This window comes from Magnolia sinica, chromosome 17 (genome assembly GCF_029962835.1).
Source record: "Magnolia sinica isolate HGM2019 chromosome 17, MsV1, whole genome shotgun sequence".
Classification (NCBI taxonomy): Eukaryota; Viridiplantae; Streptophyta; class Magnoliopsida; order Magnoliales; family Magnoliaceae; genus Magnolia; species Magnolia sinica.
In genome coordinates, this window is record NC_080589.1 from 20,640,134 (window position 1) to 20,712,222 (window position 72,089).

The window sequence follows — 72,089 nt, forward strand, 5'->3', positions numbered from 1 at the left end:
CGTCTACCCGTTTATTCCCAAATTTTACACGGGCCCTAATCGGGCCATGAGGCACCTACCCACCAAATTTGGTGGCCAAAGGAGTGTCAGGGCCACGCCAACCCCGAAAGTGTCCCTTGTAGGCTATTTTGGGAATATGAGGGAACTTAAGGCCAAAGGGCCCAAGTCTAGGGAATAAACCCTATCCCTCATAACTCCCTCTCCCATTTGCTACAACTACCAAGAGAGAAAGAGAGTAAAGGAGAGTAAAGAGGAAGAGAGAGAGGAGGAGGAGATCCAAGGTGGACCCTAGATCAAGGTAGGCCCCAAGAAAGCCAACCCTTCCAACTCTTTACCACTCTTGCAAGGAGAAAACTCCTTTCCTTAGCCTCAACAACCATCTGTGGGTTGCCTAGGTGAGTTTTTCACCCATCCTTCTTGAAGTTCATGTAGTAATGTGGAATTGGGTTGAAAATTCTAACATGCAATAGCTTGAATTAGGGGTTCCGACCGTTCTACCCAAGAGCCCTCATTCCTAGGGCGTTTTCCGAGTCTCCATCAAGCCATAGGTGCGGACTATTACTCCTAGGTGGCCTAGCACCAATTTCAATATGAATTTAATGATTATTATTGTTGGGATGATGCATTTAGAGAGTGTAGAGAAAACCTAGGGATTTATGCCGATTTTAATGGTACCATATTATATGTTTTATTTGATTTCCTCACATGATGCTATTCGTGCTTCTTACATGACTTGTTGAAAGTTGTTGATCGCTTGTTGTTGACTTGTTGGATTGCTCATATGATTGATGCCCTATAGTATGCACGCCCTATTTACCACATGTGTTATTTGTTTCCATGAGTTGTAGGAAGTGAGCAACTTCCCCACCGACACACCCAACACACATGTACCACCGTTTATAAATTGTTAGCTTGCTTATTAGGTGAATCTGGATTATATGATTGATGTATGAGAACATGATGATCTTGCCTGTTGATACCCCTGTCCGTTGACGTGTTGTGGACCACCATGCAAACCCTGCGGTTGGCCAAGGAAACAAGGAAAGCTAAGGTGGTCTTGTCGGTAGGACCGCCCTGGGGCTAAACCCACGGATTGGGGGGAATGTGTGTGGGCGACTATAGTTAGGCTACGTGGGTTGCTTGCACCCGAGGTCGTTCCGCCATTCGCTTGCCTGGACTCGTGCGGTTTAGTCTACTTTCTGGCCAACCACGATTGTTAACCCTATTTGCTCACATTTGTATGGAACCTGAGACTCCCCACAACCATTGCAGCCCAACGACAACCAGCTTGAAACCGGTCCACAGCCTCGTGAGCCAGGCATGGTGGAATGGGACACCATGTCCGAGCTGTCGGCCTACGCTGGGGTACCGCGCCTCCCCGTAGTGACCGCGAGCGATCCCTTCCTCTTAGCACTCCTCATGTGCTTGAAGTTGGGGATGAGGAACCCGACGGGATCACGGACCACGGAGCCTCGGCCTCACGCATTGGGGGGTCTTGGCCTCGCAACCAGTTAGGGCATTAATTAGATGGGGTGTACCAGATTCCTAAATCTGCTGGATGAATGAACCTAACTAATAACTCGGCTAACACGACCGCATCGCATCGCATTAGTTAGGTTGGCGACTCGGCAGTCGAGGTCGCACTGAGGGAGTGTTGGCATTGGCGATCGTTAGATGGCGTCGCATGAGGGAGTGTTGGGCGAGGGCATACATCATATCATCCTGCATGCATGCGCATTAACAAGACTAGACAGATGCTGATGATTGATCGCTTTTCATTAAATTCTTATTACAATTGATGCTTGTTATAACTTATGGCTAATAGCACCCACTGAGTTGATCACTCACTCCCACTCTGGGACGGTGTTTTAAAACACCAACCAGACCCTTTCATAGATGCAGGTGACTCGGGACTGGAGGAGCCTAGCGAGGTGAGCCTGGACAAGGAGCTGGAGCTGTCATACTTCCAGCTGATGGAGGGTTCGCCACCTGCATGAGAGGCAGGATAGGGCGGCTGAGCGTTGGGCTCAGTCTCATTCTTTTGGGTTATTACATTCTTTTGCTGTTTTGTTTGGGCAACGCCTTGCGCGACCCATTTATTTTTTTGACTTGTATACATATATATATCGCCCTCGTTCATTTCAGCAGACTGGTGCATTCATGTCCCATGTTCAGAGAATTTCAGGCTGCGCAACTTAACATATTAAATGCATATAAATAAAGATCTGTAATAATGACACTGGACAAGAAGGGAAAACACAAGTATTAGCTTGTTTCCAAATGGGGTGGTCCATTCATGTAAGCCTCACCTTGAGGTATGTATTCAATCCACACTGTCTATTCCTTTCCCAAGCTCATTTTAGGTGTTGAGTCGAAAGATGGGCCCAATTCAACTTTCAGGCGGGCCATGACATAGTAAAAAGTGTATTTATCATTGAAACACCCTTTAATGTTCTATACACCGAAATATGCTCAATATTGGGCTTGTTTTGCTTATCTTGAGCCATGGGGTGCCATTGGATGGGGTGGATTCACCTAACGTGGGCCCCACATGTGAAATATTGTGGAAAAAATAAATATATATATATATATATATATAATAAAGATGCAGCAGCTACTGCTGTTGTCAGAAGGCAGCAGGCGCTGCCTGCGGACGGGCAGACGGATTGCAACCCACGGCCCCTGCCGTGGGCCCCACCATGATGTATATTTTGCATCCACGCCGTTTACAAGGTGGGCCACTTCCAGTAGTGGGCCCCCTCCAAATTTCAGCTCCATCCACAGATCAGGTGGCCTACAGTGCAGGAAACAGTGGGATTGAACCTCTGCCATTGAAACCCTTTTTTTTTGGGCCACAGAAGTCTTGGATCAAGATGAAATTTGTTTTTCCTCTTCATCCAAGTCCGTACGACCTTATCAATGGCTTGGATGGGAAAATAAGTGTTATGGTGGGCCCCACGTGGGACCCACAGTGATGTATGTGATTATTCCCCTGCTGTCCACGGCTGTGGACGGTAAAACCCACCTACAGTATGTGTTTCATCCACGCCTGGCCCAGCGGTTAGGCCCCATCGTGATGTGTTCTATCCACGCTGTTCACACTGGACGGTGGGACCCATCCCTCACGTGTGGAACGGTGTGTGTGTGTGTATAATATGTGATGGTTGGCCTTCATGTGGACCCCCACTATGAGGCAGGTGCTGCATCCAATCTGTCCATCCATTTTAAAAAGCTTATTTTATGGCATGGGCATAAAGAATGAGCCAGATCCATAGTTCAAGTGGACCCCACCTTGGCATGTTGTAAGGCCCATTAGATGTATTGGGGCCTATGGGTTGAGGCCCATTTGATGTACATATGGGGCCCAATTGGTGTGGCCCATTTGATACACATAAGGCCCATATTAGGAGGCCTATTGTGATGTATTTTAAGGCCCATGGGCTATGGCCCATTGCAATGTACGTAAGGCCCGTTGGTGAGGCCCATTAATGCGGCCCATTTGACGAATGTAAGGCCCACGTGATATGGCCCATTTGATATATTGAATTGCAATGTGTGATCCCAACATGGTTTATGTAATGATGTTTACGATGGGCTATGCCTTGGGAGTAATGTTGGTTTGACGTCCACATTGCAAGTATAGTGTTGGTTAAATGTCCACATTATGACTCTCCCTAGGGCTCATTGATAGGCCCGTACATGTAATGTGTAGGCCGTCTAAGCCCATCTTCGTTATGAACTACATCCATTACCATATAACATGCTTAGTATAGTTCCATGATTCACGATCATACGCATCATATGTATGCTTGATATGAGAGGTGGCTGATCATAGCATATGCCTTCGGGCAAATTATTTATGGGCTCCCGGATAGGCGGTGCTACCCTACATGAGCGCACGATATGCGCAGGGTTGCTGCATGACTGGATAGTGTGATTCATGTATTCGCATTGTGTGGTATGGTTACTGTACGCCCTAGCGACGTTAGGGCCGTAGCCTCCACAGACGTATCGTGGTTGGCAGGATTGGATACCGAAATATTGTTCTACATGAGATGCTATAGAGATCCTTGAGTGAAAGTCCCTAAACCCTTATGGTACCAAGAGGTTGTTCCAACATCTAGACCGAGTGGGTGCATGAGCGCCGAGTGCCGATTACCAGATGATTGCGCTTTCCATTGTGTCGTGGTCGGTTTAAAGGGGGTGCGGCCTTACCCACCCGAGAGGAGGAGACAAAGCTAGGTTGAGTTTGACCAACTCGAGGAATGGGTCCGCTATCGACGAGCTGAGCCCGATATTGGTAGGCGGATAATGAGGTCTCTTCGACTTACCTTATTGCGCGCGATGGGGCGACGATCTAGTTTAGAGTGTACTAGACCTCGGTGATATTCCAGAGTTAAGTTGTATTGATATGTGGACTTAGATGAAGATTTGCATGCTTGAGTTGCATTCCACACCGTATGGCCTTGGTATGGCAGACATCATCCATGCCTCGCATTGCATAGCCTTGGTACGGCTCATGGCATTCATGGATTCATCAGCATATTCTGCATTACTCTGATACTGCATAACTACTACCTTACGCACATACTTACACCACCCTCTAAGCTTTCCATAAGCTTATGCACGACCGTAACGTGCAGGTGACGTTGGACCGTCGCAGCACTGAGGCAGGAGCGCATAGCAGATCGTCTTGGAGCTTTTTGTCCATTATCATTGTATTTTCCTTTATGCTCATTGTACTTATAAAGTTTTTGATCATAGTGAAAATGTAATGGAGTTTTTGGTTGTTGTTTGTGGGTTATGCCTTTGGTTATGCTTATTATGAATTAAACTGATGTTGAAAATTCTCCTCGTAGCATCCCAGGATCGGAACTTGGCGAATGGATGCTGGGAGCCGAGAATGGAGTTCTACGGAGGCTATCGGTGCCGGATTCGGCAATCGAGAATTTATTGATCGTAGTTGTCCTATTATATGGGTCGCAGTTATCCTGTTATATAGGTTGTGGTACTTGTTATGGTTCGTGGTTATCATGTTATATTGGTCGTGGTTATCAAGTTATATGGGTCGTAGTTGTAATGTGACGTGTGCAGTTCATAAGGGTCGAGGTTGCCATGTGACGTGGACCCCACCTTGATGAATATGTCTAATCCACGCCGTCCACCACCTTCTTCAAATTATTTCAGGCTAAGAGCAAAAAATGAGACAAATCCGAGTCCCGAGTGGACCACACCGAGGGAAACAAAGTCCCATTGTTGGAACTTTTTAAGGCCTACTGTTGTGTTTGTATGGGTCGTAGTTGCCATGTTATATATGTCGTGGTTGTCATATTATATGTGTCGTGGTTGTCATGTTATATGGATCGTGGTTTACATGTGTTCACTTCCTTTACTACCTAACCATTGGTACCATAGTCTAAGGCTTACAATGGGGTGATCCGATCCATCCACCTTGTCGGCCAGCTCACTATGGGCCTAAAAAGTCTTGACTTGGGCAGTGTCCACTTCTAACAAACATCACAGTGAGCTTGTAAAGTTTCAATAATCACCATTATTTTCTATTTTGTGGCCCACACAAGCGCTGGATCAGGCTGATACTTGGGCCTTATCCCTAAAATGACACGACAAAAAGGATGGGTGGCATTAATTATACACATACATCAATGTGGACCCATTTGGGTCGTGGTTCACACGGGTCGTAATTGCTATGTTATATGGGTCATGGTTGTCATGTTGAATGGATTGTGGTTTTTAACGTGTTCACTTTCTTTTTTACCAACTATTAGTACCTTAGCTTAAGGCCCACAATGAGTTGATCCGATCCATCTACCTTGTTGGCCAGTTTACCGTGGGCCTAAAAAGTCCTAACTTAGGTAGTGTCCACTTCTAACAAACATCATAGTGAACTTAAAAGGTTTCAATAGTCACCATTTTTTTCTATTATGTGGGCCACACGAGCGCTCGATCAGGATGATATTTGGGACATATCCCTAAAATGACACGACAAAAAGGATGGGCGGCATGGATTATACACATACATTAATGTGGGCCCATTTGGGTCGTAGTTGGCATGTTATATAGGTCGTGGTTGTCATGTTACATGGATCGTGGTTTTCATTGTATTCACTTCCTTTTCTAACAACTATTAGTACCATAGCTTACACATGTTCACAGTGAACCTTAGAAAGTTCCAACAGTGGGACTTTGTTTCCCTCGGTGTGATCCACTCGGGACTCGAATCTGTCTTATTTTTGGATCATAGCCTGAAATAATATGGAGAAAGTGGTGGACGGTGTGGATTAAACATATACATTAAGGTGGGGTCCACATCACATGTCAACCTCGACCCTTATGAACTGCACACGTCACATTACAACCACGACCCATATAACATGATAACCACGACCAATATAACATGATAACCACGACCCATATAATAGGATAACTACAACACATATAACAGGACAACTGCGGTCCATACAACTACGACCCATATAACAGGGCAACTGTGACCCATATAACATGACAACTGCATGCGATCCATACAACTATGACCCATATAACAGGAAAATTGTGACCCATATAACATGACAATTACAACCCATATAACAGGACAACTGCGACCCATATAACAGGATAACTACGACCCGTATAACAGGACAACTACGATCCATACAACTGCGAACCATATAACAGGACTACTGTAATCTATATAACATGACAACTACGACCCATACAACTGAGACCCATATAACAGGACAACTAAGACCCATATAACATGACAACTGCGATCCATACAACTGCGGGCCATTTGGGTCGTGGTTTGCATGGGTCATAGTTGCCATGTTATATGGGTCGTAGTTGTTATGTTGTATGCATTGTGGTTTTGAAAGTGTTCAATTCATTTTCTACCAAATCATTGATACCATAGCTTAAGGCCCACAATGGGGTGATCTGATCCATCCACCTTGTCGGCTAGCTCGGTGTAGGCCCAAAAAGTCCTAACTTGGGCAATGTTCACTTCTAACAAACATCACAGTGAGCTTGAAAAGTTTCAACAGTCATCATTATTTTCTATTATGTGGGCCACACGCGCACTGGATTGGGCTGATATTTGGGCCTTAGCCCTAACATGACACAACGAAAAGGATGGGCAACATGGATTATACACATACATCAATGTGGGCCCATTTGGGTCGTGGTTTGTATGGGTCGTAGTTACCATGTTATATGAGTCGTGGTTGTCATGTTGTATGGGTCGTGGTTGTCATGTTGTATGGATCGTGGTTTTCAACATGTTCACTTCTTTTTCTACCAAACCATTAGTATCATAGCTTAGGGCTCACAATGGGGTGATCCGATCCATCCACCTTGTCGGCCAGCTTGCCGTGGGCTCAAAAAGTCCTAACTTGGGTAGTGTCCACTTATAACAAACATCACAGTGAGCCTATAAAGTTTCAACAGTCACCATTATTTTCTATTATGTGGGCCATATGAGCATTGGATCAAGCTGATATTTTGGCCCTAGCCCTAAAATGACATGGCAAGAAGGATGGGTGGCATGGATTATACACATACATCAGTGTGGGCCCCACGAGTTGGGCCTTGCCCATGCCCAAAAAAGGGTTCCGTACATGTCATTAAATATGACGTAACTTCTTTTTCGCTGAAAAACCTTACAATTACTGAACCAAGGACAAAGGGTATTTTGGTTCAAGTAATTTTCAGAGGCTTGTCTGAAGGCCACCCTTGGACTATTTGAAAGGTTGAATCTTTTTAGGGAATTTGTCGGATTGGACAAGCCGAACTTCATTAGAACACTTCGGAAAGCTTGGTTCAAACTCACAAAGCTTTCGTGAGTGACAACAACACTACAAGAAATTTCACTTTTACCTACGAAAAATTTCGTAGGTAAATGATATTATTTCGTAGGCAAAGAATTTTACCTACGAAATATTTCGTCGATAAATTCGTTGGTAAAAAGCCGTGGCTAAAGACTTTTACCGACGAAAAAATGTCATCGTCGGCAATGGTAAGACTTTTACCAACGAAATTAAAAACTTTGTTAAGACTTTTACCTACGAAGTGTTAAGACCTTTACCTACGAACGTTTTCGTAGGTAAAAACTTTGTTAAAACTTTTACCTACAAACATTTTCGTAGCTAAAAACTTTGCTAAAACTTTTCCTTATGAACATTTTCGTAGCTAAAAACTTTGTTAAAGCTTTCACCTACGAATTTTTTCATAGGTACAAATGGTGTTAGGACTTTTACCTACAAGCATTTTCGTAGCTACAAACTTTATTAAACTTTTACCTACGACATGTTTCGTAGGTACAAACTGTATTAAGACCTTTACCTACGAATGTTTTTCGTCGCTAAAAGCCTTTTTATCATAGGCAATAAATTGTTCCGATGTAGTGTTTCGTCGATTATTTCGTTACTAAAAGACCGAGGGGAAACACTTTTACCAACGAAAAAAAATTCGTTGCCAAAGATAAGACTTTTGCCGACGAATTTCTTCATTGGTAAAACCTTTTACCAACGACTTCTTTCTTACAAAAATTTTACCAACGAATCTTTTCATTGGTAAAAGGTATTATAAAACTTTTTCCTACAAATATTTTCGTAGCTAAAAAGGTAGAAAGCAAAAGATGAGACTTTTACCTACGAAAAGTTTCGTGGGTAAAAATGCATTCTTTTACCTACGAAAATTCTTCTGTTTTTTTTTCCAATATTCCAATGAAAAATTCCTGATATACGCCTGTTACAATTCTTCCTAATATACACCTGTTATGTAATATATTTTATCATATTCACATTCATTCACGCTAATGGGCTCAACTTGTAGGAACTGAGATATTACATAACATCCTCGAGTTGCAGATCATACAATTCATTTGTTCCCGACACTGGCTAACAAGTAATGAGACTTCACGAGCTACCTGTACCAGCTGGGCCCATGCTTACTGTATTTCTACGTCCCCTACCACCGCCAAAACCACTACCGCCTCGGCCGCCTCCAAATCGGCCACCACTATCTCTGCAACCTCTACCACCGCCGCTCCTGCCACCACCTTCACGGTTGTCACTTCTTGGCTCAAGGCGTAGTCCCCAAGTTCTGAACCGTTAAGTTCCAGGGCCATGAAGAAACTAGCACCATCTGTTAAATCTAGGTAAGCTGACCTGCAAACAAAGGCGAGGCAAAAGTCACCTAACAAGCAACAACCAAACAGATATGGAAAATCCCCAAATTATTTGCTCAAAAAAAAAAGATAAAAAGAATATGAGTAGGTATGTCAGAAGTGGCAATATTGAAAGAAATGGCATCTTCCCATTCAACACGGCAGTAGTATACATGGGGCCAATCAGCACATTTCTTGGGTTGACTTCCACAGAGCGCACAACTACACTTAGCATACATCTATACACATTGGCAAAACAAACCGCAAGAGCCTTTTTTTTGAAAGGTGTAATAAAATACAATAGCTTTTCTCAAAAGATGTCAGAACAAAATCGCGAGCATACCTACGCACATTTGACATTTAGCAAAACAATTAGCTTTTTCACAAGACCTCTTGTCACAAATAGCTTGGTCTAATTAAAATACCATCATCCTGAATAGCCTGGTCTAATTAAAATACCATCATCCTGAATAGCTTGGTCTAATTAGAATATGATGCAACATGTATGTATCTTGGAGCTGAGCAAACTACAAACATAGACTGTTGAATAGTTTGAAAAAGAAAAGAAAAGATATGAAAACCATCATCCTAAATAAAACCATAGTGAAGGTAAAGGACATTCTGTTAGCAATATAAAGATGGAAATGGGCATGGAGCTTCAAAACATTCTGTTGATTCTCCCTTGCTAATGGAAAATCAGTAACCTGCATTGCCAGAAAAACATGAAAGAACACCACCAAGAAATCATTTTTAGAAAGAAGAAGAAAACACACGCACGCATGCAACTAGCTCAGGCAAGTAGTTAGTATATGACAGACCATTCCTTCCATCTACAACATAAGTTGGCCACCCCATTGTTGCTTCAGCTTAGTTAAAAGGCTTTGTTCATGGTTAACATTCATGCTCCTGTCAAACAACAAAAGATAATCCAGAAACCTTCCTTGACTAAGAAAATCATTTACTATAATCTAAATCATTGAAAAGTCTTTCAGGAGGGACAACCTTTTGCATTTTGACAGTTAAAAAGTTCAAACGTTCAGATTTCACAATTCTCCGCTTATTCTTTAGTAATTCACATGCCTGAAACAGATTTAGCAAACCATATTATCTTTGATTTTTTACCTTCGTTACAGTTTCTTCCTTCCACATATCAAATCCCTTGAAGAAAGACCTTGAAGAAGTACCTAATACATACATTAAAAAATAATAATAATAATTTAAAAATCAATGTACAAATAAGCCCAATTCAAATGAATGAAAGCCAAAATAAAAATAAAAAGTCAACGAACTGTCAACCTGAAACATATTCGAACAGCCTTGGGTTAGCTTTGATGGGAATAAGGCCCAACCTATTGGCTAGGACTTCATCTTGGACCACGATGTGTTGTCTACACCAACCATTCAATGCAACAAAAAACAACTGAGCCAACCATCTCAAAAGGTGGTTATAAACAAAAAGGAAAAGTCATGTGCTATACAACTGCTTTTCTCTGTAAACATCGGCAGGTTCGTTCCCAAGTACGTGCTAGACAACTGCTTTTCTCTGCACATATTGAATACAATTAGTAAGATTTACACTTTAAAAAAGGACAATGAGAACCTAATTACCTTATCATCCAACTCGACTTGGCAAGATTTTGAGCTGCGTCTCTTCAAAACTCGTTGGAGATTGACTCTTTAAAAAAACTTGCTGGAGATCCTGTCTTGATTCGGACTCAACAAGACTAGAAACATGAAAAGAGTTCTCGCAGGAATCCAATTCTAAGTTAAATCTTCAATTACACTACATCAATTAAGTTTACTAACAAGTAAACAGGCACTTCACCTTTACTATGTGTGCTTTCCAACAAAGCAAAATGGGACGAGATGTCAATTGACCTTTCAACCAATCATGAAAAACAATTTCCCTGGATCCTTTCACAACCACACCTTGTCTTGGGAAAAACTTGAATCATGGATGAAAGGTTCACATTCTTATATCAATGACATGGATAATTTATATAAACCAAGATCACTGAAACATAAATACTCTTAACTAAAATGAGATGAACTAATTTTAATTTACATTGCAGGTGGATTGTTAATGACAAAAATTTTAAGAAAGGGGACTGATTATATTAAAGTAGAAAATAGGAACAAAAAGTAGCAACCATAATTATTCGTTGCATGTTCGATGTTTCAGTTCAAAATTTCCATTTTAATTTTTGCTGCGTTGAGAGAATTGTTCAGGGCCAAACTAGGAAACTGCCCATGCTCCAATTTCTTACCCAGCAGATCATTCCTAATAGGCAAATGATCCTTAAATAAAAACTGACAGAAACCATTAGGTATAGAAGTAATTCCTAATAGGCAAATGATCCTTGGAGCCTATAGAGATTTATGTAACCTAGAATGTTAAATACAAATCCCAAATAATGCTGAAACAAAGGTTTGACTCAATATTTATGGGAGTTTTATGCCAATTTAAACATAAGGCACAATACCAAATTGAAGAATAAATCAAGTATTGTACCGCTAAACAGAGCAATACATTTTATTTTCAAAGAACTATCAATGCAAGAAATCTCTACTTGAACACAATGCCCAAACCTTTCAAAGTCTTATGCAACTTTCACCATTTTATTAAATCAAAGTCAAAGAAATAAACTACATCATGTTCAATTTGAAGAAGATGATCCACTCTTGCATGACATCCACTCTGCGTAGTTGCTCCAGCTAATGTTGTGAAATGGGTCGAAAAAATTAAGATTTTCAGTGACCACATCCAAAAAAAAAAAACAATTGACATACCCCAAAATCATGCCTGAGTAATTCCATGTCCTGCTTGCACCAAAGCAATTAGCTAATTATTCCAAAGGAGTTACAACAGATTTAGAAGGACCATGAATCAATTTTTCATGAACAGTGACATATAATGCAAAGGAGTTTTGAGGCAGTACCTGTATTGCAATAATGAACTCTGAAACCAAAAGATAAGTGGGGCTCACATGGACTGCATCAGAATTTAAGTTAAACCAAAATAAAGAATACAAGCAAGAGATTAATGTGTCCAACCATATTCCACATCACTTCACCTTGTATAACTGTTAAAATAAAATTAATTTGTCCAACCAAACATCACCATCTAGTGGTCCGTATTCAACACGGAAAAGCTCATCAATTGAAGTGGGGATTGTTCGATGGCCCCTAGCACGCAACCTTGCTTTCCAAGCCAAGAGTGTCTACATGAGATTTGGACATCTATTAGAGAGTTTAAATGAAAAAAAAAAAAGAAGATAAATTAAGAAAATCAATGGTTCCAATTTAACAAACAAATACCCATTAATAAGAAATCATGATGTCAAACTAATCTGATTGTGATGTACCATATCTGAAGTCGGGTCCACAGGTTGGGCAATTCAGATTAAGCCTTTCATCTGCAAACAAATAAAAAAAGAAAGAACTGTAAGCCCAAAATTGTTAGAGTAAGAACTTATAAGTACAGCCCCAAAATTTACCATTCTCCGTGGGCCTGATAAATTTATTCCAGTAAATCTTTCTTCATCTGCAACTAGTTGTAGAAGATCAATGAAATTACAAATTACACAAACATTAGTTATTACTTGGCTACTGTAAATGGTAGAACACTGATACATTACTTGTGATTTGGCTCAGCTCATATTGGGTTGTATTGAAGGGTATTTAAAATCATGATTTTTTTTTCTATTCTATTTGCAGGAGAACTGTATCAACATTGCTTGCAAGCAGCTTTAGAGAGAGAATGGATGAATTAATCTTGTCTTATTTACAAAGACAAGGAAACCAGTCTACAGTTGCCATTTCCATCTCAACTGTTTCACCAGCAACAGAGTTGGCAACACTCATCATGTGCATATGAACCCTCTCATAACTCACTTGTGAGTTTACTACATTCGAAATCTTTTACATTCCACTTATATTTCATATGTTAGTTACCAAAATCTTCACTTCTTTGTCATTCCCAAAAGAAAACTAAAATAAAAATTGTTGCAATCTTGCATGGTTATAGGACTTAAACAAGCATCAACCAATCCTACACGACTACCCAGCTTCGGGACGGAAAGCGGGACATGCAAACTACCTGATTTATCAGCTTGGGAACAAAAGAAGTGTGGAAGAAAACAGAACATTATGATAGAATAATTATGTGAAATTAACAGCTACAAATCAATAACAATAGAACAAAATTCCAACAAAACTGATTCAAAGCTTGCATGCAATGGCCAATATCTCCAGACCAAATTCATATGTAATATGCCAATATCTCTGAAACCACTTTTTTTCCACCCAATCAATAACACTGCATAATTCCCCTGCTACAACTTTCCCATTGAAACTGCTACTGAAAAAACAAAGTGCTCTTCTGAAAGAGAGTACGTCTGCACCTTACAAGTGCTGAAATCCATTGCAGCCCCAGCTGAAAGTAATCCACGTCCATGGTGATTGCTAAAATGTTGGAGACAGGTAGCCAGATCGGCACAAGGACATTCAGAACTGATCCACTTCAGTTGGACTAGTACCAGCATAATAGACTTGCAGATGACACTTACAATAGAAAGCACTTACCGTAAATTTAGTCAAGTCCATGACTTAGGCCCATGAGGATGAATTTCCTGTGACAACTTGGCGCCCATGAGAATGACCTTCCTGTGACAACATGGCACCATGTCAAAAGAATGGCAGCACACTAAAACCCTCATCCTATAATTTGAAAACAAAATCCAAATAGGAGGTGAGATAGAAAGGATTATTAAAGCACACCTGAATCGACCATATGCATCTGCAAAGTCCAGACCACTAAGAGGATGGGCTAACGATGAACATGTAATTACCGAAAAAATAAATTTCCAGATTCAACATATGTGTGTCCCATTTTATGATAGGATTGACCTATCTTTGGACAATGGCATGTTCGTCATGGACACTACTACTTAATACTCGACATGTTTACCATCTAACCATTTATGTTTAAATTGGGATAGTGACTATTATTCATTTTAATCATCAAGATATGTCCTTTAGACAGCAGATTAGTAGTAGGGCCCACAATTTGAGCTGTACAATAAGTTTGGCAGGTGAACCTGAGCTGAAAAAACAGATGAAGGGGTGGATCTTTCACAAACATTACACTGGGAAACACCTAACTTGCTGTGCATTAGCTTTATTCCACACTTGTGTGGGCTTAGCAAAGCTCTATCTGTAGAGATACATGACATATTATCTTCCTGACAAAAAATACATTATAAGTATGTATGTGTTTGAATGCAGACCACGCTATAGGAAACAGTGCTGATTGAATGCCCACCATTAAAAACTTCTCCAGGCTACAGGAGTTTTGGATCAAGTTGATATTTGGGTTTTCCCTTCATCCAGGTCTGTGTGACTAATCAACAGGCTGGATGACAAACAAACATTACAGTGGGCCTTAGGAAGTTTTTAATGGTCAGCGTTCAATCGCTACTGTCTCCTGTGGTGTGGTCTACCTTTGGTGTGGTCTACCTCGACATGATGGAGGGAGAAAGAGAGAGAGGAAGAGAGAAACGGAGAGAGAGAGGGAGAGGGTGCGAGAGAGAGAGGAGAGGGTGCGAATCGCATACCTTCCGATGCAAAAAATGAGAAACTAAAACCTCTGAAATGAGCACCCAATGGAAACGGAATCTCGCCCGAATTGGAGATCGAGTTTTGGGGTTTCTTGAATCCGAAAATGAGAGCAAGAGAGGGAGAAAATGAGAGCTAGAATCGGGTTTTAGGGTTTCGGTAATCCGAAAATGAGAGCGAGAGAGGGGGAAGAAATGAGAGCGAGAGGGGGAAAATCGTTTCGGTAATCTGAAAATCAGAGCGAGACCGGGAAAACGAATTTTGGGTTTAGTTTGCGCACAGTGTGCGTTTTACACCGTTTGGCCAGTGATGCTAGTCGGTGCTCTGTGGGCCCCACTATGATGTACGTGTTATATCCACACCGTCCATCCGTTTTGAGATATCATTTTAAGTCATCAGCCAAAGAATGAGGGAGATAAAATCTGTAGTGGACCCCAGCTCTGAAAACAGCGAGGAGAGTGATTCCCACCATTGAAACTATCCTAATGCCCATCCATTATCTTTTGGGCCCACCGAGATGTGGTTCACAAATCCAGCCCATAAATTATGTGTGTGCCACTTGGATGAGGGGTCATACCAAGTTTCAGACGCATCCAATTTTCAGGTGAGGCCCACCAAGTTCTTTTATATGTTTTAGGCATGTCTTGACATGATTTTAGATGGTATGGCCCACTGGAGTTCCGTATACGGCTGATTTTTGGGATATACCATAATTTAAAGGGGACCCATCAAATTCACGGTGTTGATGTTATACACACATCATGGTGGGGCCCACACAGCTTGACCTCATGGGGAGTTCCCATGACCTAATTGTGCTAAAATTTTGTATATATAGGCCTAATAGTTTGTTGATCTAGACCATTGGACTTATTCCCCATCATGGACGGATCATACCCAATTTCGCAATTAGTTGATTTGAGCATTTTGGATGATCCAATATTTAATGTGGACTTTCCATTCATTCAATACAATAATGGACAATGCTCTTGAAAAAATCACAATGATTAGATCATGCAAAGAAATGCCTAATATATTAGGCAATGATTAACAAAATAGCTAGTAGAAATTTACTAGTTAAATTAACTAAGTGGAAAAAATTAATAATTATTGATTTTTGTAGCTATATGTGGATATTTTAAAACCATTTTCATTTATATGATTGAAATAAGAAAATACCAACATAACTTCTTGTTTTTTTTTTAAAAAAAAAGTTTAAAATAAATAAATAAAACAACATTACCCGCGAAGATTTCAATCTCCTCATATTGTTTGAGATAAGAGTTTTGGATTGCATGGGTGTGGGGATGCCGTTGATATGGTTGTAAGAGCACATGATGTTATTAATGTCTCCTTACTTCACACACATCTCGTCTCCGTACTTCACACACATCTCGAATGGACGGAAGAACGTTTCCACCATGTCTTGCTCAGTCACCTTCAAAAAAATTATTTAAAAGATACATTTGTGGTAAAGATCCAGGACATTAATCAGGGATACCACATCATGAACTTGCCCAGGCCAAGTTTGCTCATCAGTAGGCCACATTGAATTATTGTCATACAAACGTGGTTTTGGGACAACACAACCATTAGCTTAATCCAAAACCGTTGTGTGCCCGCCTCAAGAAACAGTGTTGATAGAACATCCACTGTTGTGTGCCCCAAGAAACAATGTTGATGGAACATCCACCAAGATTTGGGATATCCTTTAACATCCTAAAAGATCCCACTTAAGATCTTTAGAGGATAATATCGGATCCCGACGATCTTGAGAACCACTCATCTCACAGACATCCCAAATTACAGCCAACATATCAGGCGAGAGTCCTCCTGAAATTGTATTCTGGTTCTCTTATAAATATATAGGTACCTCCCACTATCCAAGATACGTTCACTGAGAAACCCTAAATACTTGACTAATATTTCTTTTTTGGAGATCCTACCATACTCTATAAAACCTCGATACTGACTTAGGCATCGATGAGTCCCCTGTATTGGCCACGGTCTGCTGAAAAACAGCACCAACACATTTCATGTACTCCCATCCAAACACAACTAGTAAGTCATTTATTCCCAATTCATTTACCTCCATTTTCATTTTCCATTTAACTTCATTTATAGGCTATCGTATGTGCCCTATATTTGATTTGCAACTAAGTACTTTTATCTTTTTAATTTTTTGATGCAAGTAGACTCCTCGTTCTTCTTCTCTTTGTGGAGCCATCAAGGAGCATATAAGTAGGTATACTGTATAACTGAGTTGTTGCAAGGCCATTGCAATGGCATTGTAAAATCCATATCACACATGTTTGCTGGTTAATGTCATGATATGAGACGAAAAATCTCGAGTAGGATATAACACTAGGAAATGTACAATCACCTGCCATTGCAACCAATTACATACATCTGGACGAGCCCCATGGTAAGGGCCATCACTACCCAATTCGAGTCCCAGATCAAGCTGATGTTTGTGTTTAATCCATGCTATCCATTTATTTTTAAAGATCATCTTATGACATGAGACAAAAAATGAGGCATGTACGAATTTGAAATGGACCACGTTACAAGAAATAGTGTTAAATGAGCGTCAGCCATTTAAAACATTCTAGGGCCCATAAAAGTTTTGGATCAAGATGATTTTTGTTTTTCCCCTTCATCTAGGCCCGTATGACCTAATAAACAAATTGGAAGCCAAATAAACAGTACAGTGGGCCTTATGAGGATTTTAATGATGGATATCCAATCACTATTGTTTTCATGTGGTGTGGTCCACCTGATATTTATATACCTCTCATTTTTGAGCCCCACCTATGTTTTAACTCCACACCTTCCATCCATTTGGAGAGATCATTTTAGAGCAATATCCATAGTTAAATCCAGAGCTCCAGTGGACCCCAGCACAGAAAACAGTGGAGACAGTGACACCCACCGTTAAAAACTTCTAAAGGCCACCAAAGTTTTAGATCAAGCTGATATTTGTATTTTACCTTATTTCATGTCTTTTTTAACTTTTGAACAGGTTGGATTTCAAATAAAAATTATGGTGGGCCTTAGGATAGTTTCAATGGTGGGAATCACTCTCTCCAGTGTTTTCTATGGTGAGGTCCACTACATGTTTTTATCTGCCTCATTCTTTGGGTCACGCTCTAAAATAATATCTCAAAATAGATGGACGGTGTAGATACAACACATACATCATAGTGGGCCCCACAGAAATTGGTGACGTCACTTCAGTAGCCAACTCGCTACTCAAACCTGTATCTAATCCGCGTCCGGCGTCCAGCGTCCAGCCCCCCCCCCCCCCCCCTCTCTCTCTCTAACTAATCCGCGGTCCCCTCTCCTCTCTCTCTCGCCCTAATCCTCTCTCTCTCTCTCTCTCTCTCAACCTGTCAGTAGCTAGACCCTGCCCACGCACGCCCTCGCTCTCTCTCTCTGAAGCTCGGTTGACAGGGATTTGTCGAACGTGGGGTGTCTCTCTCTCTCTCTCTCTCTCTCTCTCTCAATGCCGATTTAGGAATTTGGGGATTTATTAATTTATGGATTTTTGATTTGATGAGGACCCTCATTTCGGGATTTGGGGATTTTAGGGCTTACAGATTTGAATGTGGACCCCGAATTGGGGTTTTTCTGATTTTACAAATTAGGGATTTGAGGATTTTGGGGATCTGAGGATCCAACCAGAATTAGGGATTTCTGATTTTACAAATTATGTGGTGTAGTCTTCTTGAGCATATGTGATTTGAATAGTGGTTGCAATTTCTTCAATCTTAGATCCATTTCGTGATGTTTCTCTTCAGATTTGCATATGTGATTTGAATAGTGGTTGGAATTTCTTTCATTTTTAGTTTGTTTTTACTTGAATTTTGTTGAGATGGCTAGCATTGGATTCTCAATTGAATAAACTTCCCTGGATTTGTTGATTTGATTGGGTTTTCACTTTTGATTCGTGGAGCCCACACCCGGACCTTTGCTTTGAATATGGACTACTCCTTTCATCAATTTCTTACTGAATTTAATCCCTTAAATGTTTTACTGTGTTGTCCGTATTTGACCCTTAATTCTTGATATCATCTGGAGTGTTTTTATTACTAGAAAACTATAAGTATGGAATGATTTTTGTATTGAATAAAATTTTCTTACTTGTTAGATACATAGATTTTAATTGTTGGTGCATATTTTTGTACTACTCTACCCAACCAATGTTTTTACATTCTTGTTGGAATAATTCCTTGTTGTCTATCATTTATCTTTCAATGATTCATTCGCCAAATTTGGTGGATTACTCTTATTTTATGGTGCAGATATTGAACTGGATTAATTCTACTGTTAACTATCAGTGCTAGTTTCAAGATAATTGGTAGAAAGTGCCCTTTGATTTTGAATTTTACATTGTTGTTTATAACTGTCATCATGAGGGCTTTTCAAGGACTCCGACGATGTTTGTATCTATTATCTTTATATGCCAAGTTGAATCTCCTGTCATCAGCAAGTAATCATGCAAGAACATTATGTCCTCAATGCATGATGAAATCAATTTCAATCAGCATACCTGAGACTGGAGGTTTGCTAACCCCTCATGTATCCTCCACTAGTCCACATGCACCTCTATTTGGGGCTCCACATGCCAACCTGGCAAATGTTATCTATGTATCACGTGTGAACCAGTGTAGATCATCTAGCCAGAAACTCAAGCTATTCAACTGTCAGGTCAGCTGCACGGGAATAGGCAGATTTGGTGGCCTTGAAAATGACTGTCCAATGTTTTTGTTCATTTGTGGCTGGCCTGAGTGGTTTTCTGGACTGGCTTTTGGCTGGATAATCTACACCGTTTTCCACCTGATACGTGGCCTGGATGTCATATGCACGTGCCCAGTTAGCATGCATAGCCACATGTGGAGGTGCCTGTGGGGCTAGAACCTCAAAGTAGTGAGCAAACATCTCTTTATCTACTGAAACTTAATGTTTTACTGCTATGAATTTGTTCCGCTTCATTTTATGGGTTTTGTATTTGGAATGTGCTGAGATAATGTTACTGGATTAATTATAATCTGGGTATTTTTCATTTTCTGTTGTTTTTATGGGTCTTTTGTTGTTTTTATGGGTATATATGGTCCATTTAAGCAACGCCACTGGATGATTGTTTCGGATTTCATACACATTTACCACATTTAGAAATGGTGACTTTGATACAAAAAAAGAAAAAAAAAAGAAAGAAAAGAGAAGAAAACAAAAGAAAGGTAACTAGTAAACTACGTCAAGTGTTCTAGGTTTTATCTTTCTCCAGCAGTTGTTTCATGAGAAACCCTTGTTTGGATTCTCATGTTGATGGCCACAAAAATCGGATATGGATAATTTCTGATCTGGGTGTTTCATTTCGAAACTTTTCCATGGGGTACTCTTGAAAGTGTGCATGGGGGTGTAAGAGTGCGTGTGTTCTCACATTTCAAAAAAGAAAAGAAAAAAGGAACCATTAATCAGTTTAGCTTGTGTTTGGCTTAGCCTCTGAGAACATTAATATGTGATTTTGGATTTCTACTCTTACACTATTAGTAGAAAATCCAAAAACAGTTAAATAATATTCATGTGGATTTGAAAGAAGTCTTTTGTTTTTTCCTAATACAACACAAAACATCCCCATTTTGTGATTTTTGGAAATCTACTAAGAGTAGAAATTCCAAAATCACAAATTAGTATAGCCACAAGTGCAGCTTTTCACTCAATTTTAAATGATGAAAATGTGTCCTATTATTATAATGAGGACAGAGCCCACAAAATGCAGTTATGTTTCTTTTGACTCCAACTGAGTGTAAGGTGGTTTCAACATGGAGATCATTTGAATGCACAATTCAATTGAACTGTGTTTGGCTCAGCCCATTAGAAGAATAATTTATTTTGTTCGGATTTAAATACAGGCTTATGGACAAAAAAAAAGCTCTCAATTTAAATACAGGCTTATGGATCATTTTGATGGCATGAGAATGTTCAGATTTGCTTACATTGCAGTTTTAGAAAGAAAAAACTTACCAACAGAATGTGGCTTAATTGGTATGCCAGCAATTTATTTTGTTCAAGGAGGAGGTTATTCCAATAGAGTGTTATTGTTCAAGAATGAGGCTCCGCCGTCCTGTCCAGTAGAGGCAAAGGAACTTTATTAAACCATTTTGGTTTGTACTTGAAAAGCAAGCTGCTTTTATTCTTGTCATGGATGATTTGTTTGGATGCACATAGTTGATTGCAAGAATATAATGTTATTACAAAAATCTCGTCTCTTGATTGAGCTGAATATTTACTTTCATTTCTTGTGTGTGTGGAAAGCATTTGATATATGGGTGTTCAGTTGAACATAATTGCAATAATTCAATCTGTTGGGTCACCCATGTAATCGAAAATTACAGTGAGTCTACGACTCTAAATTGCAATAATTGCATTCTTCGGTCATAGCATTCACTTCTAATTCCATCCTTCGTTGCCTTGCCATTCATCTATCTCAACATCCTTGTTTAGCTACACATTATATAAACATTTTGTTGTCTAACATTCTGTTCTATAAAAGCATGGCTGATCTGACAGTTGTCCTATAAAATCTCCCCTTCATTTTGATTGGTATGCAGGGATCGCATAAACTTCTGAAGCTCATCTCTCTTTCATCTACCTTCTCTAATTCAATGAGCAACATTCTTCTCAATCTCTCTGTCGTCATGAATTATTGACCCGAGATGTCAGAAATGGTCATTTTGGGTTACCTTGTGGCAATCAATCTTAATTAATTCCTCACTTTGCACTCATATCATTACTAAAATTGCTAAAATTGCATTCCACAAACTCTATTTTTATCCCATCATTTTTGAAACTTTAGATTCTGAAACATCCCTCCATATTTCCAACTTTTAGGCATATATAGGACAAATTAGGATGGCACATTAAAATACCCATATTGATGCCTGCAGGCTTAGTGACCCTCTTATTTAGATGGTCACATTTTCGTTGAATGCAGACATAAAAAGCTTGAGATTGGTTCGTGCTGAAAAATGGATTCACTTTCAAGGCTTGGTGACTTTTGCCTTTACATCATTCCCATTACCTATTTATTTTTCAGATTGTGAAGGAGACTTGGGTACGGGCTGGACGGTGTGTTAGGGATTTCACTCTCTACACTGGCTCCCTTGGGACAGCATTCTTACTTTTCAAAGCATATGAAGTCACCAAGAACAAGAATGATCTCAATCTCTGCATTGAAATTGTGAGGGCTTGTGATACTGCTTCACGAGAATCAAGGTACTTGTGTGAATCTTTTTCTTAGTTAATTTCGTATATCTTTCACCTATCTTACTCGATTGATGTGAATCTTTGCATAGGTACAATATCCAGGCTATCTCTAAAATGATTCTGAAGAATGTTTAGTATGAGAAATCATTGAAAAACTCTGCATTGATCTTTCAAAATAAAATAAAAAATATGCATTGCCTGGGTGACTATATGGTGTAATAACAAACGATCTTGGGATATGCTGTGGATTGTGCGTGAAAGGAGCCTCTAGAAGGAGCATTTTGTTTTAAGGTGGACCTTGACGGGTATTGCACTATTATCATCATGCTGCTTACTGTGTGCATCTTTGTATATGCAGACATGTGACATTCATCTGTGGTCAGGCTGGTGTGTGCGCCCTTAGTGCCGTGGCTGCAAAGAACGCTGGGGATCATGCACTGCTCAACCACTACCTATCCCAGTTCAAAGCGGTAATGCTTTGAAAATTTGTTGGCTAGAAAGTTAGTAATGGTTGTCTTCTTGAGCCGAAAAAGATATTTATGCGGTAGTAAACCATTGTTTCTTTGTTTGGAATTCTAAATGCTTATTGGTTACCCTTGTAACTCGTGTACTATCCATTTATTGTTCCTCGTCAGGTGTACTACCTCATTTGGCCATCACTTCTCTTGGGGGTTTCTGGACTGTGTATGAATTGCCACTTCATAGGGTATGGTCGTGAAGGAAATCATCAAGGATGGAATACGATTAGCCAACAAGGGTAGTTGCCCATTGATGTACGTAGCATTTATTTCTGTCCAATAAAGTCAATTCATCATAATCCTTTGGTTTGTTTTTCTGAATCTTCATCCGTCTCATCAATGCCTCTTCTATTTATATTCCTTTTTTTAATAAAAAAAAATTAATTTTTCTGTCCTTGGTATTTATTTAATTTCTTTTCTATGGAATTTTTTGATGTTGGTTTTCTTTTCTTCTCTTTTCCATCTTTGTGTCTATATTTCTCAGTTTATCTTATATGGAGGCTTTCTGAAACATATGTTGAGTTGCTGGAAATCCTTGCACTTTGATCAATGGTCTCCATTTAGGAGAATATACAATGGAATTTCAGAAAAAAAAAAAAAAAACAGGGAAAAATATTGGATGGCTAGGGACTTTAAAATTTCAAGAATTTTAGTGTCCCCCATCCATGGTGTGGCCCATCAGACCAATGGTCTGGAGAACTTGGACCATAAGCCCCCATAGTAAGGAATGGCTGCATCGGAAGACTTTTCATGTCCTGATGCATCCAGAAACAATTCAGTAAAGGCTGTTTTTAAAAAGTTTGGTTTCTGGACGCATTTCTTATGAACTGGTTCCATTTTAGAATCTCTACCATGTATCATGAGAAGTAGGGAAAAAAATTTGCATGCAATTAGTTTCTCAAATTGCTTAAGCTATGCATTATTGAAGGACATGGAAGGGTTACAAACCAAAATAAAGAGCACTTGGGTAATTACGAGGTGGAGCCATTACTTGGAAAGCTACTACTTTTTACGAGCTGGATGCTGTGATAATTCAGAACCATTTAAAAAAAAGAAAAAAGAAACAAAAAATGGTGGTGACTCTTCAACCATACACATGACAGTTTCAAGGTAATCCAGAGTGTTCAAATCTCTGAACCACATAACCAAAAGTTATACTAAGAATATCACTGTAACCATCTTTTTGCCCTTGGAATTTGGACCATTCACCAATTTACTTTTAACCCTCCATTTGGCATCCATCAATTGGATGGTTAAGATTTCTTGATCAGGGTGATTTTAGAGAGATGATCCATACACAACATTTCTTACGGGATGGTATGGATAGATGCACATGAATGCCACGTGTGAGGATGAGTCACCACCAATTCAAAATGGAGGTCAACCATCACAGTAGTCCACTTCTTATAGCCACTTTTCTGCCCTGTTATCTCACTTCTTCAAACTGCTTCCTCTAAGGCAGAAGCTAATGTCCACTGCTACTACATTAAGTGCAAAAGCGCACCATGCCACTGTATTTTCAACCGTTCTGCATTCCTATTAATTTTAACACATGCAACCTTACCGGTACTGGAAGAACACATGCTATCATTTTACCTGTAAGCCATGCAGAATCTCAGGCATGGGAAGCTCAGGAAAATGCGCAAGATCAATGAATCCCACCTCCTCTGCCCTTTTAGCTGCTGCCATAGCTTGCAGACACAAACTTCAAAAGAAGAAAAGCAATTCTGTAGATCTGTATAGCAACAGAATCAGTGAAGTATGTTCTATGGATTGAATCAGCTCTTCCATTTGCTCGATCCTTGATTGGGAGAGACAGGGCCATGCTTGAAACTGAAGAGATGGGAGCTTCAGACCCACAACCAAGAGCAGAAAGAATAAACCAACCATGTTTGCTGTCAATGGATGGTGGTCTTCCATTAGATTCGACCTCCTCTTTTAATATCGGAGGACATAAGAGAGGTGCAGTCCTACGTGGAGATTCTCCAATGCGATGAGGTCCCTTGCTTATAAAAGCTAAAAGATGAATACTTCTCTCTCTTAGTTGTGAATCCATTTCTTTCATGGCTTTACTCCATGAGTGCTGATGTTTCACGAGCATGCAGATAAGCATGAGGGTGTTCTCTGTTTCTCTCAGTGCTGTTAGAGAGGTTAGTACCCTCTGAGTTCGGGCTCTCTTCTTGCTATGATCGTCAGTCGGGACGTCTGGTGCGGAAAGATAGAATAATATCAAATACGATTTCTCGAAAAAGTAAGGAATCATGCTCTCCACAATATCGATACAAGATGGATCATCCCCCAAAGAGCAAATCATAGCGCTGACAATAGCCAGTCCTAGTCCCCAAATGTTATGAGGGTTTTCTTCTTTGTCACTTTCTTCTTGACCATTTGGAAAAGGCTTGTCATCCAATAAGAGAGCAAACAACACCTTTAGAGATGAAAACAGATTGATGGTTTGAAGCATCTCAACACCTCCTCTGATGCATGCATGGATGCTGGTCTATGCACATCCACCTGTCTTGGCTTTGATACACATACTCATGGGCAGTATAGGTGCATGCTGGATGACTTGGATTAGTTGGACTTGGATGGTTAGTCATATTTACTTGTGTTTGTGCTTGTTGCTTGATTCAATTTGTTTTGTTTTCCAAGTTAGTGAACTTTATTTTCTCAATAGAAGTTATAAGTTGTTGAGTATCTTTGGTTTTATGATTTTACTTGTATATTCTTGTATTGATTGCTCAAGCATAACGATAAGTTGTTGAGAAATTTGTTTAAAAATTTTTTATAGTATATATCTGTGGGTTTAGATGGATGTGAATGTGAATGTGAATATGATGAAATATATTAGATAACAGGTGCATATCAGGAAGAATATGAAGAGCTATATTGTAATAGGTGAAGAAAAAGAGCAAGAGTTTAATATTATCCACGTTTTTTACCTACGAAACATCTCGTAGGCAGGCAAAGGATTGATATTTTTACCTACGCAACATTTCGTAGGTGAAAGTGTCCTATACATTTTTTAGCTACGAAAATAGTCGTAGGTAAAAAGCTTAGCTCAGTTAAAAATTATACTTATACCTACGAAACATTTCGCAAGTAAAAGCCTCATGTACGTTTTTAACCTACGAAAGGTTCCTACAAAAATGGCCGTAGGTAAACGCTTCAAGTTAAAAATAATATTTTCAGCTACACACCAATTCGTAGGTAAAAGTGTCTTACATGTTTTTTAGCTACGAAAATAGTCGTAGGTAAAAATCTCATATGAGTTAAAAATTAGTATAGAAAATTTATATTTTTACCTACGAAAACTTTCGTAGTTAAAGGTCTTAGGTAACTCTAAATTAAATATTCTATTTTTACCTACGAAACATTTCGTAGGTAACGGTCCCAAACAGTTTTTTACCTACGAAAATAGTTGTAGGTAAAACTTGAAATGAAAAATTATATTTATACCTACGGAAAGTTTCGTAGGTAAAAGTCAAGTAATCTCTTCAATTTTAGGTTTTTCAAAAAATCAAAATACTACTTACCTATGAAAATTGTCATCGGTAAAGATGACTTTCTACGAACTTCTATGTCGTAGGTAAAAGAAAACTTTTCGATTTTTTATTTTTTCAAAAATGCAAAACACCCCTTACCTATAATATGGTTGGTTGGTGAAAATGACTTTTACCTACGAAACTATATTTTGTAGGTAAAAGTAAACTTTTCGATTTTTTATTTTTTCAAAAATTTCAAACACCCATTACCTACGAAAGTGTTTGTAAGTAAAGATGACTTTTACCTACGTAATCTAATGTCGTAGGTAAAAGTAAATTTTCAAGTCAAAACACCCTTTACAGCCTTCACCTACGAAAATTTTCGTAGGTAAAGATGACTTTTGCCTACGAAATTATATTTTGTCGGTAAAAGTTTACTTTTACTTACGAAAAAGATTTTCGTCGGTAAAAGTCATCTTTACCTACGAAAATTATTTTCGTAGGTAAAAGTTTCGTCGGTAAAAACCATATTTCTTGTAGTGAAAGAAGAATACATCAGTTGAATGCTTATAAAAGAGGCAGCATCTCTGCAGCTGTATGGCAATGGCGTTTTGACACTCCAAAATTACAAAACCCTTGTTTCTGTGGGAAGAAGATGAAAGCCAGCTTCCTTATCTTTCTGGTCTGTTTTGGAGCTCTTGTTGTTTGTAATGAAGGTGATCTGCAGAAGAACTTCTACAAGAAGTGCTGTCCTCTTGCTGAGACTATCGTGAGTAACATCACGCAGCAGCACGTCGCTGCCAACTCGGCGTTGCCGGCGAAGCTCTTGAGGCTGCATTTCCATGATTGCTTTGTTAGGGTAATGAAAATCTTTCCCATCGGTTGAAATCGCTGCCGTCCATTGTCCGGTTGGATCCTTCGCGTGTAACAGCCGTTGGATTGGGATTTGGACGGTTGTGATATGGAGTGACAGTGAGGTTGTTTTATTTAGTTCTTACTAACTAGTGTTTGCATGTTTTTTCCTACATATGCACACCCATGCAATCTGGGTCGTTCATCACGTGGGTCCGCCGTGTTTGTGCCATTTCCTGGCCTCCCACACGCACGCCATTGACCGGCGGTCTATACTTCATATACGCACGTGACCCACATGATGACCAGGACATAGACTGATTTCTGGGCCATGGCACATACACGGTTGGTCTTACTCGACGAACGTTAACAGCACAAACGCAAAAATACACACATGCTGCATTGGCACGTGTTGGTGATCATAGCAGAGCTCTACGTGCACTATTCCATGCACGCGCATAAAAGTTACGTGTATTAGCTACTTTTACCATGCGGCCATATGTTTTGTAGGGTTGAGATGCTTCGGCGTTACTGAATTCTACGGCGAATAACACAGCTGGGAGGGACGCAATTCCCAACCTTTCATTGGCGGGTTTTGATGTGATTGATGAAATAAAGACCCAATTAGAGAGGACATCCCCTGGAGTCGTTTCATGCGCAGCTTTGAGTGCTTGGGATTCCGTTTCCTTTCAAGTGAGTTTTCATCGTAGCCTGTCTTATTACCATTGGACGGTGGTGATGAGTGGGCTCACCAACTTCTTGGGATGTGTTGGGCCCACCCATCATCACTGATTTCGTCTGCCAACGTATCGTGGTTAGATGGGAAACGGATTGGCTACTCCCCTGCCACTAGCCAATCGCTAGTGGACGGTGCTCTGTGGGCCCCTCCTTGAAGTCTGCGTTTCATCCATGCCGTCCATCTATTTTTCTAGATCATTTTATAATAGAATACAAAAATTAGATATATCACAATCTCAAGTGGACCACATTACAGGAAAATATATCACTATCTCAAGTGGACCACATTACAGGAAACAGTGTTGATTGAACGTCGACCATTAAAAGCTTTTGGAGGCCATAAAAGTTTTGGATTAAGCTGATATTTCTTTTTTACCCTTCATATAGGTCTGTATGATCTAATCAACAGATTGGATGTCAAATAAACGGTACAGTGGGCATTAGGAGGATTTTAATGGTAGATATCCAATCACTATTGTTTTCCTGTAGTGTGGTCCACCTAAGATTTATATGCTTATCATTTTTGGGAGCAGACCCTAAAATGATCTGTAAAAATAGATGAATGGCATGGATAAAAGACATACTTCGTAGTGGGGCCCGCATACCACCGACCTCTAGCCACCGGGCTATTGGCAGGCCCACATGGTCGTCGCTTCTGCATGGATGTCTAGCTGTACATTCTTTGGACACTAGTACCTATGGCACGATCACGATTGGATTGTGGTGATGGGTGGGGCCCAGTACTTGTTGTCTAGGTGGATTTTATGGTAGTTACTACTGTACAATCTGATGAACGGTCTGGATGGGTGGGCCTGTATGATTTGATGGTCTAAATGATCTTAGAACCTTCTCAATATGCCACCATTATGGGAACAATCCCAACCATCTGATCAATGTAACTTAAACGTGGCACGATTTTCAAATGTTCATTGGATGGTCACCAATCAGATGGTCCAGATTGCCCTAACAACCTTTTGAATTGTGGTCCACCCGTGGTGTAATCCACCATCTGGACCACTCAATGGTGCCAACCATACGTATTGGTGGAATGACATCCGCTCCCCCGCGAGCACATGTGCGGTTATCACGTGCCAAACTTGCAGTTCAACAGATCCACGTGGGATGTGCTGACTGGTAGAAGAGATGGAAACGTGTCAGTTGCGTCGGAGGCCCTTGCCAACATACCTGCCCCTACCTCTAACTTCACCACACTCAAGCAAAACTTCGCCAACAAAGGCCTCAGCGTCGATGATCTCGTACATGGTCCTATCAGGTATATGGAAGGAGAAGATCTGAACCGTTCGTTGCTATCAGTCGCAACGAATTTTTTCTGCAAGTACACTTAAGCAATGGTCTGTCAATGGGCCAGGTATGGGCTCGAATATTAGGCCCGAGATCACCCCAGACCAAAAATTTAAGCCCTTTTGTTCATCCAGTCCAATGATTCATAAATGATGGGCCCCACCTAATGAACAGCCCCGATCTTTGACAAATGTGAGTGGCTGTGCCTAACCTACATAACTACCAACAGACTCACAATAACTTGAGCCACATTGGAGATCTAGGTCCACAATGAACAAATTTGGGCAAATACGTTATCATCTTCTTGGCCCACTTTATTAGCCCAAACAAGCAGACCCATAAAGAAAACAATGAGAAATGAAACTAGGCCCCGTAACAAACTTGGGCCTCAATAACAGACTTTGGGTCCACAGAGAAAACTGATATAAAGAATTACGGCCCACAGAAAAGGTGCAACAACGATGAACGTCTATGATCATAAACTAGCTAGCCAGTCACTAAATTCCAGATCTAATCCAACCATTCCTTAAAGGTGCAATTCGTTTCTCAATGAAGTGATTGTCTTTGAAGAAATATTCCTTTCTATTTGGTATAAGCCACACCACTTTAGTCCCCACCTGCAATTCGTTTATTTGATCCAAGCCATCCAATTTGTTACTCTAGCCACTAATGCCATAAGTGGACTACAAATTCCAACAAAGCATTGTAAAGCTTGGGTTCTTCAGTGCTATTTATGTTGTCACTTAGTACTAAATCACTTATGAGATGACAACATTGTTCCAGTAAGTCCCCAATCTCACAACATGATTAAGTAATTTTCGAATAAAAATTTTAAATTCGAAATTAAAACTCAAATTCACATTCAAGTAGAAAAAAAAGATGAGATTATATGAGATGGAATAACATTACTTTATCCAAAATTTTTGATTATTTCCCTATATAAAAGGTAAGAATTAGTAATAATATCTCAAATACTTGAAATGATATCTTCCCACATAAAAAAACAAAAAAGGAGAGTTAATATCCATTATCCATTTGGCCTCACTTCATAAACGTTCTAAACCATTGATTGTAATCCAAATGCCATCTTAACCGTAGAAGATGATGATCAGGCCCTCTTACCTCTTGTAATTACTAGCAGACTTCTAGCTATTCACCATCTATTTTCAGTTTTTAGGAAGGTTACAAAATCTATAGACAGTCGGTTCCTTGAGCACACCCACTTGGGCGCCGAATTAGATACATTTATAATACGCACAAGGATGCATGTCATATAATCTATTGACTTCTCTTGTATTAAATCATTAAATTTGCAAATAAAAATCCAAGACACGTTCCCTCCACCAGTGTCTCCACATTGGGAAAAGCTGGGGCTGATGCATAGCCCGTGTGAGATCCAAAGGCTCATCAGGTGAGGCCTTATGTGAAAATTTCTTACTCTCATATTCAACAAGCACTGCTCATTGTGTGGGCCCCATTTGTGCGTAGAACAAACACCAATCGGTCATCTTTATTCTTTTGACCGCTTACTTTTCTCATGTACGAGTGGCCTGAATGAGTAGTGGGCTTTCCTGAATTTTGGTGCATGGCATAGTCATGGTGGTCTTGAATTGACAAACGGTCTGGATCTCATTCAGATATTCTGTGTACACCAACTCCCTCTTTATTCTTCATCCAAACCGGCTTTTAGCATTTCTGTAATTTTCTTTGGTTTTAAAAATGCTGTAGCGAACAACGGCTTCAGGGGCGGTTTCAGAAAAAACTATTACACGTTTTCTTACTTATGCGATGGTAGTCACGGAATCCGTGCAACAAATATTTTTATGGGTCCCATTGTAATCTCTAGATAAAATCTACTCCGTTCATCAGTTGATACATCTTATTTTAGGATATTAATTAAAATATCAGGATAAAACCAAACTCAAGTGGGCCAGATCACGGAAAAAAGTGAGGATAGGGAGTCTCACCATTGAAACCTTCCTGGCATCCACCATGATGTTTACATATCTATCCAATCCGTTCAAAATTGAATCCCATCGGAATGAAGGGGAAAAGAAATCCTGATCTAAAACTTCTGTGACTTGAAGAAAGTTTTAGTGGTGGGAATCCATTTCTCCACTTCTTTTAATGGTGTGGCTCACAAGAGTTTTGGATCTATTTAATTTTAATATGAAGATTTAAATTGATCTGAATCAACTGATGGACGGAGCGGATTCAGCATATAAATCTCGGTGGACCGAAAGAGCTTTCCACTACACGGCTCATTGTCCGACGGGTGGATGCAAATCGCCCTAATCGGCAATTCGCGCGATTCTCCTTACGAAGCGTATTTCGCGTCTCCATATTATTCGGAACATGTCGCACACGTTGACTATGGAGGCACGGAGCCATGTGTGGGGCCCACTGTAATGTTTGTATTATATCCATTCCGTCATGTTCTGCCAGCTCATTTTAATATACGAGCCCAAACACGAGGGAGAACCAAAACTAAGAAAGAATGACCAGTAAATGCCCTACACGGATTGCGTCCTACCGTCTGGATAGGGATACGTGGGGCCCACCGTGATTATCCACGCCGTTCATCATTTTTATCAGATCATTTTAAGGTATAAATCTAAAAATTAGGAAGGTCCACAGCTACAGTAGACCACACCAAAGGAAGCTGCAGTGATAATGACATCCACCATTGAAACCTTTCTAAGAACCACCGTGATGGTTTTTTTTTTTTTTAACCATCCAACCTATTCATAAGGTCACGTAGATGTGGATGAAGTGAAGACACAAATATCAGCTTGATCCAAAACTTCCCAAGAAGTTCTTAATGGTGTACGTTCAATACCCAGTTTGTGGTCCACCTGATATTTGGAACTGTCTCAATTTTTTTGGATTGTATCTTAAAATGATGTGATAAAAATGATGAATGGTGTAGATAAAACACTTACATCACGGTGGGCCTCACAGAGCCCCGCCAGACGGATTAGTGCCGGGGTGAGGGTAGGACGCAATCGACGTCCCTAAATGTCAACCCGTTAAACCTTCTCTGTTGACATAAAAAGATTTCGATGGGTCTGATATTTGTGTTTTACCTGATCCTGGAGGGAGTCACCATATGAAGGGTCTAGATGGTGTAAGTCCTAAAATGAGCTGCAGAAACGGCTGGACAGAGCAGATATAATACAAATATAAGCTTGGGGTTACAGCCTGCAGGTGATGCTGTAACACTTTGTTACAGGTCTTTTAGATCTAAACCATTAATTTCATATTTACAGTAGTTAAAAAAAAACTATATGTATGGGGAATTATATCCCCTTAATTGGTGGCGAGCAAATGAACACGAAAAGACAAAAGGAAAGGGACGGCTCTTATTAAGTGAGAAAAGGCCCAATTATTAGATGTTGATATCTACAATAGTCAACGTTGACATATGATGTGTATAATAGTACGCGGATTGCGTCCTGCCCCGTCTCTACCCACGAACGGTCAGTTCTGTTGGTGGGCCCACCTTGATATATATGTGTATCATTTTAGATTATTTTAAGTTGCATTAAAGTAAATGTTGTTGATGCAAATATCTGGTTCGTCCTCCTAGACCTTCGTGTACCTGCACAGAGAGGGGGCAAAGGAGACCCTGGCTTGAGCAGGGGACCCTCCGATGCCAAAGTCAGGCCTGGATTCGGGGTCTAGATGTATGGAGGGGTTCTGAGAAAGAATTATTTTTTCTTACCTCCCAAGACGATGGAGGTCCCTCTTTTAAAGCTGCTGGAGCATTTAATCGTACGAGGATTCTTCTCCTGATATCGCGGAGATGGGATCGCGCCCATCTCCAATCTTCATCCGATCCCGTGAGCTTCGGGATCGGGGATCTTATCTCGAGATATTCGGGATGAGGCTTTTGTCTTACGCTGGACAATCTGACAAGAAAGTCGGCCCGACGCGTGCCCGGATTGTGATGTGTCGTTCGAACCGACTCAACTTCTGTCTCGGCTTAGTAAACCATACCTCGGATCTGATACATCTTTTAGCGACCCGAGGCACTAAGTCCGAGTCTCCGAACTTGGTATCGTTTGTCCCCAACAGTAAGCCCCCTTACTCCGTGTGTTTCATATGATACTTAGGAGTAGCGAGTTTCGAGTCGGTTCATAACTTAGTCCGAGACGAGAAGTAGTCATTTAATGCATTCTGTGTGGCCTTTGATAGGGGACGGTTCAGTTTCTGACATCGCATGCGCCAACAGCCGTCAAATCGCACACCCCGCCAATGAGGGTTGGACACGTAGTAAGGGCATTATTGTCGTCAGTCGACGTGCGCCACGTGTCGAGTGGGGGAATCGATGCAGGCGTCGAATCATTTTCCCATTAATTGCTTCCGCCGTATGGCAACCTTATAAAACGGTAGGGGTCCCGCACTTTGAACTTTTATTGCCATTGCCATTCCCACTTTGCGTTTTCTTTGGAGCTTTCCTGGTCTTTTGTCTTCTTCCTTTCCTCTCTCTGAACTGTCAGCGGCTCCTTCCGCCATTTCCGTTTTCTTTCTCCCTCCGGTGAGTCCCTCCTTCCTTTTTCTTTAGTGATAATGACGGTTAGAGGTCCCCGAAGTCCCCAGGAGGGAGTTTCCGGAGATGAAGGCGAAGCGCAACGTTTTTGGAACGTTGCGGAATCGCCTTCTTTACTGACAGAGGTAGCAGTTGATGCGAACGCTGCTTTCCTTTCTGAGAGGGTTGCTGGAGCACCGGCGGAGCGCCCTGCTTCCGTTGCTCCTTCTCGTGGTGGGTTGTCTTTATTAACCCGCCCGGGAAGGCCTAACTTTCCAAGGGGCATGGAGGAAGAAGAGGAGGGAGAAGAGGAGATATTGATTGCTGAAGGAACCTCTGGGTCGGTTCCTGTTGATGAGTCTGCGCACGCCGAGTCCGAAGGAGAAGGATCGGGGGATGATCTAAGCGGCCCCGTTCCTTCGGTTTTAACCGAGGCGGACTTAGACAGAATCCGAATCGGGTATCAGATCCCTGAATTGGTTATCATTTATCTTCCCCGTCCGAATGACTTGCCGGATCATCCTCCTGCTGGGGCGGTCGCGATCTACCAAGTCTCAATGCAATGCGGCTTGTGTTTGCCCCTTCAGGCCATTGTCCGGGGAGTTTTATCCCGTATTCGGATTGCCCTAGGGCAAATAGTTCCGAATGGGTGGAGGAACTTATTCGGGTGTGCGGTGCTGTGGGCCGAGATGGAACAGCCACCGCTAACAGTCGACGAATTTCTCCACTTGTACCAAGTGCGTGTGAACCCGAACTACCCCGGCTTTTATATCTTCGCTGCTTGGCGAGGCGGAGGCGGCTCCCTAATAACTGACCCTCCCACTTCCAACAAACATTGGAGAGAACGTTGGTTTTGGGCCTGTGGCGGCTGGGAGACGGCTGAGTCCGAGTCCTGCGAGGCTCGCGTTCCTCGGGCGTTCCAGAGAGCAGGTGACTTGGGTCTTCTCTCTTGCCCTTTTTTATTTTTGTAATATTCTGAATCTGACGGGGTTGTGTCTGACAGATATTCCGAAGAAGCGGCCAAAGCTCGGCTCCAGTGCTTCAGCCCGGATCAAAGAGTTGAGGACGTTGGACCCAACAGATAGGTCCTGGAAGGTGCTTTTGCAGCCGGAGCGTCTTCATCTCGCAGGTCTAGACTCGGCCGTCACAGGTAATTGAAAACGCATCTTCATGCATCTTCTAAATTTTCCCTGACTTACTTCGTTTTTTTTTTTTTTTTTTTCTTTGTAGATTTGCCCGAAGCTCGACCCAGTCTCAGGATCGTTCCCGAACCTACTCCCTCGGAAATGACTGGAGCTCGTCCCCCTCTTAGGACCGTTTCAAAATTAAAGGCCCCTCCGCGATCAGTTCTTCTGTCAGAGCCTCGGCCGCCGAAGAGACAGAGGGTTGTGCGGAAGGAGAAGGAGCTTGCTAGTTCTTCTGCCCCTACCGTCGTCGAAATTTCTGACCCGGAAGAAAGGGCGGAAGCGACGGAGGCCGCTGCCTCCGAACCTCAGGCGGCACCTGACTCGGGACACACTGCGACGGATGTTCCGAGGCAGGAGGAAGAGACCAGAGCCGCGTCTTCCAGAGGGGAAGAAGAGATGAGGACTGCATCCTCCAGAGGGGAGGAGACGAACCAAGAAGGGCCGTCCGTCCTGCAGAAGGTGGTGTCGGAGATGGTTCCCTGGGCCTTAGCCCATGGGGGCGAAAAAGAGTTCGTCAGTCTCTACAACGCCCCTTCATCGCAAACCGTTGGCCATGCAGCAAGGGTGCTTTTTGAACTTGCTCCCTGCTTGATCAAGGCCAGCAAAGAGCTATCTTCGACTCATCGGCTGCAGACTCTTCTGTCGGAAGCCGAAGGGCGACGCGAGGAGGCCGAAATCCGGGTCGGCGTTCTAACAGGAGAGGCGGCCATTGCCCGGAAAGCTGCCGAAGACGCGAAAGCAGAGGCGGCTTTCTCCAAGAGAGCCCTCGACGAAGCACAAGCCGAAGTTACTCGGCTATTGGCTCTACTTTCGGGAGCTGAGGAAGAGAACCGATGAGTTCTCGCAGCGCATGCTTCTTGTGCTGATGACTTGGCTCGGGCCAAGCTTAAGGCGGCGGAGCATATTCAGCAGGCCGACGAGAAGACTCGGGAGGCTGAGAAGGCTAGGGACCAAGCCGTCCAAGCTTTCCTTGAGTCAGCTGAGTTCGAGGATGAGAGAGATCGTTTGTTCCAAAGCGGATATCTGGAATGTGTCAAGGATATCAAGAAATCCTTTCCTGATCTTGATCTCTCAGAAATCGAGGGTGGAGTAGCCTCGGAATCCGAGAACCCGGACGCCGCTGCTGAAGGCACTGCTGGGAACGAGGCCGGTATATGAGAGGGTCTCTGATATTTTTTTGTTTTACTTTTAAACTCGATGTATTCATGTGTTGTACTTGCATGTTGATGAATGAAAGTAAACGCCTAGTTTTATTCATTTAACTTGGCTTCAATTCTTAGTTCAGTTTAAATATCGAATACCGGGCTAAGGATAGTAAATCTTGAGGTGCTCAGCGTTCCAGGGGTGAGGCAATGATTGTCCGTCTAGATCTTCTAGCCGATACGTTCCTGGTCGGATGGTGCTCGAGACGATATAGGATCCTTCCCAATTGGGTCCCAACGTACCCGATCCAAATTCCTTGGTATTGGAAAATACTTTTCGGAGAACCATATCTCCCATTCGAAACCTCCTGACCTTAACTCGGGTATTGTAGAACCGAGCCACTTGTCGTTGCCGCTCCTCCGTGCGCGCCGTGCCACTTCCCTTCGTTCGTCTAGAAGGTCGAGTCCGAGTGTGAGGAGTTCTTCATTTTCTTCCGCATTGAACGAAGTGATTCGAGCCGAAGGTAATCCGATTTCAACGGGAGTGACGGCTTCCGAGCCATATGCGAGTGAAAAGGGAGTTTCTCCTGTGGCGGTTCGCGCTGTAGTTCGGTAAGCCCAGAGAATTTTCGGGAGCTCTTCGGCCCATCCGCCTTTGGCCCGGTCAAGCTTGGTCCGAAGATGTTGCTTGATAATCTTGTTAACCGCCTCAACTTGTCCGTTAGTTTGAGGATGATGAGGCGAAGAATAGGTGTTTCTGATTCCGAGGTTGTTGCACATCTCGCGAAAGCTTCTATTATCAAATTGCCTTCCATTGTCTGTAATAATGGTACGGGGTACTCCAAATCGGCAGATAATATTTTTCCATACAAACTCGGTGATCTTCTGCTCGGTTATTTTAGCTAATGGCTCCGCCTCGGCCCACTTCGTGAAATAGTCCACTGCTACCACAGCAAACTTGGTCTGACCTTTTCCCATAGGGAGCGGGCCTATGATGTCGACACCCCACTGTGCGAAGGGCCAGGGACCAGTCATCGGCGTCAGTGCCTCGGGGGCTTGCCTCGGAATTGCCGCGAACCGTTGACATTTGTCGCATTTTTGGACGAGCTTGCGAGCGTCGTGTTGGATAGTGGGTCAGTAATATCCCTGTCATAGGACCTTGTGGGCGAGAGATCGCCCTCCAGAGTAGTTTCCGCAGATTCCTTCATGGATGTCACGTAATACATAGTTTGCCTCACTAGGTTTGAGGCACCGCAGCAACGGAGCGTAGTAACCTTTCTTATAGAGGGTTCCGTTGAGTATGGTGTAACGGGAGGCTCGGATCTTAATTCGTCGAGCCTCGGCGCGATCCTCAGGCAACTTTCCTTCGTCAAGGTATTGGCGGATTGGATCGATCCAGGATGGTTCGAGTTGATTGTATTGACGGCCTCGCTAATTGGTTCATCTATACTCGGCTTATCGACGTATTCGATAGGGACGGACCTGGGTATTTCATCTTCATCGGCTGAGGCGAGCTTTGCTAACAAATCGGCTTTGCTGTTTTCCGTACGAGGGATCCGAGTGACACGACAGAGTTGAAATCCGTTGATAAGTTCTTTCGCTTTCTTCCTGTATGCCCTTAACTGGTCTTTCCGTGTCTGGTATACACTGGTAACTTGATTAACAACCAACTGAGAGTCGCTGAAAACACTGAGGTGCGTGACCTCCATGCTAGCGGTGAGTCGGAGGCCGAGTAACAACGCTTCATATTCCGCCGTATTGTTCGACGCTTGGAATCCAAGTCGTAAGGCATACTGTATATAGGTATGATCGAGGGTTTCCAGCACAACCCCAGCCCCACTTGCCTTCGAGTTGGAAGAACCGTCGACAAACAGTTTCCAGGGAATAGGGCAGGTAAGGGTCGGGGGAGCGGTTGTTGTTGGAACTGCAATATCCTTTGGCATATTGTTGACCGGGAGCTCGGTTGGTGGTGTTCCCTCGGCAATAAAATCAGCTACTGCTTGCCCTTTGATTGCTGCCTTCGGTCTGTATTGAATGTCAAATTCACTCAATTCGATGGCCCATTTCGTGAGTCGGCCGGAAGCTTCTGGTTTCTGCAATACCTGGTGAAGCGGAAGATCGGTCATTACGATGATGGTATGGGCATGGAAGTATGGCCTGAGTCGGCGAGAGGAAGTAATTAAAGCCAATGCCATTTTTTTCAGGCTTGGGTATCTTGTTTCTGCTGGCAATAATGCTTTGCTGACGTAGTAAACCGGCAGTTGCTTTCCTTCGGATTCTCGTATCAAAGCCGAGCTAACCGCTACCTCGGACACCGCTAGGTAAAGGAGCAAAGACTCCCCCGATTCGGGCTTTGATAAGAGAGGTGCAGAACCGAGACATGATTTTAATTGTTGGAATGCCGCTTCACATTCTTCCGTCCAGCCCATTGTTTGTCTTCCTTTCAACTGTCTGAAGAAAGGGAGACATTTATCCGTGGCTCTGGACAGGAACCGATTAAGTGTTGCGACTCGTCCAGTCAACCTTTGGATGTCCTTTATGGTTTTAGGGGATTCATATCAATCAAAGCCTTTATCTTCTCAAGGTTTGCTCTATTCCTCGCTGACTAACCAAGAAACCGAGGAACTTTCCAGAGCTCACCCCAAAAGCACATTTACTCGGATTCAGCTTCATCCGAAACTTCCGTAGGGTGAGAAACATTTCTTCCAAATCATTCACATGATCTGCCGCGTGTATACTTTTGACGAGCATGTCATCAATATATACTTCCATGGTTCGGCCTATAAGCCGAGCAAAGATTTTGTTAACTAATCTTTGATAGGTTGCACCGGCATTCTTCAGACCAAATGGCATCACTCGGTAACAATAAAGGCCTTTGTCGGTGACAAAGGTAGTTTTTGATTTATCTGTCTTATGCATTGCAATTTGATTATACCCTGAATAAGCATCCATGAAGCTAAGGAGCTCATGTCCGGCGGTACTATCTACTAGCTGGTCTATCCTTGGAAGCGGAAAGCTATCCTTTGGGCAGGCTTTATTTAAGTCAGTATAGTCAATACAGACTCGCCACTTCCCGTTGGATTTCTTTACAAGCACGACATTCGCGACCCATTCTGGATAGTGTACTTCTTCTATGAAATTAGCCTGGAGGAGTTTGTTGACTTCTTCTTCAATGATGGCGTATCGTTCAGGGCCGAGCGGTCGCCGCTTCTGTCGGATCGGTCGATACGACGGATCGATGTTGAGTCGGTGAGTCATCACAGAAGGGTCGATCCCGGGCATATCTTCATGGCACCAGGCAAATACGTCGGCGTACCTACGGAGCAGGGTTATCAGCTTCTCTTTCAAGGGGGACTGAAAGGACGAGCCGATTCGTACCGTCTTGGATCCATCTGTTTCGACAAAGGGGATTGAGATAAGATCTTCGGCCGGTTTGCCCTCGTTCATGACTCTCGCCCCGGGGGTCCAGTGATTCGATTGTTGATATGTTGACCGAACTTTTATCGACGGTTCCCTTTACAGCTATCATGTAACAACGCCTTGCATCTTGCTGGTCTCCTTTGACAATTCCTATCCCCGACTCAGTCGGAAATTTTAGCGAAAGATGGTATGTAGATACCACGGCCTGGAGGAGACTCAATGAAGGTCGGCCGAGTATTGCGTTGTATACTGAGGGTTGATCGATGACCAAGAATTCAACCATCATCGTCGTCTGATGTGGGGCACTACCAGCAGTGAGTGGTAATGAGACAATCCCTTCGGGCAGTACCTGTCCTCCCGAAAAATCGATCAACGGGGTCCGAACTGGGCGCAGTGTGGACCGTTCGATCCCCATATTGTCGAACGCCTGGGTAAATAACAATTCTGCAGATGATCCCGTATCGACGAGTATCCGAAACACTTTTCGGTTAGCGATAGTCAGGGTGACAATCAAAGCGTCATCGTGGGGGTGATAGATGCCTCGGGCATCTTCCTCTGTGAACGAGATGCAATATCTTTCTCTTTTCTTCTCCTTTGGTGGCCGATCTATAATCATAAGCTCGGACTTAGGCTGACTGAGCTTCCTCGCGTGATTCCTTCGAGCATTGTTTGAGTCGCCCCCACCTCGCGGGCCGCCGACAATTGTCCGGATTTCTTCCATGGGCTGACTCTCGGTCGGACGTCCCTCGGCTACCCTAGCTTTAACCACATGTTCTTTGAGTCGGCCGTCCCTTATGAGTCGTTCGATTTCTTCCTTTAGGTGACGGCAATCACTTGTGTTATGCCCGTGATCGCGGTGATAATGGCAGTACTTATCCTTGTCCCGCCGATTAGGATTACTTCTGAGCTTACTGGGCCAGCTGACAAAGCCTTCGTTTTTGATTTCCATCAATACCTGTTCCTGAGTCTTGTTCAGGGGGGTATATGTGGAAAATCTTCGATCTGGCCGTTTGCCTGACCTTCGCTCATCATGTGCTTGATCATCCTTGCGTTTCCTTCCTCCGGCCGAGTCGGCTTCCTTTTTGGCCGACTCTTTGGCCAGAGTTTTAGTTTCACGCAGGATTCGCGTTTCTTCGGCGTTTGCATACTTATCCGACCGTGCCATAAATTCTGCCAAAGTGTCGGGCGGAGTTTTGTCTAGAGATGCCAAGAACGGCTTATCTCTAACTCCTTGCATGAGCGCGTTGAGGGCCGTTTCTTCTGAATGTTTTCGAACCTGAAGGGATTCGAAATTGAAACGCTTGATATAATCTTTCAGTAGCTCTCCCTGCTTTTGAACTATGTTGTTCAGATGTGCAGGGGGCTTCAATTTCTTTTTTCCGCCGATGAAGTTGGTGAGGAAGGCGTCGCTCAGCTCAACGAATGAGCTGATGGACTTTGGTTTCAACTGTTTGAACCACAGTCGAGCTACATCGGTCAATGTAAGAGAAAAGGCCCGACACATTACCGCATCCGAGGCATCGTGGAGCTCCATATAGGTTCTGAAGCATTCGATATGCTCCGTCGGGTCGGTCTTGCCGGTGAAAGGAGTGATTTGAGGTAAGCGAAACCTCTTGGGCAACCGAGCCTTCATTACCAAGTCCACAAAGGGGGACGCCTTTACTTCGGATCTGGTCAAATACATATTCCGGCCGTGCTTCATGTCCGCCATCTCTTTCGCCATTTCTTCCCGCACTTCTCTTTTAAAATTTTGAATATCGGCTTTCCAAGGTTCACTGTTCTCCGCCGTGCCTTCCATGGAAGGGCGGTTACGCTTTCTTCGCTCTATCTCGTGTCGAAGATCGGTCGGGGGCAGGGAAGCGTTGGCCGACTGTGCTGGAGATGGTTCTGATTCGCCTTGGGGTTGGCTCGGCCGGAAAGATTGCGGCGCGGAAGGTTGAGGATCAACCGCCGCCGTCGGTACGTGCGCTGTCTCCCCTTGAGGATGCGGGAGTGGCTGCATTTGCTGGTGATACATTCGTTCCAGCATCTGCTTCATCATATTCATATCAGAGCGGATTTCTTGAACCTCCTTGTCCAACCGCCCATCGTCGCGACCCCGCTGATTGTTGCTTGTTCTGGTCGCCCCTCGTTGGCGGTTGTTAGATGGGTTCTGGGCTGCGGGGACCGCTGACCCCGTAATCGCATTCTCATTCAAATCTTCTTAGGACCGTCCTTCTAGTCATCACCATGGAACTCAATGTAGAAATATGAGATGGCTTTTTGTACGTTTCCCGGGCCTGTTGATGCAAATATCTGGTTCGTTCTCCTAGACCTTCGTGTACCTGCAAGAGAGGGACAAAGGAGACCCGGGCTTGAGCAGGGGACCTCAGATGCCAAAGTCAGGCCTGGATTCGGGGTCTAGATGTATGGAGGGGTTCTGAGAAAGAATTATTTTTTCTTACCTCCCAAGACGATGGAGGTCCCTCTTTTAAAGCTGCTGGAGCATTTAATCGTACGAGGATTCTTCTCCTGATATCGCGGAGATGGGATCGCGCCCATCTCCAATCTTCATCCGATCCCGTGAGCTTCGGGATCGGGGATCTTATCTCGAGATATTCGGGATGAGGCTTTGGTCTTGCGCTGGACAATCTGACAAGAAAGTCGGCCCGACGCGTGCCCAGATTGTGATGTGTCGTTCGAACCGACTCAACTTCTGTCTCGGCTTAGTAAACCATACCTCGGATCTGATACATCTTTTAGCGACCCAAGGCACTAAGTCCGAGTCTCCGAACTTGGTATCGTTTGTCCCCAACAAATGTCATCTGTGGTGTGGTCCACTTTAGCGTTGGATCTATTTCATTTTTATGTTTATACCTTAAAATGATACGGGAAAAGGGACGAAGGGCATGGATAAATAGATACTTTGGCCGGCCAAAGAAGTGCCCGTTCGGGCAGGGCAGGACGTAATCGGAGTTAGAGACGTAAGCAGATTGCGTGCCGAGTAAGTAACTACCCTTAGCGTACAGAGTATACTTTTTGAGGTTCACCATGATTTACCTATTATATCCACTCAGTTCATCCATTGTACTAGATAATTTTAGGACTTAGAGCCCAAAAATTAATCATATACAATTTTTAAATGGACCACACCATAGGAAACATTGTGAATTGAATGTCTATGGTTGAAAATTTCTTAGGGGCCACAGAAGTTTTGGATCAAGTTTATATTTATGTTTTCTACTGATCCATGTTTGTATGATCTTATGACAGGTTGGATGACAATTAAACATCACCGTGGGATATAGAAAGTTTTTAACAGTGGAAATCATTATTTTCACTGTTTACTGTGGTGCGGTATGATCTACTTTATCTTTGAATGTCTGGAAACGGATGGACGGCGTGCATAGACCAAAGGCATTCAAAGTGGGCCAACTGACTCAATACAATACAATAAGAGCCTACGGAGTTACATTACGCAATCCGATTTCGTTAGTAAGTTCCTGCCAGATGCTACGCGGGTATGCTACGTGGGTCTATTATAATATTTCTTAAAAATCTACTTCATTCATTCATTGTTTAAAAATCTACGCCATTCCAATGCTTAAATGGTGGTAATTGAATTTCCAATATTTCCTATGGTGTGGTTCACTTGAGTTGTGGATCACCTTGTTTTTTGTCACATACATACTAAAATAATATTAAAAAAAATGGATGGACGGTGAATTTTTCGTAAACATTACGGTGAGCCCCGCACCCCCCATAATCTTCCCCAACTGGCATCCCAGAAACTTCCTAAATACGCGTCTGGGAATTTGTACGCGTTTGGGTTGTCCCAATGCACAACCTTGATACGATGGCCCATGCATCAATGGCTCCCTAGATTTTTTGAATCCTATGTATAGAATTATGTATAGAATGGCCTCTTTTGGTTGAATGTCAACCATTGCTGTATTTATATATTTTATTTATTTATTTTTCTCAGCTGTTATCTCAAGGGTCCATCTGTCCTTCGGTTCATAACCCATCCATGTTGACCCTGTCTCACCAAACCACGGTCTCCAAAGCGAAATGAGGCCCAGTGTGATATATGTCAGACATCCAACCCATCCACTAATTGCTTACCCTGATGTTAGCCCAAAATCCAGAAAATCATCTCGATCCATAAGATAGGTGGGCCACACAATAAGGAAAAGTGCAGATGGGATGATCACCAAAGGGTTGTGTATGGGGCTAGCGTGATGTTTATATGTCATCCAATCCATTCATCATATTCGTCCCACCTGGATAAATTGAAAGGAAAAAGGTTCAGGCTATTCCAAAACTCAAGGTGATCCACACCACGTGATTTTAGCAGTCTTAGTCATGATCATCGATTGTAACCTCTGGTGTGTCCCACATGATTTTTTGATCCGGATAATTTTTGGAGGAATCCGTTTTCATCAAGGGCCACATCTAATGCATGGTTTGGATGCCAAACGCCCATCACAATGGGCCAGCCACACAGTCATGTATATGGCATAGTCTCACCAATATTGGATCCTCTCTCTCTCTCTCTCTCTCTCTCTCTCTCTCACGCAGAGTTAAAAGACTCGACGACTCAGACAGACTCGTTGGGCCCTGAGTCGAGTCGCAAATTCACCGAGTTGGGGCCACATCCGCCGGACTCACTTGAGTCGGGGTTGAATATCGAGGGTACGATTCGTTGTGTTGGAACCGAATCAGGTCCCACCGGGTCAGAGTCAAATCGTTCGAGTTGAACCTGACTCAGACGACTCTTAAAACCATGATCTCCACACACACACCCAAATACCTACGTACTACCTACGTGCATGTGTATGGCATGTGGAGGGTTTGACTGATGGTGTTTAAAAAAAAAAAAACGTTGCTTACCTGTCTTCATGCAAGCATCTTTACTAGGTTTATGTGGGGAAGAAAGAAAAATACATCAGTTTGAATGTCTATAAAAGGGCCAGCATTGCTGGATTTCCATGGCATTGGCATTTGGACACTCCAAAATTCCAAAACCCTTGTTTCTGTGGGAAGATGAAGGCCAGCTTCCTTCTCTTTGTGGTCTGTTTGGGAGCCCTTTCTGTTTGTAATGCAGGTGATCTGCGGGAGAATTTCTACAAGAAGAGCTGTCCTCTTGCTGAGGATATCGTGAAGAACATCATTCAGCGGCGCGTCGCTGCCAACTCGGCATTGCCAGCGAAGCTCTTGAGGCTGCATTTCCATGATTGCTTTGTTAGGGTAATGAAAATATTTCCTTTTTATACGTAGCATCGATTGAAATATCCGCCGTCCATTGTCCGGTTGGATCATGCGCGTGTAACAGCCGTTGGATTCAGATTTGGACGGTTGCGATATGAAATGACATTGATGTTGTTTTATTTAGTTCTTGCTAACTAATGTTTGCATGTTTTCACCTACATATGCACATTCCATGCAATCTGCGTCGTTCATCACGTGGGCCCACCCAAAAATACACACATGCCGCATTGGTCGTTGGTGATCATAGCATCGCTGTACGTGCACTATTCCATGCATGCACGTGCATAAAAGTTACGTGCATGGAGATGTATTAGCTACTTTTACTAAGCAGTAGTTATGCGGCCATATGTTTTGTAGGGTTGCGATGGTTCGGTGTTACTGAATTCTACGGCCAATAACAAAGCTGAGAAGGACGCAATTCCCAACCTTACATTGGCGGGTTTTGACGTGATTGATGAAATAAAGGCCCAGTTGGAGGAGACATGCCCTGAAGTCGTTTCATGCGCAGATATTGTGGCTTTGAGTGCTAGGGATTCCGTTTCCTTTCATGTGAGTTTGCTGAACACCATTGAACAGTGGCGATGGTTGGTGCACTAGTTGTTGATGTACAGTTACGATTGAATAGTGGTCATGGGAGGGGCCCACCACTTGCTGAGAGGCAGTTTATACACTAATAATTACTACCATATACAATCACTATTAGATAGTGGTGCTGAGTAGGCCCACCAGCAATTGGAGAGCCTTCTGCATATGCCACCATTATTGGAGTAATCCCAACCATCTGATTAATGTAGCTTAAACGTAGTGCAATTTTCAAACGTCCAACGGCTGGTCACCAATCAGATGGTCTGGATTGCACCAACGACCTTTGGAATTGTGGCCCAACCGTCCAACGGCTCGAGCTCATGTGCGGTTCTCACGTGCCAATCTTGCAGTTCAACAGACCCATGTGGAAAGTGTTGACCGGTAGAAGAGATGGAAATGTGTCACATGCGTCGGAGGTCCTCGTCAACATACCTGCTCCTTTCTCCAACTTCACCACACTCAAGCAAAACTTCGCCAACAAAGGCCTCGAGGTCCATGATCTCGTGGTCCTATCAGGTACATGGAACAAGAGCATCTGAACCGTTTGTTGCTATCAGTCACACCGAATTTTTGCTGCAAGTACACTTAAGGATAGATCGGTCAATGGGCCGGGTATGGGCTAGGATATTAGGCCCGAACAATGGACCCGGATATAAAATTGAAGCCCTTTCGTTAATATGGCCCAAACCCATTTTCGTAACATTTTGTACATGATGGGCCACATCTAATGAACAGTCCAGATCTTCAATAAATGAGAGTGGTCAGGCTCGGGCTCAGGGTTAGGCCATGCAAGTCTTCATGGGCCGGGCTTGGGCCTTTTTGCAAGGATCTGAACCCTGGTTAGGCTTAGTCTTTAATTTTATGGGCCGGGCTTGGACAGAACGCAGCCCAGTCCGGGCCTGCTCATTGGCATCCCTCCTTAAGGACCGTTCAATCTTGATTTGATGGTGGCTGCTACTCACAAGGTTGGTGAGGCCATATACGAATTGGTTTCAAGTTATGGTACCTGCTCCTCAAATCCCAATGATCAGAGGGGCTAGCAGGCCCCACATGGCCAAAAAACCAAATGATAAAATAGAAACAGGCTAACGGTTTACATTCAAAGATTGAAAAATCAATTAAGTTGGACAGTTAAGATTGTACAATTTGTGCAAGTGGTGCATTGTTTTTCACTGTGGATCATCCATATTGAGGTGTTCTGGATGAACGGCTCCGATTGCAAGGGTGGTCCGCAAAAACAATCTTCACAGCTATAAACACATTTCAGTCATAGTAAGTTTTTCTTATATATTAATGCATTAACCCAAGAAGGAATATGGAACGTCGGTTTTGGTGGACCCAGGTGCACATACAATTGGAGTGGGCCACTGCAGGGTCTTCAGCAACAGGCTCTACAACTTCACAGGGAAAGGGGATGCAGACCCTTCTCTCAACTCAACCTATGCAGCTTTCTTGAGAACCAAATGCAAGAGCCCATCAGACACTACAACCACTGTAGAAATGGATCCTCACAGCTCCCTCTCTTTTGACAGCCATTACTATGTGATCTTGAAGCAAAACAAAGGTCTATTCCAATCCGACGCTGCGCTCTTGACAAACAAAGGTGCGGCCAAGACCGTTGATGAGCTGACCAACTTGACTGATTTCTTCACCGAGTTCTCACACTCTATGAAGAGAATGGGAGCGATTGGAGTCCTCACAGGCCGTTCGGGAGAGATTAGGAAGAAATGTAGCATTGTTAACTCGTCGTAAGAGCGATTTGATGGGTAGGGCCCACATACTGAGACAGCCCCATTATTTTAACCATTGATTTTCTTGGTACTTCCATAGTTAAGCTGTGGTTCAATAAACACTCTTGCGTGATGATCTTGGCCTTTGATTTTTGGAGTTAAATGTGAGTTCATTTTCTTGTTACCAGTACCATAGATAAGCTAGGGGTCGATTAATCACGATTCGGGGATGATCCCTTTGATTTATTTTATTTTATTGGAGTTGAATGCGAGCCAATTGAAAGTTTTCTTTCCAATGTTCTAAATTCATCCATGCAAGTGTGAGTAAGAGCCATTTGCTTTTGAATAATGTGAGATTTGTTTCAGATTGCTAGTGTATTTTTCTCCATTGGCCCACATGCTAAGATGGTCCGATGATTTTAACTGTCCATGTTCTTGGTCCGGAAATAAAGAAGCTATTGCCCAATAATCAAGTTTCAGCAATCATCTTGGCCTTTGACTTTTGAATTTGAATGCAAGCCAATGGAAATTTTCATTTCAATGTTCTAAATGATCATCCAAACATGGGGAAGAAGAGAAATATGATTTGAAGTAGTGATAGTACAGGATCGCCAGCATGTGTGGCTCCATTGGGGGCCACATACTGGGAAGGTCCAATAATCAAGCTCAATGCTGATCTTGACATTTGATTTTTGGAGTTGAATTTGAACCAATTTAAAATTTTCTTTCCAATCTTCTAAATTCGTCATCACAAGGTGTTGATGGGAATCATTCATTGAGCATAGTTTCAAACCATGTGGTGGCCCATGTGGCGTAGCATAGCGCATCTAGAACATGGATGGTTAAACCATTAGACCGTGTTCATGGTCCTTACTCATGCCTTAGTAAGGCTCACAAGAGTTTTAACACGAGGTCATGGGTTCAAGTATTCATTGCAGTGAAAAACCATTGTGGCATAAGTGCATATGTGTAAATAATTTTTGTGAAACAATGAACTTTGAAACCTTATAGTTTTTCTACTAGTTTTGTAAAACAATTTGCTAGTTGGTCCTCAGTGTACATACTTTGTTGGTTCGATTGTCACAAAACAAATCAATGAGATTTTTATCATGAAACCCAAGTCTCAAGCCTTATACCTTCTATACTGTCATCATTTTTGTATTGGATTTTGTATGACCATTTATAACCAACTGATTTTTATTTTTATTTTCCTTTGGGCAAGTGCACTATTTTCCAAGTGTCGTAAGGGAATAAAAGTATGAGAGGGAGGTATACCTGATATAGAAGAACCTATTGTAAATGATGGAGATTGATGAGAGGAGCTTGAAGTCACATGGTCCATGCTTGTAAATTCAAAAATTTTGTTCTCAAACTGAATTGGATTGAGTCATTCACTATTTAATCTTCATCTTCTACTTGATTTTGTAGTATGATAGGCTGTATAACTCCAAAAGGACTTGACGATTAACTATTATCTTTTTCCCATTCATTCAAAACTTCTTGGAATTTGAACTCTTTGGATTTTTAGTAAGGAACATCTTCAACAAACTGTACATCTCTGGTAACATGGATTTTTGTTTTTATTGTATTAAAGCATTTGTATCCTTTTTGGTGAGGTGAATAACCAATGAAGATATACTTTGCAACCCTTTTGTCTAGTTTGTTTCGAATAAATTTTGGTACGTAAACATAACATATGCATCTAAACACACGTAAGTGTGAGATGTCGGGAATTTTTTTAATTAAAACTTGAAATGGGCTTTTTCTATTGAAAACCACACTTGACAGGTCTGTTAATAACATAGTTAGTTGACAGATACACATCGGGCCATAAGAAATTTGGGACATTCATTTGAAACATAAATGACCTTTCGATCGACTTCAAGTAAGTGATGATTTTTACGTTCAACTACTCCATTTTATTGTGGAGTATCTGGATAAATTGTGTGATAAATGATCCCATTATGTCCAAGGTACTTGTGAAATATTTTACTCATATATTTTCCTTCATTATCAGATCTTAGAATTCTAACCTTGGCATCATATTGAGCAGTAACCATTTTATGAAATGCTTTAAATGAATTAAATACTTCTCATTTAGATTTTAATATATAAATCTATAATGATCTTGACAAATTATCAATAAAGCTTACAAAGTACTTGAAGCCAAATAAAGAGTCAACCGGCGTAGGGCCCTGAACATCTGAATGAATCGAACTAAAAGGCTTATCACAAAAGTTTTCACTGTGTTGAAAATGTACCTTGGTCTATTAGTATAATGGCAAGTCTCGCATTTATTAACGGAAGAAGTAATAAATGGGTATATACAATGTCACGCTCTGTCTAATAGATGTTCAAGCTTATAATGCTAAATTTGATCTTTATTTACATTATTTTCATTACTTAATAGAGCTCTTCTATCCTGATTCAATAAGTAGATCCTTAGTGATCAAGTCCTATAAGACACAATGATCAAGCCCTGTAAGACACAATATTTGGTGATAGGTCCTATAAGACAATATTTTGAAAAGAAGTGACAGAACGATTGAGAGATTTAGTGAGTTTACTGATAGATAACAAGTTAGATGAAAATATAAGAACCCAAAGAACTCTAGACAAGTTAATATCGGAAGACAGGTTAGTCTTGACAATACCTTGAACTGGGGTTGATGATCCATCGACAATGCTCAAGTAGTTTAGAGTCTTTCATTGCCTGCCGTAAGAGTTGACAATATTAATGCCGGTTGTAGTATCTTATTGTCTGCCATAAAGAATCCAATACTTGTCTATAACATGTCCAAATTTATTGTAGTGAGTACACCATGGTCTTTCACTGGAACTCTGATTGACCTCTCCTCTTCCTTGACCTTTTCCATGACTATGGCCTTTGAAATATTTTTTGGGTAAAAAAACTACCTTTGTTTTTTATTTTTTCATTCAACAATGTAGCCATAATTAGGAATATGGGCTAAGATCTAACCTGCAAAGTGTGGTTATGTTGTGGATGAGTGTGAAGCTTTTAAAGAAAAACAAGAATGCACAACTGTACTATCACCACCAAAATTCGAGCGAGTGATGAGTTTCTTTGAGTCCTCGTTGCCTCACATCATTGGTGAAGATGCACAAGTTGTGCTGCTGATGGCGTTGCAGGAGAGGAGCAGAGGCTGGTCACGGCAAGGCACCCAACTCAAAAGGGCCTAAATCAGAAAACAAGGTAAGAGAGAGAATTCCAACTTCCTAGTATCATTCTCTTTGATGAACTATTACATATATAGGCAACTGGAGAAGAGATAGAACTAGTATCTAATACAACTATTACACGAAACGAAAAAGGGAGAGTTCTAGAGAAAAAAAAATAAAAAATGAGACTAATAAGGACAGATAGAGTAGAGTCATACTTATATTCTTCAACAAAATATGAATTGTTAATTCCAAATTGCCCAATTTCCCCTAATTATTAGGATTTAGTTGAGGTATGGACTAGTCTTAGGCCCATTGGATCAGTCTTGTTATCATCAAAAGTTGCACCCCTACTTGTATAATTGCTTGATAAAAAGAAAACTTATTTATGTCAATGGAACATCGTGTATTACGGCATTCAACGGTCAATAATCCTATGATGGATGGTTTCAGTTCTGGACACTTTGGATTTTTATTATATAATCACCAGAGCCAGCAGAGGCTGGTTCCTGCACAAGGGGTCATCTTGGTGTGTTTGCTATGTGCAAGTCATCCAACCAGTTCAAAAGGGTCATCCATTATGAAAGTTAGATATTTTCAAAATCAGGGTGATCCAACCATCACGAGGGTTCCTATTTGTGCCTTCATGTGTCTTTATATAGTGGCCCCATGGTTTCAATATTTTTTAGGTTTTTTGTCATTAATTTATTAATTTTTATTCATTTATTTATTTTTGGATGCTCGATTAAATTGAATTGCAACAATCTAATGGAATGACTATATTTTTTAGGCAGCTCTTTTATCATATTAGATATGTTAAAAAAACATCCACACATGATTCATATATGCAATATAAGTCAAACAGCAAAAGAAAAGGGGTAAAGGGGCCCCACTTGTGTTTTCCCTTCATCCGAGTCTATATGACATATGAACAGATTGGATGGTAAATAAACATCACGTTGGCCCATAGGCAGGTTTCAATAGTGGATGTCATCATCTTATCACCATTGCTTCTTGTGGTGTGGTCCACTTGAGCTTTGAATCTACCTCATTTTTGGACTCATACCCTAAAATAATCTTAACAAATGATTGGATGGTGTGGATAAAAACCATGAATACAGTGGGCCTCCATCACGGGAAATGACGCAATTAATGAATATATTGACTTCTCGTCATACAGACTTGGATGAAGGGAAAAAATATATATCAGCTTGATTCAAAACTTTTGTGGCCCCAAAAAGTTTTTAATGGTAGAAGTTTAATCCACACTGTGCGGTCCACTTGAGATTTGGATCAACCTCATTTTTGGGCTCATACCATAAAATTACCTGGAAGAATGGGTGGACGGCATGGATGAAACACACACATCATGGTGGGCCCACAGAGCACCGATCACTAGCCCTTCGCTAGTGGTAGCGTGAGTAGCCGATCCATTTTCCCCAATCTGTGAAAAAACAGAGGGGCAATTTTATTTTTTTTGTTCTTGCGTGCGCTCTCTCCCGCTCTCCCCCTAAATCTTCAGCTCCCGATCATCATCAGCCCCTGCAATCTTCCTCATTAGTAGCAGCCCCGACCAGCAGACCCCATCTTCCCCACAACATCAAACCCTGAAATTATCTCTCAAAATGGATGGACAGCCTGGATAAGATAAAGCCCTAGATGTCCTCCATCCAAGGTTTGTTTCTTGTATTCTTCAATGCAGGGGTATTTTGATTTTTATTGCCTTTTCCTTTTTGTCATTTATGTTTCTGGAGTGCACTTGAGCAGAGAAAAAAGGAGTATTTCGGATTCCAAAGGCAGATTAGAGACCTCCTGCAAGAGAATCAAGATGCAGGATTTGGATTTGGTTTTCCAATCTAAGAGGTAATTTATTCGATTTCTTTTTCTTCTTTTTGAATCTGGTGTTGGATTCTATGATTTGTTGGATTTTTATTTTTGAATAGGATTTTTTAATTTTCTCTTGCTTTGTTAGCATTTTATTTTAGTGTATTTTCGATTCTTTGAATATTTTTTTGTGGGGGAGAGAATCAACTTGTATTGGGTTGTTACCAAAGGGTTTTTAATGTGGCTTTTGATTAGGTATTTGACTGGCAACTTGCTAATGGGAGAAGTGCCGGATTGGATGCGACAGATGTTACTTGATGATGTAGAGCGGGTCGCGGACAGTTTCATGGCCAAGATGGATCAGAAAAGGCCCGGTCGACGACAGAAGTGATCCGGACCATCGAACCTTAGATCGGGCGTATCTCGCAATCCGAAATGAGTTAGCTGACGTAAAATATATGATTTTGGGGTAGAACGAGCTACTTTAGCCAACCAACCCGCTACGCCGGGTTGTGCCGCCCGGAATTGCGAAAAACCCCTTGATTGACGGTCGTTTCCCTGTTTTAATTTCGTTTTTACTATAAATAGTAAGTTTTAGTTTGATTATAACTCTTCATCCGTTGGGCTTTAGGAGTTGCGCCCAACGTGAAAAGAGCTTAGAATAATTAGGGGAACGGTTTGGTGAAGCCAAATAGGACACTTACTATTTTTGGCCGAAAACCTTGCGCACTAGTAGACATCACGACCGTCTATAAATAGTAAGTTTACTATTTATAGTAAGTCGCGGATTCTAGGAGTTTGAGTTGTAGTTTGATTATGATTTCTTTCCCATTGCTTGATACCCTTATTTAAAGGGTTGTGAACTCGATTTTAATCATTCATCAATCAATTTCGAATTTATTAGAATTTATTTCTATTTTCTGCTTTCTTTCCTCGTGGATTCGAGAAAGTCTCTGTGAGGAGTCCAGAGAAGTTCCGTGGATTCGGAATAGTTATCCTCTTGAGGAAGACGGTACTCAACCTCATGTCCTCCCCTGCGTCGCAAAATAGATGGACACAGGGATTTATCACAAACATCTTGGTGGGCCCTATCTATGGCTAAGTAACCTGCTCTCTAGACTTAAATGTCCACCGACCGGTGGCTTTACAATGATTGCTGTTGATGTCAGTGCCAACCTAACTCTGACTCCAAGTGAGCCCACCTTGATGTTTGTGAGAAATACACTTACAAATGGGCGCGGATTGGATACTGAGCCAGTGCATCCAAGGGTCATTCCTGAGGAAGGGGGCTCCAGTGAGGAGGAAATCGACGACATAATCTTCCAACACCCTAGACATGGCGGCGATCGAGTAGATCGAGCGGATCGAGAATTCAAGATGAGGGTTGATATTCCTAGCTTGATGGCCAATTACACATTGAGGATTTCCTCGATTGGCTTTATGAAGTTGAGTGATTTTTGACTATATGGACATCCCTGAAGTAAAGAAGGTCGAGCTTGTGGCCTACAGCAAGTTGAAAGGAGGAGCTTGAGCTTGGTGGAACAACTGCAACTCACGCGAACCAGGCAGGAAAGCACCAATCCGCACTGGCAGCGGATGAAGCGGCTACTACGTGCCCGATTCCTCCTAGCGATTACGATCGGGTATTATTCCAACAATACCAAAATTGTCGGCGGGGTAGTCGGTCGGTGAGAGAATACGCAGAAGAATTTTTGTTTGGCGGCACGTAACGATTTGGTCGAGACCGATCGCAAGAAGTCGCCCGATTCAACGGTGGATTGCGTATGGCTATCCAGGATCGGGTCAAGATGCAGTCACATCTGGACGATGAATGATGCGATCAAGTTGGCTACTCGTGCAGAAGTGCACTTGAACGTTCTAACACATGGACCTATCCTACTGCGAGGATTCTGTGGCGGAGTGTATCGAGCATACAGCCTAAGGGGAAGGAGCCCATAGGAGCACGTACTCAAACCTCCTACGTTTGAGAACCGAGATCGGGGAAGTGGGCAAGCTAGACCCCAAAGGGCGTATCGATGCTTCTGGTCCAAGTAGAATCCCGAACCCCTATGCTCGGCCAAGGCCCGATAACTGCTATCGTTGTGGCCAACCGGGCCACCTATCAAATACTTGTCCCCAGCGAAAAGTGACAAACCTCGTCATCAATGATGGTAGTGCTGATAACGCTTATGAAGATCCAGATATTGAAGAACAGGAGCATACCACCGAGGACGAGGCAGATGATTCAGGTTGGATTCAGCAAGATCACGGCGAGTCGCTTGTCGTGAGGCGACTATTATATGCACCAAGAAAAGAAGTGCATCCACAGCGGCATAACATCTTCCGCACTAGGTGTACGGTGAATCGAAAGGTTTGCGATGTGATCATTGATAGTGGGAGTAGCGAGAACATCGTTTCCAAGGTCATGGTGGAAAAATTGCAATTGAAAACGGAGCGTCATCCCTCTCCATATACAATCGGTTGGATCAAGAAGGTCAGCGAAACAAAGGTAACTGAACGGTGCACCATATCCTTTTCAATTGGCAAACATTATAAGGATGAAGTAGTATGCGATGTGGTCGACATGGAAGCATGTCACATACTACTCGGTCGGCCCTGGCAATCTGACCGTGATGCCACTCATAAAGGGCGAGATAATATATATATCTTCGTCAAGGACGGCCGAAAGACCATATTGGCCCCTATGGATCTAGAGGGACCACCTGAAACTTCTAAAGTGGAGGGCCATTTTCTCTTAACCATATGGGACTTCGTAGAAGAATCAAAGGAAACAGGACAGACTTATGCATTAATTGTAAAAGGGGAAGAACTCGAGCCTACCAACATCCCTGAAATACTAAGGCCCCTGCTACATGAATTCAAAGAAATCTGGCCCGATGACCTTCCCGATGGGTTACCCCCCATGCGGGATATCCAACACCATATCGACTTTGTCCCTGGGTCCAGTTTACCGAATCGTCCCCATTATCGAATGAGTCCGAATGAGTGCGAGATTCTGCAGGGACAAGTAGAGGAGTTGATCCGTAAGGGTCTTATTCGGGAGAGCATGAGTCCATGTGCTGTACCAGCTCTATTAACTCTAAAGAAAGATGGGAGTTGGCGCATGTGTGTTGACAGCCGAACCATCAACAAAATCACCATAAAATACAGGTTTCCTATACCACGGTTGGACGATATGCTGGACATGCTAGAGGGTGCAAAAATATTCTCTAAATTGGACCTAAGGAGCAGCTACCATCAGATTCGAATACGGTCGGGTGATGAGTGGAAAACAGCCTTTAAAACCAAGGAAGGATTATACGAATGGATGGTCATGCCCTTCGGGCTTTCGAATGCGCCTAGCACATTTATGAGATTGATGAACCAAGTTCTGAAACCTTTCATTGGGCGGTTCGTTGTGGTTTACTTCGATGATATTTTGATATACAGTCAAGACGAAACCACCCATATGGAACACCTCAAGAAGGTCCTTCAAGTGCTCACTAAAAATAAACTGTACCTCAATTTAAAAAAGTGCAGCTTCATGACTAATAGCTTATTGTTTCTAGGTTTTGTCGTCACATCCACGGGCATTCGGATGGATGAGGAAAAGGTGAAAGCAATCAGAGAATGGTCGGTTCCTACAAATATTTACGAAGTGCGAAGTTTTCATGGACTGGCGACATTCTATCGTCGGTTCGTGAAAAATTTCAGTACCATTGTGTCACCAATCACAGATTGCATGAAGAAAGGACAGTTTCAGTGGACTGACGAAGCCGACAGGAGCTTTGCCGAAATCAAGTGCAGACTATCCACGACCCCAGTTCTTGTACTTCCCAACTTCGACAAACTGTTTGAAGTCGAATGTGATGCTTCATATGTCGAAATTGGGGGAGTTTTGTCTCAAGAAGGTAGGCCGATAGCCTTCTACAGCGAGAAACTTAGCGATGCACGTTAGAAGTGGTCTACATATGAGATCGAGTTATACGCGGTGGTCCAGGCACTGCGGCACTGGCGACATTATTTGATTCAAAGGGAATTCATACTTTACACGGACCATCAAGCTCTCAAATTCATTAATAGTCAAGCTAACATTAACCGTGTGCATGCTAGATGGATCTCGTTTTTGCAGGAATTCACGTTCGTACTAAAACATAAGTCAGGGCAACAGAACAAGGTAGATGATGCACTGAGTCGCCGCGCAACTTTGTTAGTCACCATGAGCAATGAGGTTGTCGGGTTCGAGCGCCTCAAAGACATATATGCCGATGACGACGACTTCAAGGACGCATGGGTTAGATGCCAAGAAGGTCACCCCAGCGACTTACATATGCAAGACGGGTTTCTTTTCAAGGAAAATCGATTATGCATCCCAAACAGTTCGCTAAGGGAACAGATAATCCAAGAGCTACATGGAGGTGGCCTCAGTGGACACCTTGGGTGAGACAAGACGCGAGCTCTTATGGAAGAACGGTATTACTGGCCGCAATTGGTACGTGATGTGGGAAAGGCAGTCCAACATTGTTATATTTGTCAGACCTCTAAGGGGCAATCTCATAATACAGGCCTTTACACTCCGTTACCCGTGCCTGACGGCCCTTAGGAGGATTTATCTATGGACTTCGTGCTTGGTCTCCCACGAACACAACGCGGCATGGATTCGGTGTTCGTGGTAGTAGATCGTTTCTCCAAGATGGCGCACTTTATTCCATGCAAGAAGACTCTCGATGCAACACACGTGGCGAATCTATTCTTCAGAGAAATTGTGCGGCTACATGGGGTTCCTAAGACTATTACTTCTGACCGTGACACGAAGTTCATAAGCCACTTTTAGTGGACTTTGTGGACTGAATTCGATACACGACTTGATTCGCGGCGCTACCACCCAGATCGACGGTCAAACTGAGGTTGTGAATCGCACGTTGGGAAACCTCCTTCGATGTATTTCAGGAGAAAAACCGAAGCAGTGGGATTTGGCTTTGTCTCAAGCGGAGTTTGCATTCAACAACATGGTGAACCGCTCGACAAGGAAATCCCTGTTCCAAGCTATTTATGGACGAGTCCCTCGCCACACACTAGACTTGGTCCCTCTGCCCAAGCTCCCAGGCATGAGCATTGCAGCGGAACATATGGCTGACAAGATCATGGGCATTCATGCGGAAGTACAAACCAAGTTACATGCCTCGAACGAAAAATACAAGGAGCAAGCCGACAAGCATCGGCGACATAAAGTGTTCAAGGTGGGTGACCAAGTAATGGTCCATCTGCGCAAAGAACGATTTTCGACCGGAACGTAGAACAAGTTGAAGAATAAAAAGATTGGACCGGTACCAATCATCCGAAAGATCAATGACAACGCTTATGTTGTTGATCTTCCAGATGACATGGCGATCTCACGGACTTTCAACGTCGCGGACTTGTTCGAGTATCATGAACCAGCACATGATGAGAACTCGAGGACGAGTTCTTTTGAAGTGGAGGGGACTGATGTAGAGCGGGTCGCGGACAGTTTCATGGCCAAGATGGATCAGAAAAGGCCCGGTCGACGACAGAAGTGATCTGGACCATCGGACCTTAGATCGGGCGTATCTCGCAATCCGGAATGAGTTAGCTGACGTAAAATATATGATTTTGGGGTAGAACGAGCTACTTTAGCCAACCAACCCTGCTACGCCGGGTTGCGCCGCCCGGAATTGCAAAAAACCCCTTGATTGACGGTCGTTTCCCTGTTTTAATTTCATTTTTACTATAAATAGTAAGTTTTAGTTTGATTATAACTCTTCATCCGTTGAGCTTTAGGAGTTGCGCCCAACGTGAAAAGAGCTTAGAATAATTAGGGGAACGGTTTGGTGAAGCCAAATAGGACACTTACTATTTTTGGCCGAAAACCTTGCGCACTAGTAGACATCACGACCGTCTATAAATAGTAAGTTTACTATTTATAGTAAGTCGCGGATTCTAGGAGTTTGAGTTGTAGTTTGATTATGATTTCTTTTCCATTGCTTGATACCCTTATTTAAAGGGTTGTGAACTCGATTTTAATCATTCATCAATCAATTTCGAATTTATTAGAATTTATTTCTATTTTCTGCTTTCTTTCCTCGTGGATTCGAGAAAGTCTCTGTGAGGAGTCCAGAGAAGTTCCGTGGATTCGGAATAGTTATCCTCTTGAGGAAGACGGTGCTCGACCTCACGTCCTCCCCTGCGTCACTTGACAACGGATATCTTTCTTTACATTGCCTGTATCCTCCTGCCTAATTCCAATGTTTTTTTTGTTGTCTTTAATATGCTTGAAAACTAACTTCTATGAATCATCTTTGATAGATGTTTCAGACATGCTGAATAATTGTTAAGAAGGATTGTACTGATGCTTCCTAGTATGCAGATAGAAACAAATATTAGATGGCTACCAACTTTTAATCTGGAGCAATTTTGGGGCATCCAGAATCAAAAGTGGGCCCATCAGATCAATAATCTAGCTAACCAAACCATGCATAGTGTCTCAATACATACCACATAGAAACAAATCACAAATCCATCAGCACCTGCATTATGTCACAATCCATGTGTTGAGGGAAAATAGGATTTTATCTTTCTTTTAATTTTTTTAAATGTTTTCTATCTTCCATGGGAGTATCTCATCTCCACCATGGTTAGGCGACAACTGGGGTTAAAAAGTATCATCCAAAAACCAGTATGTCTCACTCAAAGCGTACCAATTTTGTCCATGAATGGTACAGTTCCATATTGGCCTGAAACAGCCCAAATACAAAGACGACACCACCCAATGAAAACCCCATGCATGTAGGTAGTGAACCATATGATACACCATAACCCATTTTCAATCTACAGGATTTTCAGTATCACACTACAGTTAATCAATGCCAATGAATGGTGGAGATGGATGCTTCTTCTAGGCCTAATGGATCGGCCGTCTGGATGGCACTGACAGTCATGTGGTTCTGAGTGGAGGTTCCATAAGACGCTTGCAACAGCATTATTTCGCATTCAGATAATGCACAAGGACACATGTTTGGTTGCACCAAATATCATGCTATTTCAGTATAATTTGTTGCAAAATTTTAGGCAATATATCATGAAATGTGGTGCAACCAAACACAACCTAAAAACTAAAAGATTCTTAGATTTTCACATTCAAGAAATAAGCCATGGCAGGAATAAACGAGTTTCTTCTCTTCACGTTCAAACACATGCATCTATCTGCATACTAGGAAACATCTGTAAATTTCTTAACAATGGAAAGAACATAACTGCAATTTGAGGGCTGCTTCCTTATTATGAATACTAGGAAACATCTGTAAATTTCTGCATTTCCTCTTGATTAAACTGAATATTCACAATTCCTCAACCAACAGAGTTTTATTATGGAGATAAATAGTAGCGGCAAATCCTACCAAAAAAATAATAATTATGGTTTGGACTACATGGAGATGTACAAAAGATAAAATCTTTGAATCATGCCAAAGGAGACGTGAAACCCAATCTTGATCAATACAAGAAAGGTGGATATGTTGCCCTCTGTGCAATTTGCAATTATAATTTGTTTCCAATGAGCTGTTTCGTATAATGAATGTTTCTTGGAAAAAGAAAATGCATGATTTTGGTGTAGTACCAGATTGTTGTTTTCATCTTATCATAGCATACAGTTTCTCATATTGCAATCAAATTTTGTGCTGCAGTGATCTTTCTTACAATAGTTTTACAGTGGATAGGTCTGCTCCAACTTATTGTTCACAAGGAACACTGTAAGATTACTTGTGTAATTATGGCTTCTTTACACTGTTCATTTCACATGGTTTCTTATATTATGCTACTGAAAATTTCTGTGTATTTCATCAGCAACTTGTTTGGGACCTCTTCAATGCCGAACAATTCATAAGCTTCTAATGTTCTTATTGTTAAATTGCACAATGAGTTGTTGGTGATGGTCGTCCGTTTTGTTGCAGCCGCTTCTGTTCATCTTAAATGTTTATTAAACCTCGTCGAATATAATCTTATAATGCTTATTGTTGACCACATATTGATCTTGGAGAGGAGTTGTTCCATGCTTGAAGAGCTTCAATTGTCCAAAATGAGGTATATAATAATAGAAGTACAACACGAGTACCTTGAAATTCTTATTTTGTTCACATAATCCGTCTTTGGAGTTTCCAGCTCTTTCTTTTCTTATTTACAAATTATGCAACTTCTGTCATCTGTGACTGGTTCACCAACATGAACAGATTGAGTCACAGAAAGTCACCAACAAAAACAACTCTCTTTCTAATAGCATTTTCTTTGCTTTTTCTTTTTTAACATTGTGATGCTTTCTTATGATTTCATTTGCATTATGCATGAGACCAGTAATGTTTTGCATTCATTGTGGTACTATTGATTTGGATTGGTCTCTAGTGTAGGACTACAAAAGGAATTCTTTTATGGAGGCTGATTTGATATGTTCAAACATAATACAAAGTATTGAAAGGAAGTTGCAGGTAGCAATTGAAGCTATTGAGTATGGTAAGAGCAACCTGGTATTTACCTTAAGCAGTATGGTATGAGACTTGTAAAATGTTGCAGGTAGTAGGAGTTTTTATGGTGGTCATGGTTGTGGATTTTATTATTTTGGATCATTAATGTGGTCTTGAATTTTGCTTATTTTGGATAATGAATGTGTGGATTTGCTGAATTCATTTGAGAAATGAGCTGGAAAAACGGATGAACAATATAATATTCAATGCATCATCAAGATGGGGCTTACAGTGTCTAGGTGCAGATGCTGATGAAAAAGAAGTAAGGAATGAAGCAGCCCGTTCAATCTGATCAATCTACTCCCTAGGGAGGTTGGAAATCAAATGATGTGTACAACAATTCAGGTATGGTTTGCACCAATTCAAGAGACTGTACATTAGGCATTCAATATATAAGACTGGAGTGAGATTGATTAGGCATTTAAATATGTTGCAGGATGTTGTTTGAATTACTTGTCCTAACAGGTGCACAAGTTGGGATGGATTGGACTTCTATTTTGAGAAAACGCCATGATTTAGTTATTGTAATGGAAAGTTAAAAAATTAAAAGAGAGAGAGAGATAATGAATTCCTGGAAAGAAATGTTCTTTATCATTAAGGCTGCTTTCACCAGGTTTGATGCAGAAATCGTTGTCAACTTCACAAAAAGATAAATAACATCATGGCCACAGATTGAAACTTGGATTTAAACAAGGTTCGAGGTGCCGTCAACAATACTAACAGAATCCTCCAGGTCAGATTGTTGATTGGACCTGATTTTATTTAAATGATCTTTATAATCCATTTTATTTAAATGAGCAGACCCGGATGTGCGTCGGAGCTATCTGGATTTTGAGCGGGGGTCCCTGGAAGGTGGGAACTGCTGTTATGACCATGATGAAGCTGTCCATTTCCTATGGACAGCATTGGAGTGGCCTGGCCATTTGGACAGGCCATGTTTGTGTATTAACTCGAAATTGATGGAGCAGACCCGGATGTGCGTCGGAGCTATCCGGAAGAGCGGGGTTCCCTGGAAAGAGGGAACCGCTATTATGACCATGATGAAGCTGTCCATTTTTTACGGACAGCATTGGAAGGGCCTGGCAATTTGCGTCGGATGGCCGTGTTTATATCTGTATTTGTAGGGACCATACCCTTAACCTAAACCAAAATCTATGACCTAAAACTTTAACCTATAACCTAAACCTCAACCTTAACCTAAACCTAAACCTAAACCTAAACCTATAGCCTAAACTCAAATCCCTAAACCTTAACCTATAACCTAACCTAAACCTATACTTATAACTTAAAACTATTCCCAAATCCCAAAACCTATAACCTAAACCTAAGCTTTCCCTAAACCTATAAGCTAAACTCAATTCCTTAAAGCTAAACCTACACCTAATCCTAATCTCAACTCCCTAACCTAAACCTAAACATAAACTTGAAAACTCAAACTTAAACCCAATCCCGAACCTGAACCCGATTTCCTAAACCTAAACCATAACCCATTCTCAAATCTAAAAACCTATAACCTAAACCTAAACCAAAACCAAAACTTATAACCTAAACCCGAACTCAATCTCAAATCCCAAAACCTATAAGCTAAACCAAAACCAAAACCTATAACTTAAACCCGAACCCATTCTCAAATCCCAAAACCTATAACCTAAACATAAACCTTAACCTAAACCTATAACCTATAACCAAAACCTATAACCTAAACCCGAACCCATTCTTAAATCCCAAAACCTATAACCTAAACCTAAACCTTAACCTAAACCTATAACTATAACATAAATCAAAACCTAAACCTAAACCTAAAACCTAAACCTATAACCTATAACGTAAATCAAAACCACCTTTCCCTAAACCTTAACGTAAACCTATAACCTATAACCTAAATCAAAACCAAAACCAAAACCAAACCTAAACCTAAACCTAAACCTAAACCTATAACCTATAACCTAAACCTAAACCTAAAACCTAATGTATTCTCAAATCCCCAAACCTAAACCTACACCTAATCCTAATCTAAACTCCCTAACCTAAACCTAAACCTAAACTTGATAACTCAAACCTAAACCCGATCCTGAACCCAAACCTGATTTCCTAAACCTAAACCTTAACCTATTCTCAATTCCCTAAACCTATTGCTTATAACCTAAACCGAAACCAAAACCTATACCTTAACCTAAACCTAAACCTAAACCTATAACCTATAGCCTAAACATAAACCTAAAACCTAAATGTATTCTCAAATCCTTAAACCTAAATCTGAACCTTAACCTAAACCTATAACCTATAGCCTTAACCTAAACCTGTAACCTATAGCCTTAACCTAAACCTAAAACCTAAATGTATTCTCAAATCTCTAAACCTAAACCTACACCTAATCTTAATCTCAACTCCCTCACCTAAACCTAAACCTAAACTTGAAAACCAAAACCTAAACCCGATCCCGAACCCGAACCTGATTTCCTAAACCTAAACCTTAACTTATTCTCAATTCCCTAAACCAATTGCTTATAACCTAAACCGAAAGCTAAACTTATACTTTAACCTAAACCTATAACCTATAACCTAAATCAAAACCACCTTTCCCTAAACTTTAACCTAAACCTATAACCTATAGCCTAAATCAAAACCAAAACCAAACCTAAACCTAAACCTAAACCTATAACCTATAACCTAAACCTAAACCTAAAACCTAATGTATTCTCAAATCCCCAAACCTAAACCTACACCTAATCCTAATCTAAACTCTCTAACCTAAACTTGATAACCCAAACCTAAACCTGATCCTGAACCCAAACCCGATTTCCTAAACCTAAACCTTAACCTATTCTCAATTCTCTAAACCTATAGCTTATAACCTAAACCGAAACCAAAACCTATACCTTAACCTAAACCTAAACCTAAACCTATAACCTATAACCTAAACATAAACCTAAAACCTAAATGTATTCTCAAATCCTTAAACCTAAATCTAAACCTTAACCTAAACCTATAACCTATAACCTTAACCTAAACCTGTAACCTATAGCCTTAACCTAAACCTAAAACCTAAATGTATTCTCAAATCTCTAAACCTAAACCTACTCCTAATCCTAATCTCAACTCCCTCACCTAAACCTAAACCTAAACTTGAAAGCCAAAACCTAAACCCGATCCCGAACCCGAACCCGATTTCCTAAACCTAAACCTTAACCTATTCTCAATTCCCTAAACCAATTGCTTATAACCTAAACCGAAAGCTAAACTTATACCTTAACCTAAACCTATAGCCTATAACCTAAACATAACCTAAAACCTAAATGTATTCTCAAATCCCTAAACTTAAATATACACCTAATCCTAATCTCGACTCCCTAACCTAAACCTAAACCTAAACTTGAAAACTCAAACCTAAACCCGATCCCGAACCCGATTTCCTAAACATAAACCTTAACCTATTCTCAATTCCCTAAACCTATAGCTTATAACCTAAACTTAAACCTAAACCTAAACCTATAACCTATAACCTAAACATAAACCTAAACCTAAACCTGTAACCCATAACCTAAACCTAAACCTAAAACCTAAATGTATTCTGAAATCCTTAAACCTAAATCTAAACCTTAACCAAAACCTATAACCTATTGTAACACCCCGTGTTTTTAGAACCCAAGTACGAGACTTGTTCTGGAAACCCGAGAGTTAATAAATCAGAGATCTAGCGGAAGATTAAAATCAGAGTATGATAGCGTAAGCAAGCATGGATTAATATCATATAAGTTCAATTATTTAGCCCACTCAGCTGGGGGCCTTATTACACTTTTTTATTTTTAAACAAAAATTACCAATGTATCAAATTAAACATAAGAGCACTACTGCTATTAATTTAAATCGAAACAACCGGCCGCTTCTTGTTGCGGCTCGTCTTCGTAATATCCGTTTTCAGGCTCCACCATCGTACCATCAGGGTCAGTACTATCGTTTTCTCCACCTATACCTGCATACTCTGTACGGTTGGATATTCGATGAATGAGTGGCCAGCTCAGTGTGAATTCCCCTCAAGATTACACACCGCCGCCTTAGTTAAGCATAGTTAAAAACAACAACATTCAAAATAGTACATGATGCAGTCTTTTTATATGCATGGATGCATGAATGCGCATCGACCTGGGGATGTTTATCCAGTCGGACTTGGGCTCGTCACCCATGCAATCATCGACCTGGGGATGTATCCAGTCAGACAAATAGGTCGATAGTCGGTGGTCTGGGAGGTAGCAAAGTAATCCCTTAATGCTCCCAAGGGAACATGCTACAACATCCAGAATTAGCCACCCGTCATCGCCAATATGCTATGGATGCATGATCAGCCAACCCGTTATTATTCCAATTACAATCAGCCATTTTAAGTTACTCAATGGTCACTGCGCAGCGTAGGCCGACAGCTCGGGCATAGTGTCCCATTACCACCATCCCCGGCTCATGAGATTTCTCCCACCTTAGGATGCTTAATGAAACCCATTGATCAGTGGTCAATTAAATTAATTGAGTAGGGAATCTCATGTCCTACATAACCTTCAATCGAGGGTTCATTCGATTCCACACTCCATCATGTTACATCCTAAGTATGGGTTCACATACACTAAAGGGTTTACCCACTAATAAGTGTAGTGAATATAGGTTCATGATGACTTACAATAATTCATATAAAAATACACTGCTATAGCATGACAGGCATATGTTAAGCATAATAATCAAAACAGGTCATGATGTGAACTATAAATTAAAATGAGAGCTATCATGTAGCAACTATCACATGTAATCATGTTTCACAATTATCGATCATAAATCATATATAAATCATACAAGAGATCGCATGCTATGAATTAAAAATTTTAATATTTGATAAAGACTATAACTTAAACCAATTTGGAAATGGAAAGCTTAAGGGGAAAAATCATCACCTTATACTTTGAATTGCCTACCAGTGTTGCTAGGGAGTGCGTGTTTCCTTAGAATCAGACCCTATCATGAGTTATAAATTTATACAGTTATGTTCAAGCTTACAAACTATTTAGGGTTAAGATCTCAACCTAAGGTCTAGATTACCTAGACGGGTCGAACATTGATACATGTAAGATCCAGGTAACGTTAACCACACTCCACATGGAATATATGTATAGTGATCAAACCAGAGATCATGTGGGCCCTCAGATTACTAGAGAAGTAGTACCCCATCCAAGTCGGCAGGTGGGATGGAAAACTTCGGCCAACTGGCGTGCACGATTAGGATTTATTTGGTAATAATACCAAAAAGAGAGGGGTTTTATAGCAATGGATGAAAAGATAGATATTTATATATTAAAATCAAGAAGTGAGAGCCAGACCTTTTAATGTGGCTGAAATGCAACCGGTTTCAAGAGATCCGCACTAGAACTGGAATCGAAATTTTAAAACAGAAAACTACATGAGGCGATCAAAACAGGAGAATTTAAATCCAACTAAATGGGAGAACGGAAAAATTCTAATAATGGTGGAAATTGGAGTTCAGATCTGGGGTTTTACCTGAATCTTTCAGCTTCCTCTTCCTCCCACGTTTCTTCTTTTCTTTCTGTCGTGGCTTATACTGGTGGGACGGGAAGTCTTTTGTAAACATGAGGACCCGTGCATATCCTTCACGTGAAATCTTGGCTATCCTTGGTTTTGGTGATCCTCAGGAGTGTACACATTATGTGTACATGCACCACCAATGTGTGGGGCCTTCAGTGAGGATTAGTGAGATCCATACCGTCTGTCATGTTTTATGGGTCCTATTTAGGCCATCTGACTATGGGTGGTGCAATATCAAAACTCAAGTGGCCCATGCTAATGGGGCACACCCCAAATCTAAACTACATATCGCTACAATGACGATTTTCATGGGCATTGGTGTAGCATGCGAGAGATTTCCTTTTCCAAATCGGTCCTTCAGTTAGCAGGGTCCACTGAGGGTGGGGATCTCCCATATGGAGTGGTGAGATCTATTGATGCTAATCCTAGTGGGAACATGATTGATCTATTGATGCTAATCGTAGTTGGGACGTGATTGTTTTAGGAGGAAGAAACGGAGGTAGTTCTTTTTGAATTTGAATACATATTTCGGAAGGATTTCTATCTTGGAGAGTTGAGACTTACTGCAGCATTGAGTGGGGTCCACTTTGATGGCATTCTCAGAGATCTAATCCGTTCATTAGTTTTGTAGGGTTGTTTTAGGCCAAGGGCCAAAATATGGTGGGAATCCATTGATCAGGTGACCTATACGCGGGGTAGGGAAGTGGGGTGAAACTCGTCATTCCGCTCGGTTTAGTCGCTGTAACAACAGCTAGCTTGTGCGGAAAGAATGCCAATTCTGTTTTATTAGGTGGGGTCCACTTGTGATGATCCTTCGGAGAATCCATGCCATTCACCACTATTTGCATGTCGTTGTAGCCCACAGCCCCAAGTTTGAGTCAGATCCGCTTTCCAGGTGGGCCACACGATCTGTTAATACATTAAATGGTATTTAACGTCAAACTCCATGCACGTAGAAATTTGAGTGAATTGATATTTTGTGAGAAGTTCACTTTACCACTAATAGTTGTACGATCCGCTCTGTTCATTGTGTTCCCCATATCCTGCTAGGATTAAGGTCCAAAAATAGGGCAGATCTGTTGATCGGGTGGGCCATACTATCCGATTCAAGCATCAATGGTGGCATGTAATGGCATTCACTATTTACGAACTCGCCATCCATTTTTTAACCAGCATCCGACGCCCGTTATGTCGAAATGTGCCGTCCGAATGTCTTGAAATTTGACGAACATGCATCATTTTTCGTGCTATTTCATGTGATCCAGTTTGGGTCCTGATCTCCCGAGGATGAATAAAATATTCTTTTAATGGCTAATATACTTCAAAATTCCAAAAGAATATTTGTACACCTCTAATCAATAAGTTACCGGGCAGTTTGGACTTAGAACTTAAGATCTTCATGATGATCGGTTTACCGTGATGTTCTTGTAGCCCGTTTGGCAGATCCAAATATGACCGGGGGTCAGATGACTAGCTAAAAATAAGAGAACTTAATGGTTAACACTCTTACTATGTATGTAGGTGGGTATACGGTCAGTTTCGTAAACGGATAATATGTAAAGCGGGTTTCAGGAGAATTAGGGGTAAAGCATGTGTATCGTCAGATTAGGGTGTCTTATTCATACGTGTAGGTTTTTCAGATTGTAATTCTAATGGTGGGTTAAGCATATTCATATGGTGTGAACAAGGTGAACGGATCAGAATCTTGATCTGATAAGTGTACGGACGGATGTAGAGATTAAGTAGCTAAATTAATAGGATCTAAGGGCTGAAATTTTATGTGTACGGTTGATTTATGATAATTAGACCCGGTATAAAATTTCACATGAAACGGATCATGAGAACCATGTGAATTTGAATTCAAGGTATAGGTTGATGGCATTTTTGTAATTATTGTTAATCTAAGAGTTTTGTGAAATCTAACAGTTCTACTTGGTTCTATGTCTATTTCTAAACAATTCTTACAAAATAACTTGCATCTAAATCATTATGGTTAAAGAGTTATTCACCGATTTAGTCGAGGGAAGGTACATGTATCCGACCACATGATCAACGGTCGGATGACTTGATTTATGGATGAAGGTCATTCCCAGTGGTCAGATTCAGGTTTGAGGATAGATGCAAGGTGAGAATAGTTAAATTAGTATCGTACTCATTATATGGTAGACTAAATTTATGGTAACACCCGAGGACTTTCAATACTTGGGTATTGAAAAGTTCGGGGTGTTACAATCTACCCCCCTTAACAAAATTTCGTCCCCGAAATTTATTTATTTGTTCCACTTGTACTGATCCGTTATGTTTAGTATTTTACTTTATCCCTCGTGAGGTGGATGTACATGAATAGGTGTGGATGTAATTGGCTTACGTGGAAATCGAGATGTTACCATATATATATATATCTACCCTCTAAAATAATAATAATAATAATAATAAACAAATAAATAAATAAATAAATTTTTGCCCTTGAAATTACCTGTGACGCGTTATTGAATAAGTGAGGGTACTTTTCCATGACTTCTGCTTCTCGTTCCCAAGTTGCCTCTTCTTTTCCGTGATGGGACCAAAGGACCTTGACCAATGGTATAGTCTTTGTCCGCAGGACTTGCTCCTTATGATCCAGAATGCGGATAGGTTCCTCGGTGTAAGAAGCATCATCTGTAAGTTCAATCTGCTCCCAGCTAACAATGTGCGATTCATCCGGTGTGTACTTCTTTAACATAGATACGTGAAAGACGTTGTGGATACCTGTCAGTGCAGTAGGTAGCGCAAGGCGGTATGCTACTGCTCCCACGCGATCCAAAATTTCGAAAGGTCCAATGAAACGAGGTGCAAGCTTTCCTTTCTGTCCGAACCTCATCAAACCCTTCATAGGTGAAACCTTTAGAAATACATGATCGCCAGTTGCAAACTCGAGGTTGCGTCGTCGATTATCTGCATAGCTTTTCTGTCTGCTCTGGGCAGTGCGCAAACGTTTTCGAATAATATCGATTACCTGAGTGGTAACCTGGACGAGCTCAGGTCCTAACAAACTTCGTTCTCCTACTTCTGCCCAACACTGAGGAGCTCGGCAGGGGCGACCATAAAGAGCTTCGTAAGGTGCCATGCCTATACTGGACTGGAAACTGTTATTATAAACGAATTCTACGAGTGCCAAATGGTCGTCCCAATTTCCCTTGTAATCGAGGGCACACGCCCTCAGCATATCTTCCAAAACCTGATTTACTCTCTCTGTCTGTCCATCTGTCTGGGGGTGAAAAGCTGTGCTAAACTTGAGTTCTGTGCCGAGTTCTTCCTGTAACCTCCTCCAAAAGGTGGATGTGAACCGGGAATCACGGTCTGATATGATCTCCCGAGGAACCCCATACGATCGAACGACTTCATGAACGTACAGCTTAGCCAGATTATCTGTTGAGTCTGTCATACGAATGGGAAGGAATCGAGCAGACTTTGTCAGTCTATCCACAATAACCCATATCGAGTCATGCTTCTTCTGAGTCCTAGGAAGTCCCGAAATGAAATCCATAGAGATGCTGTCCCACTTCCATTCTGCCACAGGTAGTGGTTGAAGAAGTCCTGCGGGCTTGCGATGCTCGGCCTTTATCTTCTGGCACACCATACATCTTGCTACAAAACCTGCTATATCTCTCTTCATGTTGCTCCACCAATACTGCCTCTTCACGTTATTGTACATCTTCGTACTCCCGGGGTGTATTGCCAACTTGGAATGATGCGCTTCTACCATCACTTCTTTCCTTAGATCTGCATTGTCAGGTACGCATACTCGTCCTTGATATCGGAGACCGCCGTCATTGCCAATACTCCAACCAGCAATCTCCTCGCTTCTACACTTCTCCTTTATCTTGGTAAGCCATGCGTCCTGGTCTTGGGCAGAAATCACATGTCGAACTAGGGTCGGTTCCACAGTCAAAAGAGCCACATAAGCATCTGGTTCATCGAGTGTGAGTTGGACATCAAAATCCTGGACAAACTCCATCATTTCCCACTCTTTAATCATCAGAGTGACTATCAGTTCATGCTTCTTCTTCCGACTCAGAGCATCAACTACCGAGTTTGCCTTACCAGGATGGTAAGATATATTAAAATGGAAGTCCTTAAGGGTCTCCATCCATCGACGTTGTCGCATATTCAAGTCCTTTTGCGTGAATATATATTTCAGACTCTTGTGGTCGCAAAATAACTGGAAGTCCTCTCCGTAGAGATAATGCCTCCATATTTTTAAAGCAAATACCACAGCTGCCAACTCCAGGTCATGAGTCGGGTAATTCTCCTCGTGCTTCTTCAACTAACGAGAAGCATAAGCAATCACCCTGTCGTTCTGCATCAGTACGCAACCTAAACCTAACTTCGAGGCGTCGCTGTATACCACGAACTCCTCTCCTTCTTGAGGGAGAGTAAGCACCGGTGCAGAGGTTAGCCTCATCTTTAACTCCTGAAAGGCTGCTTCCGTGTTCTCGTCCCATGTGAAACGGGCGTTCTTCTTTGTCAGCTGAGTGAGCGGTCGTACGATCCTTGAGAATTCCTTGATGAAGCGCCTGTAATACCCTGTCATGCCCAGAAAACTCCGAACCTCGGTAACTGTAGTGGGCTGCTCCCATCTTAACACTGCTTCTACCTTAGCGGGATCGACCGATATACCTTCTGCCTTCACCACATGCCCTAAAAACTTCACTTCCTCTTCCCAAAACTCGCATTTGGACAACTTAGCATATAGTTAATTTTCCTTTAACGTACTTAGGACCGTGCGCAGGTGTTGTTCATGCTCCTCCTTGCTTTTGGAGTAAACCAGGATGTCATCGATGAACACGATCACGAATCGATCTAGGTAAGGCATGAAAACTCGGTTCATGAGGTCCATGAATACTGCCGGAGCATTTGTGAGGCCGAAGGGCATAACCAGGAACTCATAGTGCCCATAACGAGTCCTAAATGCTGTTTTGGGGATATCCTCATCCTTGATTCTCAGCTGATGGTATCCTGATCGTAGATCGATCTTGGAGAAGTACTTGGCACCCTTGAGCTGGTCGAATAGGTCATCGATACGTGGTAGGGGGTACTTGTTCTTTATCGTGACTTCGTTCAATCGTCGGTAATCAATGCAGAGACGCATCGACCCGTCCTTCTTTTTCACGAACAAGACTGGCGCTCCCCACGGAGAAACGCTGGGGCGAATGAAACCCTGGGTCAGCAGCTCTTTTATCTGGTTCCTAAGTTCTTCCATTTCGCAAGGGGGCATGCGAAACGGGGGTAATGATATGGGAGCAGTTCCTGGTTTAAGATCTATGCAAAAATCTATCGCTCGTCTTGGGGGCAGTCCTGGTATCTCTTGAAATACCTCAGAGAATTCCGATACTACTGGTATTGGGCTGATGGTGGACTCGACTGATTCTGGTTCGTCTAGGGCTTGTAAGCTTCCAAATGTGTTGTGCCTACTCTTTCCCTTTACTGTAAAAGAGGGTTGCCCAGAGACTGTTATAGTGACCGTTTTGCCGTGGCAGTCCATCACTGCTCGGACTTGAGAAAGCCAATCCATGCCTAGGATGATGTCGAACCGTTTTATAGGCATTATGACCAGGTCCACAACCACTTCGCGTCTTGCAAGGGTTAGAGGACAAGCTTGACATATTTTGTCTGTTTCGATGAATGTCCCCATGGGAGATGCTACGACTAAGGGGGCATGCATTCGGGTTATTTTCAGTTCAAGTCTATTTGCAATAGTAGAGTCTACGAAAGATAAAGTTGCACCAGAATCAAATAGGAGGAGTACAGGGGTACCATTGATGTGAGCTGTACCATGAATCGTCTGATGAGGGTCCTCTTCAGCTTCTGTAGCGGCTATGGCATACATGCGGGCAGGGGGAACCTTCTGCTGAGCTGAAGGTCGTGACCTAGGCGGCTGCTGCCAAGGTGCCACCTTGGTTGTTACTGGACCCGGCTGAAGGGCGATTTGCCGGTGGAGTGATGCCTTCGTCCTTCATTTTCTTGAAACAATTTCGCGCAAAATGTCCAGCTTTGTGGCAGTAATCACAATTCCTCGTGGGAGGCATGATTGGAGTGCCCGCAGGTATGACTCTGTTCTTTTTCTCTGGTATTAGTGGAGCGGAAGGTGCCTGCCTAGGCCTGACTAGGGTGCCGCTCACTAGA

The 72,089-nt window shown here is 41.9% G+C and overlaps 1 protein-coding gene, 2 long non-coding RNA genes and 1 pseudogene across 3 annotated transcripts in view; 2 read left to right on the forward strand and 2 right to left on the reverse strand.

Annotated features, from left to right (window-relative positions):
* Window positions 1–12,323: 12,323 nt before the first annotated feature.
* LOC131231249 (uncharacterized) lies at window positions 12,324–12,571 on the reverse strand. The gene is made up of 2 exons (XR_009164260.1): window positions 12,503–12,571; window positions 12,324–12,405 (listed from the first exon to the last, which is right to left on the reverse strand). It is a non-coding gene; the product is annotated as an uncharacterized LOC131231249 (long non-coding RNA).
* Window positions 12,572–21,789: 9,218 nt separating this feature from the next.
* LOC131231583 (uncharacterized) lies at window positions 21,790–22,842 on the forward strand. Its single transcript, XR_009164444.1, has 3 exons — window positions 21,790–22,075; window positions 22,425–22,536; window positions 22,772–22,842. It is a non-coding gene; the product is annotated as an uncharacterized LOC131231583 (long non-coding RNA).
* A 3,882-nt stretch (window positions 22,843–26,724) lies between these two features.
* On the forward strand, window positions 26,725–46,828 carry LOC131230452 (uncharacterized; annotated as a pseudogene).
* A 25,005-nt stretch (window positions 46,829–71,833) lies between these two features.
* Window positions 71,834–72,089, reverse strand: part of LOC131230453 (uncharacterized) — a 924-nt gene continuing 668 nt past the window's right edge. Inside the window, exon 1 of the mRNA XM_058226378.1 lies at window positions 71,834–72,089. This exon is cut by the window's right edge and continues 668 nt beyond it. Coding sequence (XP_058082361.1) covers window positions 71,834–72,089 — 256 coding nt within the window.